The 72,089-nt window shown below is 41.9% G+C and overlaps 1 protein-coding gene across 3 annotated transcripts; it reads right to left on the minus strand.

Moving 5' to 3' along the window:
• Positions 1–14,939: 14,939 nt before the first annotated feature.
• Positions 14,940–42,154, minus strand: TBX2 (T-box transcription factor 2). 3 transcript variants are annotated; one of them, XM_033921876.1, is made up of 7 exons: positions 41,811–42,154; positions 38,022–38,289; positions 34,957–35,103; positions 31,547–31,623; positions 31,021–31,190; positions 27,704–28,275; positions 14,940–16,824 (listed from the first exon to the last, which is right to left on the minus strand). In XM_033921876.1, exons 1-7 carry the CDS (start codon positions 41,891–41,893, stop codon positions 16,375–16,377), a joined length of 1,767 nt encoding a protein of 588 aa, XP_033777767.1. In that variant the 5' UTR covers positions 41,894–42,154; the 3' UTR covers positions 14,940–16,374. The 3 variants fall into 3 exon arrangements, with proteins under 3 accessions (XP_033777767.1, XP_033777766.1, XP_033777765.1); XM_033921875.1 differs by lacking the exon at positions 41,811–42,154 and adding an exon at positions 39,380–40,564 and having other exon boundaries at positions 31,063–31,190; XM_033921874.1 differs by lacking the exon at positions 41,811–42,154 and adding an exon at positions 39,380–40,561.
• Positions 42,155–72,089: the final 29,935 nt, after the last annotated feature.

Below are 72,089 nucleotides of genomic sequence, written 5' to 3' on the forward strand. Positions count from 1 at the left end.
CCAGTGGCCCTTGCTAGTTCACATTCACACAATCAAACATGAGATTTTGGTTTCAGCCGCAGTCAACAGCTTTCAGATCTTTTCAGTAGCAATTACGGTTTTGGCAAAACTGGGGGGGGGGGGAAAAAAACCATGTTTTAGTCAGCCTCTAGTTTTAGGACCCAAAAGGATATTTGTGTATGACTTCTGAATGCTGGGTTGTTGCTGTTTGTGTTTCTGGGAGTTTAGCACTGCTTTGATATGGCACATTTGCTACAAAGTCTTTGACTTTTACGGGATTTTATTTTACTGCACAAAAAATCTGGTACTTTATCATGTTTACTTCACTGTTACTGGGGTGACAACACAATCTGAAATGTTTTCTTCAGTAAGAGAGAGGCAGGAGCTAGGGAAAAGGGAATGAGAAGAAAAGAGAGAGAGAGCTGCTGTGGGGCAGGAGGTTGAGGGAGGGACACAGAGAAGATTACTGTTAAGCAGGGGCCGAGGAGAAAAGCTGGACATAAGAGTGTTTAGATCAGGGGTCTCAAAATCCCTCCTTGAGGGCCGCAATCCAGTCGGGTTTTCAGGATTTCCCCAATGAATATGCATGAGATCTATGTGCATGCACTGCTTTCAATGCATATTCATTGGGGAAATCCTGAAAACCCAACTGGATTGCGGCCCTCAAGGAGGGACTTTGAGATCCCTGGTTTAGAGGGAGAAAGAGGTATATGCAAAGCAAGCAGCAGGGAGGGAGAGAAAAAAAAGGGATCTATGTATAGACATAGCTTGGGATTGCCCAATTGCTTTTCTTCATTTTTCATTTTATGTGGATCAATTTTTCACTCTGTCAAAAATGACAAAGACTAGGGGACACTTGATGAAGTTACAGGGAAATACTTTTAAAACTAATAGGAGGAAAATTTTTTTTCACTCAGAGAATAGTTAAGCTCTGGAACGCGTTGCCAGAGGTTGTGGTAAGAGCGGATAGCGTAGCTGGATTTAAGAAAGGTTTGGACAAGTTCCTGGAGGAAAGGTCCATAGTCTGTTATTGAGAGAGACGTGGGGGAAACCTCTGCTTGCCCTGGATCAGTAGCATGGAACATTGCTACTCCTTGGGTTTTGGCCAGGTACTAGTGACCTGGATTAGCCACCGTGAGAATGGGCTACTGGGTTTGAAGGACCATTGGTCTGACCCAGTATGGCTATTCTTATGTTCTTATGTTCCTCCCATCTGCCTGTGGTACCTCTCTTCCCTGTTTTCCTCCTGCAGGTCAACTGAGGTTTAGGAGCTTCTCAGAGCCAGCCTAAGGTATTTGATACCCTTGGCACAGCTTTCACCCCACCGTTGTTCAACATGTTTCTTTCCGTACCATTAGAGAATAGTAGCATTAGTGATGCACCTAGGTATGAACGATCGCACTAGCTCAATGGCTGGTATAAATGCTCCTGCCTAGCTGTAGGCAATTAGACACACAAATGCTAGTATTCTATAAAATGCTCCGGCCTACCCATGTCCCTCCCAGGTTCATACCGTCCTTGAAGTTGCACATTTTGGAAACTGAGCACATAACTTGAAGGATACTATCCGCGGGCAGTAATTGCTTCCAATTATCACCAATTAAGACCAGTTATAGCCTATTGCTTGTAAATACCACTTATTGGTTCATTATTAAATTACATTATGCACACAACTTTCTAGAATTATGGGGAATACATAGGGCTATATTCACGAACCTGCCCGATCAGGACCAACCCATTCCTGATCCGGGCAGGTCCAATGGATTCCTCAAAGCCTAATATGCAGATGGGGGCGATTGGAGGAATGCCCCCATCTGCCAGCACGGATCACTGCTGTGCGATCCCGAAGCATGCGTAGATCATCTATAGATGGTCTGCGCATGCGTCTAGACCCGTCGGAGCCGCAACTTTTTAAAAAACTTTTTAGCCCAGCAAGCCTGTGGTTTTAACCCACGGATTAAAACCATGGGCTTGCAGTGCAGGAAAGGGCAGGAGAGATTCAGGGTGGCAGGCAGGAGAAAACCGGGGACGAGCAGGGCGGCGATTGGGGGTGAGCAGGCTGGAGAGATTCGGGGCAGCAGAGAGCAGGGCTTCTATGGAGCTGGAGAGTCGGAAAGACATTTTCGACTGGTCCCCAACAGTCGCTTCTTGGGTTGATCAGCCAGCCCAGTTGGTTTTAAAATTTGGTTGGTGAATCGCGTCCCTGTCTGCTTTGCATGCTTTTCTCCTCATTTGCATGCACGGATTCGAAGCAGATCGCAGGAGAGGTTAGTGAATAGTACAGGAGAGAAATCTAGTCGCAAACCGATCGGTACACGATCGGTTTGCTTTGTGAATCTAGCCCATAGATATTCCATCACAGGCAGGGCAGTGGTTACATGGAGAGGGCCCCATTTGGTGGTCCTGGGAATAAAAAATGACAGGGGGACAAATTTTTCCCCGTATCCGCAAGTTCTTTTCCTGTCCCTGCCCCATTCCTGCAAGCTCTGTCCTCTTCTGCACAAACCTCAAACGCCTTAAAATCATGTGTTTGAGGCTTGTGCGGTTAAGGCAGAACTTACAGGAATGGGGCAGGGACAGGTACAGCGACGAAACTCATGAGGACAGGGAAAGTAAATTCTTGCGCGGACAGGAACAAATTTATCCCCATGTCATTCTCTGTCTGGGAAGCCAACTCAATAGCAGAATTCAAGCAATTGTGGAATAAACATGGAAGATCTTGCTTTCCTAATGTGTTTTTTTAAAAATGTTTAATTGTTGGGGAAATGCATTTTGGTAAAGAAGCATAAAGTAACTTCTGTAATGGCACCTAAAAAGCCAGATCTCTATACACAGGGAAAAAAGTTGAAAAGCCAACACAGTTTGTCTGTAAAGAGTTAAACCAGCCGGCTTGGCCATTTTGGACAATTAGTTAGCTTCTGTGTCTGGGAGGCAGACTTTGTCCACTGATCATCCACTGATTGCTTTAGACAAACAGTTTTTCCCTCCTTGAGTGTGAGCTCTGCAGCTCTGGCTCTTAATTGGCAATAGGCCACCACAAAGAAAGTCTGATTAAAGCTGGGGAGAGAGTCCGGCTCGGCTTTGCTAATTGGGAGCTGCAGCTTGCAGGCATGGCATTCACTTTTATGCCCGGGTAAGGGGAGGCAGGCAGGCGTCAGTGAGCAGCTCCTGGACAAAGCTCTGTCTGCTGACAAAGAGGGTTGGAGTCCAACAAGCCATCCTTCTTGCTTAACTCTTTCCAAAGAAAGTGCCAATCCCAGACCAATATCCTCCTCCCTTATACTGAGAAGCATGTGATCTGCTTGGTTAAGCTAGGAGGAACAATTCAAATGGTTAAAAGGATTTCTCTAATGTCTAGCTCTCTTGTATTGCAGATTTTATTTATATACCACTTATAACCTAAGTGGTTTACATTCAAATACTCAAGCATTTTCCCCAGCAGGCTATCTGATGTACTTGGGGTAATAGGGGGATTAAGTGACTTGCCCAGGGTAACTAGGAGCAGCATGGGATTTGAACCCACAACCTCAGGGTGCTGAGGCTTTAGCTCTAACCACTGCACTACAAACCTTAAGCTCTCTAAATAGCAGCTAATTCTGCTTCTTGGTTTTAATGTTTCCTCATAGATCTCCCATAATGTTTTCTTAATACGTTTTATTCCTGACTCAGTGGCACCTTTTATTCTGGTTACACCCTGTAGGTTTAAATGATGTCCCTGTTACATTCACCCTCCTCATATATCAGGTTGATGCCTGCAAGGTCCACAGAATCCCTCTTCAGGAGCAGAAAAGATTTTCAAACCTTAGAAACATTCATATTACCTCACAAATGGAAGGGAAAAAAAGGAATGTCATTTAACTGCTGTCTTTCTTTCAGTAGCCCTCCATTGAGCAAAGCATATGTATCTGAATTTAGTCTGTGAGCCCAGCAGGGTCAGAGAAAGTGCCTGTATGTAATCTGTAAACCCCTTTGATTATACTATAAAGGCAGTATATCATGAATCTAATAATAATAATGATGATGATAATATATTTCACCTTAGAATAACCACTATTAATTTCTCAGGAGCCAATGCAGTAGAGCCACAGGCAACAGTGCTTCCTACTAGAGAATGACTTGGGGACAAATTTATCTCCGTCCCCGCAGGAACTCAATTTCCCCGTGAGTTTTGTCGCTGTCGCTGCCCCATTCCTGTACGCTCTGCTTTAACCACACAACCTTGAACACATGATTTTTAAAGTGTTTGCGTCTTGTGCAGATGAGGACGAAGCTTGCAGGAATGGGGCAAGGACAGGAAAAAAACTCGCCGGGACGGGAAAATTAATTCCCGTGGAGACAGGGAAAAACTTGTCCCAGTGTCATTCTCTACTTCCTACCACGAGCATAATTCTGTGCCATGCAGAATACTAGGAGGCTCATTTTCAAAGCACTTAGTAACAAAGGTTTCAATCTGTGCCTTTCCATCCTTTCCTCCAAAGTATACAGATTGAGATCTTTAAGTTTGTCCCCATATGCTTTATAATTACATTTTATTTCGCCAATACCTTGCGGTTCTAGGCTGAAGACCACACACCATTTTAGTAGCCTTCCTCTGGACCACCTCCATCCTTTTTATATCTTTTTGAAGGTGCGGCCTCCAGAACTGTATACAATATTCTAAATGAGTCTTATACAAGGGCATCAATACCTCCTTTTTCCTACTGGCCATACCTCTCCCTATGCACCCTAGCATCCTTCTAGCTTTCGCCATCTCCTTTTCAACCTGCTTGGCCACCTTAAGATCCTCACATCACACCTAAGTCCCTCTGCTCTTTCATTCACAAAAGTTCTTCACTCCCTAAACTGTCGCGTTCCCTCAGTTTATTGCAGCCCAAATGCATGACTTTGCATTTCTTAGCATTAAATCTTATCTGGCAAACTTCAAATCATTCTTCAAGCTTTGCTAGGTCCTTCCTCATGTTATTCGCACCATCAGGGGTATCTACTCTAGTGCAGATTTTGGTGGGAAGGGGTAAAACGCGGACCTGATGGACCTGGCGGATCTAAACCCGTACGGCCTTAAAAATCTGAGTTCCGTGTCGGTCCGTGTCCGTGGCGCTTGTAGTTTCTGTCGCTGACAGACATTGATGAGATTTTAGTGCTGACGAATCCATCTCAGCATAGGGAGGGAAAAGTGTTAGGATCCGTCAGTGCTAAAAATCTCTTCGAGGTCTGTCAGAGCCAGAGACTAGTGCTGGAGCGGCAGAGCAGAAGCCAAGAGAGCGGGGACATAGGTTTTGGACGTGCGTTATGGAAAAGAAGTCTCCAAACTCCAGCACTCGTCTCTGGCTCTGACAGACCTTGAAGAGATTTTTAGCGCTGACGGATCCTAACACTTTTCCCTCCCTATGCTGAGACAGATCTGTCAGCGCTCAAATCTCAATCAAGGTCTGTCAGCGACAGAAACTACAAGCGGCACGGACATGGACCTACACGGACCTCAGATTTTTAAGGCCGTACGGGTTTAGATCTGCCAGGTCCGTGTTTTACCCCTTCCCTTTGCCATGATCTACAAAGAGAAAAATCTTACCTGACAGCCCTTCCGCAATATCACGTCCAAAAATGTTAAAAGCCCCAAGAACTAAACCTTGAGGGACACCACTGGTAACATTCCTCCTCCTCCTGATCTAGTCCGTCACTTTGAGGCCCATACCAAAGGCACTCGATTTATGTATTAGATGCCTGTGTGGAACAGTCAAAGACTTTGCTAAAATCTAAATACATCACATCTATCACTTTCCCTCTATCTAGTTCTCCGGTCACCCAGTCATAGAAATTGATCCGGTTTGTCTGTCAAGACCCGCTTTTAGTGAATCCATGTTGCTTCAGATCTTGTAATCCATTGGATTCCAAAATATTTTAAAAGCATTTCCATTCATGTATTTAACACAAAAGTCAGACTTACCAGCCTGTAGTTCCCTACTTCTTCCGTGCTTCCACTTTTTTGGAGAAGGACCACAACTGCCCTTCTCCAGTCCTCTGGTACCATTCTCGACAATGAGACATGGATTCCCTAAACAGAGCCGGTAAGTGCTCAAACTCAGTATAAAACACCATTGAAATGATGTTTTTAACTGAGTTTTAAGGTGCCTAACAGATTTGGTAATGGAATTGTGCCTCTGAAAAACCCTGGCCTACGTTTCCAGCGCCTACCTTGGCCGGAAGCGTGATTCTCTACCCGGCGCCATCGCGTGATTGACATGCGATCAGTGGCCGCTTTTAAGTTGGTCGACAACAGCGCCGGTTACAGAATCTGGGCCTGCATCCTTAGGCGCAAACCCAAACTCCGCCCAAATCGCCCCTAACCATGTCTACTTGGTGGTAGGCACTTCAGTGTAGATGCATTTGCCTACATCAACGTGGTAGGCACCTACTAAATTAGGTGCCTACCAACAAATCGATTTTTTAAAATCATTTTTAATTGGTTTGTAATTGTGCTTTCAATTATCAGTACTGATTAAGCCAATTATGAAAAATTAAGTTAGGTGCCTAGATCGATTTTTCACTCCGTCAAAAATTACAAAGACTAGGGGACATTCGATGATGTTAAAGGGAAATACTTTTAAAACCAATTGTAGGAAAAAAAATTTCACTCAGAGAACAGTTAAGCTCTGGAACACGGTGCCAGAGGATGTGGTAAGAGTGGATAGCGGAGCTGATTTTAAGAAAGGTTTGGACAAGTTCCTGGAGGAAAAGTCCATAGTCTGTTATTGATAAAGACATGGGGGAAGCCACTGCTTGCCCTGGATCGGTAGCATGGAACATTGCTACTCCTTGGGTTTTGGCCAGGTACTAGTGAGCTGGATTGGCCACCGTGAGAACGGGCTACTGGGCTTGATGGACCATTGGTCTGACCCAGTAAGGCTATTCTTATGTTCTTATGCTCAGCTAGGCCAATGTCTTGTAAACTTTGCGAAGGTAGGGTTTTGAGTGAAAAAAAAAATTGAGCACCACAGGTCTTCCCCTTTGTTTTTCTTTGGCCGCAGCTTGAGGTGTCACATCACGTCAACATCCAGAAGTGTGCAGATGTTGACGTGATGATGCCTTATGCATGCGTGACAAGTAAACACCAAAATGTCCAACAGGACAGAGAACCCACGGGTATAAAACAGTACAAGAAGAAGTTGGAACGGACAATGAATACTCCACTGAAGATCACTGATGTAAAACCAACTTGTTTATTTCATAAAAGGACACAAGCAGAAGCTGTGGACCCGACACAGCACTGTGTTTCGGCATCTGAGGAACGCCTGCACAGATGGCAGGTCTGGGATAAAACAAAGCTTGGTCCAACTAACATGCCAGAGTAACCAGATGGGGCCCTGAACTGCCAGTGGGAGGTGCTCAGTGGCGTAGAAAGGGTAGGAGGCGCCTAGGGTGGTGGCTCCCCCTCCGGTCCTTCTCTGCACCCCCGCTCTTTCCCGCCTCCCATTCCACACTTGCGGTCTCTTCCCCCCCCCCCGTACCTCTTAATCTCTGCCAGCGCAAGCAGCTTCTGTAGCATGCTCCTCACGCCAGTGTTGGATTTCCCTGATGTCACTTCCTGGCCTCGTGACCCGGAAGTGATTCAAAGGGGAACCAGGTTGGCACGAGCAATAGACAGAAATTGCTCGCACTAGCGAAGATAATACTAAGGTACGGGGTGGTGAGGAGGGTTAGTGCAAGCATGGCGTGGTAGGCAAGGTGGGACAGAGAGGTGCCAGTGCCCCCACTGACTTGGTGCCCAGGACAGGCCGCACCCCCAGCACTGACTGCTTACAGGATGTGCCTCTCACCACAAGGCCACATCCTGGCTCTCCTCTCTGGCATCTCGCGGCAGCACACTAGTGTGACACGGCACAGTTTGTGATGCACTGAGCTAGGCGCTCTGATCTAGTGTTACAGAATAGCGTATAGGCAGATCTGCCCCTAAGCCCTTATTAGGGCCAATTAACTCCAGTAATCGTTAACATCCAATTGATTAATTAACATATGTACTCATCTGGGATCAGTGGCCAAATTTGTTGTGGACTTATACATATAATCCAGGGGATATGGCCTCTTAGGTAATGCTCTGTAAGCGTCAGTCACTCCCCCCTCCACCCGCATCAGCCCGGTCTAAAACTGAACGGGGCTCAGCTCTGAAAAACTTCACGTAGCTGGTGGATTGTTTCTAAAACCGACAGAGCAAAGGAAATGGCTTTTCTATAGTTGAAAGGGGCGGCGGAACTTCCTCAAGATACACAGTCAGTCTATAAATAGCGGGGCTGATTAGGGCCGGAGCAGTACAAAAGCAAACAGCTGAAAGGAAAGAGCCCGGGATTAAGGCGACGCCTAGGATGGCAGAGGCCCGTGAGGTGGCTCCAGCAACTGGCACGGAATCACTGGCTGGCTTCTTTAACCATACAATATTTTCTATCTTATACATGCTTTGAAATCGCCATGGGAACAAAGCGCTTACAATAAAACCTGTCTATTAAATTACAGGGGTCTCAAAGTCCCTCCTTGAGGGCCGCAATCCAGTCAGGTTTTCAGGATTTCCCCTATGAATATGCATGAGATCTATGTGCATGCACTGCTTTCAATGCTTATTCATTGGGGAAATCCTGAAAACCTGACTGGATTGCGGCCCTCAAGGAGGGACTTTGAGATCCCAGAATAACGATGGCGCTGAAACCCAAGGTTATGTAATCGGGGCCTTGTTATCAAGTAGTCCTTATTAGAAATCCACGCCTAGTTTGTCGTTTTGAAAGATCTATATCTCCGGGGGGGTCCTTTCTTCACTGGTCACCACAATAAATATATTATTTCAAGTAGCACATTACAGTGACAAACCTAAGAAATAGAAATAACAAAAGATAACACCTTTTTAATTGGACTAGCATCTTTTTCTGCTTTTAATATCTGTGGGGAGCGGCTCTGTAACTCGGGCTGCCAGTAGATGGCGCTCTATTCACGCCATAGAGTACGGCCTTGTAAGTACCCAATTTGACTAATAAATCTTCCCAAAGAATGAAAAATGGGTACTTGGTGAGGGAAGGGTTGTTTAGCTCATCCGTTTTTGCTTTTACTATAATGCCACATGGGAAATGGGACCTCCCGCCCATCCAATGTCTTAGGAAAAGGATCTTTTTCTTACAGGGTTTTTCTTTGTGTGTGATTTTCTTTTTAAATTTCAGAAGTCTCTGACCAACTGGGATAAGCATTACAAGCACAGATCATTTACCTAAAGAAAAAGCTCTTGGAGGGGTCCAAAGAGGACTAGAGCTCAGGAATTAGTGCTCAAACTAAAACGTCACCAATTGCAAGTCTTAAAACCAAAACAGAAGTATTGCCATCCTCCATACCAAAGGGTTACCATATGGCTCCAGAAAAAGGAGGTCAGATTGAGATATCGCTTCGATCCGTCCTCCTTTTTCTGGAGTTACGTTTAAAATCACTCATACATATGTGGGATGGTAAAAAAACAGCGGGTTCAAATCCCTCAGCAGCTCCTCGTAGCCTTGGGCAAACCACCCGACCTTTTCGTTGCCCTGAAATGGTCAGGGGTATTGCTGGCAACCTCACGCCGCCTAGGGCCTGCCATGGAAATCCAGGAAAGAGAGAGATGTTTGTACTGCATATTACAAATGGGTTGGAAGGCCAAAGTCATGCTGACAAACTCGGTGAAGCAACACCTGATTCTTCAGACACAAAGTGAAGCTTCTTTTCTCTTCCTCCCTAGGGAAAAACCTTTGCACCTGTTGAAATGAGAACAAGAAACAGCCTGACAGGAAACAAAAGCCTTTTTATAGCCAGGCAAGCTGAATGCATTTTTTTTTCTCTCTTGTTTCTTCAGAAAGTGGTAAGCTCTATGTAATCACAATTTTCCGACAAAAAATAAAATCTTATTTTTACAGCTCGGCTTTAACACGTAGCAACATTTTTCGGGTTCATTAAAATGCAATGTTTTGTTGCAAATCGTGTTTGAGCTTGATTGCTAGGAAGGGTTTGACTTTAGGACACCTGTCCTTCCTTATAAGGAGAGTAAAAAAAAAAAAAAGACCAGAAGGAAATAGACCAGGGCCTAGACCAATGGTCTCAAACTCAAACCTTTTGCAGGGCCACATTTTGCAGCTGTAGGTATTTGGAGGGCCGCAGAAAAAAATAGTTAATGTCTTATTAAAGAAATGACAATTTTCCATGAGGTAAAACTCTTTATAGTTTATATAAATCTTTCCTTTTGGCTAAGTCTTAATAATAATAATATTGTAATTTATAGCTAAAGTGACATATGATCAAAAAACTATTTTGTTTTACTTTTGTGATTATGATAAACATACCGAGGGCCCCAAAATAGTACCTGACAGGCCACATGTGGTCCCGGGCCACAAGTTTGAGACCACTGCCCTTGACTAAGCTTAAGAACGCTCCAGCTCTCCCCAAACAGCAACATTACAATTTGATTTATGTATATATAATAAGTTATGCATTACATTATTCCTTTTGAACGTGCTTACACTTCCTGGTGTATTTCTAACATCTTAGTTAATGTTTGGTCATTGGGTTATATAGTTTTAACATATGGATCTGGAATGGCCAGATGGGCTCATACAACCCTGTCCCCACCTCTTCCTTACCCTTAAATTAACAATGCCCCTTCTGCCTTTGACAATATAAAACATTAACAATAGTGCCTACAGTATAATAACTAGCCAACAGGCACTGTATTGATGGTAAAAACCAGGCCACGGTTTTGTTTATTGAGAAAACACAATTGAGTAAACAAGTAACAATGCATCTCTTCCCAAGCAACAAACATAGTGCAACTTGAAAATACCTCACTATAGCCCCCTGGCCTCGCCATGTCAGCTAGGGCCTGGGGGGGGGGGGTAGGCATGGACCTCCATGCTCTCTTTCTGGGTCATCTGACACAAAGTGTATCCGCTCACCTGAGCACACTTTCAAATAATCACTCATCATCTGATGAGCCAAATACGCTGTAGCTCGGGATTACCACAGTTGCGACAATCCCAAGCCCTCATCACCTCCCTCGACCTTATGTGCCAACACAAATAGGGGAGTGGGAAGGAAAGCCACCCCCGAGGCAGGAAAGGGCCCTGTGCCTCGGAGGCAGGGGTCTTTACACCCCAAACCGTCATTCTCTGCTCCTTTCACTGCCCAATCAGTTTTGAGCCCGCTGGCGGGAAGCTGGGTTTCTACCCCGCTTCCCATCCACCTCTGCCTGCAAGTATTTCCCCCCCCCACCCCTTTTTCATCTTATGCTGACCCTTAATCTAGCCTCCCCCTCCTGAAAATAAACCTTTGCAGAAAATTCTCGATGGGCCACCAACTCGGGCCATCCAGCCCATTGTTAATGTCACCCATCGAGACCAGCTCTTGGGCTCTTTATTTCCATGTGCTCTTGAATTATTGCATATCCCCTCTTTTTTTTTTTAAATCTCAGGACCAGAAGTAGCAGGTGAAGTTCAGCCCAGGTATTATAAAGGAGAAATAAGAGTGAATGTAACCTAATTGACTTTTTTAAAAAAATTAAATTAATTTAAATTAGGGGTCCTTTTTATTAAGGTGCGCTAACTGATTTTGCACGCACTAAAGATTAGCATGCGCTATATGTTAAGACATCCATTATATGTCTATGGGCATTTTAGCATGTAGAACACGCTAAATTGGTTAGCGCACCTTAATAAAAAGACCCCTTAATAACCTAATGAAATGTTTTATGTACTGACAATGACAGTAAACAGGGCAGTCAAATAATGAGAGAAAAATAACGCTTCCCTTTTGCATGAACAATCAGATTAGTTAGAGAGGAAAGGGAACATGTCAGGAATGCAGCATTTTCTTGAGCATCGGCTGGTAATATTTTAGTTTGCATGATTCACTTTCAACATCACTTAACTTTTAACAGTAATTTTCATCACAAAATAAAGTGGTGTCTGGGAAGCTACCACCATATGTTAGCAGGGAGGGTTGATTTAGATAAGATCCGAAAGATGGAAAGGCCTTGTATTACAAAGATTGCGTGCGCAGGACTACCCCTCCCACACAAGTTAGGGAAAATGAAATTTTCAGATTAAAACCAGGGTCAGGTCAGTCCTAGTGTTCACCCAATAATGCAGGGGCTTAAGAAAGGTCTAAGGGAATTGCTGCAGGGAGAGAAAATGGACAGAACTCTAGGTCCGGAAGTCTTTCTATGCCCATATCTTCCGTTTCCCTATTTTCCGTCATTGATTCGTTTCGTTTGGCAGAAATTGTTGGTTTCCTTTCAAGGTATAATAAGGGAAACCATAGCAATGAGCTGACTTGGAAAACGCACTCTGCTGTCACGTTAAATAAAACTGTGCGCCTCTGGCTTGGATTTCAATAACACAAAACGGATGTTTATATGCACTGAAGCATTTTAATCTTTCCTGAACAGAATTGAATGCAGACTGCACAGGTTTATAGCAGACTCCCCACACATCCTCTAATTGCAAATAATTACCAGTACATGCAAAAATGGGTCGAGCCCAGAGGCATTGGGCGGTGTCAAGCCTCCAGCTTTAGATCTGGCTCAGCAATTCAGGTAGGAGCCACTGGTCTTCTCTCCCATGGGGAGTAGAGGCTGGGATTCTACACACTGGAAGCTTAAAATATAATTATGGGCAATAAAATAATGATATTTAAATGAACTATCCTGTGTTTTCTCCCTTTGGTTTGGTGACAAATTGTTGACATTTAAGGCATGCAAATGCCCTTTTAACATTCTAAGCATTCCTTTTACTAAGCCACACTAAAAAGTAGCTGGTCTTTCCTATGCACTAAGGCCTTTTTTTTTGTTTTGTGCAACTGGAAAATGGCCATTTCTCCATTCTCTGAATTAACGGCCTAATATTCATAAGCAAACCCCCCCCAACTGAAAACACTTCTCATATATGCAATATATAGATGAAAAGGTATTATCTCAGAGACCTGAAGACCAGTGGGGGAATCCCGCCTCCCCCATGTTTGCTCTCACCATCCAATCATCGCTTGTTACCTATTAGAATCTTATTTATATTGCAAATGTCGATCACTTCTCAGAGAAAAAAAGTCATTGTTCATGAAAATATAAGGTGGTTTAGAACTAGCAGTTATCTCATAAGTCTTCCTCTGAAAAATGATCAACATTTGCAATATAAATAAGATTCTAAAAGTAATGATTGGATGGTCAGACCAAATATGGGGGGGAGAAGAGTCACCCCCAGTGGTCTTCAGGTCTCTGAGATATACCTTTTCATCTATATATTGCATATATGAGAAGTTTTTTCAGTTGACAAATATTGGGGGGGGGGGGGGGTGCTTATGATCATGTCTATTTTCCCCATGCACTAAAATTGCCATTAGTGTGCAACCATTAACAGAAATTAGCACATGAGCACTTCCCTGTTGTATAGGCTGTAAAAGGCCTTTTGCTATCAGCACATGTTAATGCAGACATGCCCACTTTCCTATACCGAGTCTCCAATGCATGTACTGTAGATTGAGCTCATGCATAATCATTGTAGATATCTTGAAAAACAGGACAGGTTTGAGAAGCTCTGTTCTAAGATCTTCTTCTGTATGTCTGACGTATTAGTGCCAGATGGATGATATTTTTTATTCATTACAGATATCCTGAGAACCACTCCATTAGGTGTGTTTCTATTCACATATGCACACGCAAAGACCACTCATACTAGGCAGTTTTTCTCTAGACACAAATTCAGATGGCCTATTTTAATCAAAAATAATAATTAGCATCATTATTGGTGGAAATTTCTAATTTGTTTTTGGATCTTGTTCAGTATGAAGTGAAAACTATAGCAGTTAGGCTATCAAATTCATTATTATTCTTATACAGAATGGGTTTTAGCCAAATATCCCCCTCTTTTACTAAGGCACGCTAACGATTAGCGTGCGCTAATCAATTATCACGTACTAAATCAGTTAGCGCGCCTTACTAAAAGGACCCCTATAGAAACAAAAATAATGGTGGGGGGAAGTCAGAAAGTACTTAATTTTAAATAGCTTCATAATTATGGCTTTTTTTGTGGTATGCTGTTCTCTGCTGGCCCAACTATTACGCAGGACTAAGGGAGGGTATGTGTGTGCCAAAAGCAAACCGATAGCTTCTGACAACCAAACAAACTCAGAGAAACAGAAGCAGAGAGGGAGGACTGTTTTCAAATAGCCCATTTATCCAGATTATTCTGGGAAGGGGTGGCTCTGGGGAGACCACGATTGTTTGGGACGGGGGGGAGGCGGGAGCAAGGAGATGACAAGTTAATTGGGGGGAGGGGCATAGGACTGATGTTTTGCCTATGGTTCCCAACGCTCTTGCCAGTGACCCTGTAAAAATACAAAGTGTAAATTTAGGTAGTCCATAAAAAACTGCAATGGGTGAGAAATATATCACCACAACACATGAGATTTACACAAATGTCTATTGCACTGCCAAACCAACAAATGATACAAAGACCTCAGAAAAACAAATACCTGTCCGGATATATTGTGACTTATAATCTACCCCCTCTTTTACTAAGGCGTGCTAGCCATTTTAGCGCACGCTAACATGTCTGCAGAATATAATGGACACGTTAGCGTTTAGCATGTGCTAATATTTAGCATGCCTAAGTAAAAAAAAAAACATAGTTGTCTCAATCTTCCTCTGGAGACATCCTGAGAACCAGTCCCCTGAAGTAGATCTTTGGGAAAATGAATGAGACAAACTTACATTCCTGGGGATATACTGTACATAGCAAATCTGTCTCATGCATATTGCGTACAGTTATCCAGAAAACTAGGTGGGATAGATTTACTTCCAGGATAAATTTGAAAATCACTTTCAAATACTCTTTGACATGTCCTTTCATGCCAACATTTGGAAAGAACTTTTGAAACAAAGAAATTTCTTCAAATATTTTTTTTTTTATTGAAAGATGTGACATAATTCATCAAAAAAAAAAAAAAATTAATAGATAGATACCCGGATACCCAGCACATATTTAAATCATGGTTTAAAAAATATATATAGCATACAACTCAAGTGATAATTCAATTGTATTTATTTTGTACTGGAATGAACAAAAAAAAAAAAAAAAAATTAATGAAAACCTGAGGTTAATCCTTGCATTCTCTATCCCTGCGCTGTAAGGATGGTTAACTACTTGATGAAATATTTGTATTTGAAAACATCCCTCTACAATTAAATTATGCTTGCATGGTCTAAAAATGTGATGATGGCACTTAATTGTCCTAAGGAACAGGCGGGATGAACAATATTTAAAACACAGTTAATCATCACCTTTCCACAAAGAGCTAAATATTTTTTCCATTTACAATATATATGTATCATGTAAAATGAAAAAAAAAAAAAAAATCTTAAATGCCATGAGTTAAAATCTAAATATTATGTACACACCATGTACAACTCTGAATAAATTAAATCTATTTGCATATTCTGGGGTCATTATAGCTTATTTACACAAATTACTATTTATTTCATAAATATTTCAGGTACACAGATAGATCAGAAATGCCTAAGCCACGCTGTACCAATTTTGCTGGGAGCTTTTATCTTCCCATCCTTTAAACTCCATCTTGGATGTAGTTTCTCATTTCTAGCTATCATTACTGATCTGCGCTAACACAATACTATGCACTAACATCATGAATGTGCATTGTTAGTCCCTAGGTCCCACCTCATAAAATGGGACCTGCAGTAAAAATAACACACACTAATGAAATTAGTGTGAGCTAAAGCAATAGCGCATGACAGTAACTCTGGTGCTAAGCTTGGAGTGTTCTATTATTTGCTACCGTATTACAATCAGAATACAAATACTCATGTAATATCTTTTTTTAGTTTCTTCATTAACATAAAGTGGTCCATTCCAAAGGAAAAATGTTCCTCTTCCAGCATCTTTCCTTACACCTCCCCCACCTCCCCCAACGTTACAGGGATTGGCGGGACCTTATCTAGAATATTCTGCTGGAAGAGAGAGGAAATCCACGTTCCCGTTCAAATATTTTCTTCCTCCGAGGTTTTTTAGTTTTTGTGTCTTAGTGCCAGAACTTTTTTTCTTTCAGTCAAAGAAATGAAAGGATTTGCATATTTTCTTCTCCAGAGGACGCTTGGCTCCAATCTCTCTCAACACTAAAATGCCATTTCTTTATTGTTCTCCTTCCACACATTATTTTATGAAGAAGGAAGGTTCAGAGGTTTTCTGCAATCCATTTGTTTCTGCTTCTGGTCTTTTGATCATTGCCGCTTTCAATAAATATTTATACTGTGCTGTACCCAATTGTAGTGCTTTGCAGGCCTTGTGGATGGGAAATTGCCCATTAAAACGGTCACTTGGATGTCTCCCTGCCAGGAGACACTTCCCTCTGGCTGTCCAATCCACTGACTAGTCTTTGGATATTTTGCAACTCGTTAATGGAATCTTTCAGGGGGGGCTTTGGGGACAAGGACCTTGAACTAGATCTCTGACTGCTGGATTTGTGCACCGAGAGCTCGGGGATAGGGCTAGATTCCCGGCTGCTGCCCGGTTTAGAGCTTTCAGATCCTGGGTTCAAGCTGGTTGGCAGTCCAGTGGCGAGGAGGTTGGAGCTGGGAGGGATGGCAACAGGGATCTGGTAAGGACTGAAGCGGAGGCGAGGCCGGGCACTGCTGAGGAATGGATTCCTAGCGAGGGAACTGGCAGCACTGGTGGCGGGCATGGCCGATGCGGCGGCAGCCGCTGCCGCCATGTAGGTATAAGGGTAGGGAAACAGTCCTCCAAAAGTAGGCATTGGAATTCCCTGGAATAAAATAGAAAAGACATAATTTACTACACCTTCAACACTGGTCTCCATCACATTCACTTACATTGCCACCCACTAAAATGATGAGCTTTGGGATGTTTTATTAAAACAAAGTACTCCAAGAGTAAAAAATGTTCAGAATTGCTATGAAACTGTAACGGTCTTTTAAATCTGAGCCCTAATCCATAACAACAATTTCCTACTGAAGACTGTCCAACAAAAACAAAGCACACACACAAAACATTAAAGAAAAACAACACCCTTTCCACCCCCCCAAAAAAAAACAAAAAAACAAGTGAAAATGCTGCTCCATATGAATTTTAGAGGCTATTTAAATCCTGCTGTCAGATGGACCACATTGTCTCTATAAGTCTCTATAAAAGTTAACACAATGTCCAAAGAATCCAATTTGCTCAAGGATCAACATAGATTCTGAAGGAGAGCCCCAGAGCCCCCATCTCGATGGGTGGCTGTAACATGGGGATGGAGGGCCCACGTTGTCTCCCATTGGGACGAGTGCTCAGCATGGGTAGGCGGGCGTAGGGAGGAGAGGAGGCAGCTTGGTGGTTGGCAGGTTTTCCTGCTACTGTGCGGCCTCCTGCTAGGTGGAACGCGGGGTTAACGGCCAGGCGGAGTTGATAAAGCCGGCTTCTTCCTGGGTCCTCCGAGGCAGCTTTTCCCACCCACCCTCCCCCCTTTTTTCTGGTTCGGTTTGTTGCTGGGGTATGGTTTGGGTTTACGGTTATCCTGAGCTACTCTCTGGTGGGGCTCATCAGGAGATGAGCGGGGGGCCAGCAGGGAGTCGTGCCTGGGTTCTGGTGCCTCAGGTTAAAGGGACATGCCACCCCCCCCCAGACCCTTGCTGGCATGGCAGAGTCGGGGGGCCGAATATTATTGGTTATGGTTTACTGTGTAGCTTGGGAAACAGTTTTGTTCTGTGAGTGTGTTAAATTAATTGGTTATTAATAAACAGAGCTGCGGCTATTTCTACCAAGAAGAGTCTGGTCTGGTTATTGGTGAGAAGGGTGTGTTTTTTTTGGGGGGGGGAGACAAGAGGTAAGCAGGCCAATACATATCCTGCTGCTACATGTCAGCACATACAGTATACATTTTTTCAACAGAGCTTTGATAAGATATCATTGTCTTATTGGGACAGATTCCAAGATATTATTAGCATTTTATTTTTGTAAGCAATGCTGTATATCTTACAAGTCAGAAATCTATTATAAAATCATCTAAAGTCCCCCAAAGGATTTTTTTTTTTTTTTTTTTTAAATCTTGATTTAGGGTTCTTTTAACAAAGCCCTTTTATCCTGTGCTCCATACCTTTCTCTGCATTTTCCTAATTAACGCTGGCTTTTATTTTTTTTTAAACTTTATTTATGACAACTTGAAACCGGACTACAATAGGCTACAAACACTGCTCAAATGAAGCTGCAACATCAATCATCAAGAGAAGCAGAATACGTGTGGACCAGCAAGACAAATGTTCGGACACTCGTAGCATTTTTATGACTGTTGGAACACTGACTTCATCTACCATGGATTTGTGAAAGCCACCGTTAATTAGGAAAATGCAGAGAAAGGTACTGAATAAAAACCTGATTTGCAAATCTACCCCCCCCCCCCACACACACACTTTTTATAAAACTGTTTACATGCATTTTGTACATCATACTAGTTAATAATTCTGTATGTCTTAAAGCTCTGTTCCCATTTTAATTTGTGTATATCGCTTAGAAGTTTGATAAGCAATTTAATCAAATTTTAAATAAAACTTGATAGCGGTTTTTAGTGCAGGCCAGCACACTGAATGCTCTGCGCTGCTCCCGATGCTCATCTATGAGCATCGGGAGCATAGCAGAGCGTTCAGCATGCCAGCCTGCTATTGCGGTTTTATAAAAGGGGGATAAAGTAAGAAGAAGGGAAAAAAAATGGAGATAACTTTTATTTATTTTAGGTATTTATATACTGCCTTACAAAGTAGCCCTTTTACTAAGGCGCAGTAGCCGATTTAGCGTATGCTAAATGCTAATGCGCACTAACGCATCCATATGATATAATGGATGCGCTTGCATGCTTTAGCATTTAGTGTGAACTAAAACGGCCAGCACGCCTTAGTATAAAGAACCCAAAGTTATCTAATCAGTTTATCTATCCCGGGGGGGGGGGGAGAGGGGGTCACAATCTATCTAATGGTTTTCTGTAGGTCTGTCTATTTTTTGTTAATATATGTGTGAAATGTTCTTATTACCCCTTTTTATATTTGTAATTCGCTTTGAAACTATGTTATAAGCATTTGCATCAAATTTTAATAAATATGAAAAAAAAACTGTACCTGGGGCAATGGAGGATTGAGTGGCTTGCCTAGGGTCACAAGGAGCAGCACAGGATTTGAACCCACAACCTCAGGGTGCCAAGGCTGTTGCTCTAACCACTATGCCATTCCTTCCTTTTAAATAGTTCCTGTAGTTGCAAAGTTTGCATCATTTTCAAAAAGAAACCCACCCGGGTAGTTTCTCTTTGGTGATTAGTTAACATAAAATACTCATGCTAAAAATATTCATCTACTTTTCACCTGCTATTTGTGTGAACCGAGGGGGATTAAAAGAGTGTGCATATATCCAACCGTAGTAGAGAAATAATAACAAAAATCACATGCATATTTATTTATCCCCTCAACCTTAGAACATCCCCAGCAATGCCACTATTTAACCTGACTCAAAAATCTGTACACTATGGAAGCCTGTGTGTACTTTTACATCCCCCTATAAAAAAACAACAACAAAAAACGTAGCGTGGTTTTTAGCACTGGCCATGGCAGTAACAGCTCCGACACACATAGAATTCCTATGAGCATCAGAGCTGTTACCACTGTGGCCGGTGTTAAAAACTGCGCTATGGTTTTGTAAAAGGGGAGGGAGGCATTAATGGTCTTTCAAACTAGTCTTTGGGCACATTCAGCCAATCAGGTTTTCAGGATATCTGCAATGAATATGCACGAGAACAATTTCCTTATACCGAGTCTCCAATGCATGCATTTTGAGCTCATTCATATTCATTGTGTATATCAAATGAAAGAATAAATATCCTGAACATCTGACTTTGGGGGGTCGTTTATAGAATCCATCCCCCTCCCTCCCCCGTATCTAGATGTCTGCTTTTGCAATCAGATTTTGAGATCAATGTATCTGAATGTGTGGGAAGTATTACATGGTCCAAGGAAGACGTTTCTGATTCTATTTGCAAACGATTTTCTCCCTTCTGTTTCTCAATAGCTCATAGCTGGAATGTGTAATTCATTTTAATTCAAGGAAAAACCCTAGAATATTTATAAAAAAAATTATCATTCAGTTTCTGGTTGAGTTTATATACATTTAAATATATAAGGGAAAGATCAACTGTCTTGGCCACTGGAATGATGGGTACAGAAGCCCATACCAGCATTAGCATGCGTGAGGCCCATCACTGAAGGGTAGACGTGATGGATGCAGCCAACTAGAACTGAAGAGGTGTGCCAGTTATGCCACAACTGTGGGGGGAGGGGTGGTTATTGGAACTAGGGGAGATGTAGGAAAGGGAGGAAGAGAATATGCCTCGTGGGGAGTAGAGATACACAGAGAGAGAGAGAACGAACCTGGGGTTGGTGGTAGACAGGAGTGTGTATCTTGTAGGGGGATAGAGAGAACACGGGGGAAATGTGTTTTGAGAGGAATAGGGAGAGTGCATGTCTTGGAGGTGGGTGGAGAGATGGAGTGAGAAAGATGTGACTTTATATTAATGTGGTTTACACATTTTCAGACAGGGACCTATTTTGTACCTGGGGCAATGAAGTCATGGGAATGGAATTCACAACTGCTCTAACTACTGACTAGGCCACTCCTCTACCTAAGGTGGGGGGAGAAAGTACGCAGAGAGCAGAGAAGGAAAGTTACTGGGTCAGATGGGAGGGGAGCGAATGCTGGAGTCCACTGTTGATGTTTTACAGACGTATTATGAATGTACAACGACTCAGATATATTGATATACTGTAATGACAAAAAAAAGTGACATTTCTGTTAAATATTCTTCAGTCTGTTGGCCTGACTTTAAAGTCCTCTACAAGTATATGAGGGGGGCGCTGAAAAGTTCTCAGCCCCATCAACCCCCCTCCCTCAATTCTGAGTGTTACTCGTATTTTGCCACTGTAGCCGAAAATCTTATTTTGTTATGTGCCGATTTGCAGAAACAAAATTCTATGTTTTTTGACATTGTTTCAGATCACTGATTGAACCATACCCATGTCGTTCTCTTCTTGGTTGGGCTGAGAACTTCTCAGCACCCCCTCATACGTGTCCAAAAAAGGATTTGTACCAAGCTAACATGAGAGGACTATTAATATTCATATTTGCAAATAGAAAAAAGTGAATAAGCACACAGCTGTGCCTATTTGAGTCACTGTTTACAGGAAACCGACTCTTACAAAGCTAATGTAACCAATACAACAATGGATATTTCAGTGATCTTGTAAGTAATAGAAAATCAACAACGTGATCGCGCAAGTAAAAGATTCTTATTTTCAAAAGGTGGTGGACTCTTTTTGATCAACATTACAATTATGCAAAGATATGCAATGAGTAGTGTTCTATGTTGCATATGCAAATCAGTGTGCACAGCTAATTTACCTGGGCAACTTCATTTTTTAGCAAGCCGATCTGCACCAATAATTGGCAATTAACACCTAATTGATGCCAATTGGCACTAATTAGAAGTTACATGCACAACTTGGTAGGCACATTCTATAAAATAGTGCTCGTCAGTTTTAATGTGTGAATCTCAAAAGGGGGTGTGGCCAGGGGGAGGAGCATAGACGGATCGTGGGTGTTCCTAAAGGTTAAGCGCACTGTTATAGAATATACCCAATCTGTGCACAACTTAGGCACAGGTATTTAGGCCTGGCTTTTCTTGCCCTAAATAGGTGCACCTAAATGTTAGTGATGTGTAAAGCTACTAAGCGTGATTCTGTATATGGCGCATGCCTTTTATAGAACTGTGCCAAGCGCCATTCTGATAAGCGTCATAAATAAAAATTTTTGGGGGGTATTTGTGTGAAAACACCATCAAAACATGCAACAACGCCAGTGTTTCTGACTTTTCGGGGGGGGGGGGGAGGGTTTCATGAGTAGGGCCCATTTGCAGAAATATCTGCAAAATTTGCCCCTAAACCTTAGTGAACTTTTGCACAAGCAGACACATTTTAGCTAGGGCATAGAAATCAAAATTGACACAGCTAAGTCAGTACATCTACAATTATGGTAGTATCTGAGGACAGGATCTGCCCACACAGAGTCTGTTTTAAAACGCACGAAGGAATAAATATGTAGGTGCCACCAGGGACAAATGCCTAGGACAGGCAGGGAGAGAGGTTTGGGGGAAGGACCTACACAGGTTGATGTAAAGTAGCAACACACACGTGTCAGTGCCGCTCATGTTACATATAAGTGCAATTTAGCAAACCTACAAGGTTATTTCCAGCTTTGATAGCACAAAGAGCATATGCAATAAGGTGTATTAAGAACTGCCTCCTATAGCACTTTACTGGCTTACCTCCCCCACCCATTCCTAACCTAATCTGACAATCCACCTGATTAGGCAACTCTCTTCTCCTGAGGAAACACACCACCTCACCCTCTGGAACCACCATCTCCAAACCCTCCTAGCTCCTCCCCTAGACCAAAAGCCACACCTACCCCCTGGAGCCCTCACCCACCTCCAGGAACTACTTGGAGGTGGTCCCTGGTGGCCCAGTATCAGTCAGCAAGAACAGTTGTACTCTGCTACTGCCCCATCCTGGGCTAGTTCCCAAATGGGCTAGTTCTCAAATAACCCCCTGGCAGCACTCTTGCAGTACAACCACTAGAGGGCCAACCTTCCATATAGGAGAATATCCCATAAGAGAGGCTCACCGCAGTCATTTTGAAACTAGCCCAGGGTGGGGAATGGAGGGGGATCATCGTGCTAACTGACACTAAAGCACTAGAAACCACCTCTGGGTAGGTCCTGAGGGTGGGTGGGAGGTTCAGGAGTTGGAGGGAGAGAAAGTGGCTTTTGGTTAAGCAGGAGAGGCTTAGAGGGGGTTTGGAGAGGGAGTTGTTTGATGGGGTTGTGTGATCAGAAGGGGGCTTGTATGATTGGGGAAGGGAGGGGTATCTAATTACCTGTTATAAAAGGGCAGCTCTTACTAAACCATAACTGCACTTACTCATAGGGAAGTACAAATGAAAATCCTGATGTTTATCTGTCTGGACACACACGTGTATTCCCTATATGAAGTGGGGAATACATATGCAGATTTCAGTTCTGCTCTAGCCCCATCCACAACCGTCCACAACACACACCCCTTGCCACATACATGTACTTATTATATATGTAAAAATGCCTGCTTTCTGAAAATCAGATTGTGCACATATTTTGCTATGTACTGTACATGTGTGTAAATGCTGATTTCGATACATGTATATCATGAATAGGGCTTCTATAGGGCTGCAATTCCAAATCAGTTCATTTCAATTTTTTTTTTCCCAAATTCAGCAACTAAAAATCTTAAAGTTGCAATCATTTTTCCTGCTTGGCCCAGAACTATTTTTTAAGCATATGTTTTCTACATAACTTAGTGATATCTGTAGAAAAATTGCTTGTGATCAGGCTGTTAAGTCATTGCAAATTCCATGAATTAATACAATTTCTTAAAAAGAAAATAGAACCCACTTCAGAAGATGATCCATAGTTATGATGAGGTAGTTAGACGACGGGGGAAAAATGCTGATCCAGAACCATAAGCTACCGACTGCATTTGGGGTCTTTAGTTATTTATTCAATTTTCTATACCAAGGGATAATATCCTTCACTGTACTGCAGAATTGATTCCAGGTTTTTTTTAAAATTCCCTCTGGATTATAGTTAATATACTTCTCACTCAAGGGCCCATTTACTAAGCTGCGGCAAAAAGTAGCTTTAGCGCCCTGGCACAGGTGTATCCGATAAAAACATACCTAAGGCCAATACAATACTGTATGTTGGTACTAGATCCTTGGTTATGTGTCACATTAGGATAAGAGCTTATATTGAAAATCTTGCACTGTAACTATGGCAAACTGTAACCTGTAACCTCTATACAGGAGTAATCTAAGGAATTACTTTTTTACAGAAAGGGTGGTAGATGCATGGAACAGTCTCCCAGCAGAGGTCGTGGAGACAGAGACTGTGTCTGATTTCAAGAAAGCCTGGGATAGGCACGTGGGATCTCTTGGAGAGAGGATGGTTACTGCGGATGGGCAGATTGGATGGGCCATTTGGCCTTTATCTGCCCTCATGTTTCTATTGGTATTAGATCCCTAGTATGTGTCGAACTAGAATAAAAACTTGTATCAAAAAAAACTTATACTGTAACTGTGGCAAATTCTAACCTGTTATATATGTCAACCTATAACCCGTTCTGAACTCTTTGGGGAGGACGGCATAGAAAACGAATTCAATAAATAAATGTGCAAAGACCATTGTTGCTGCAGACATAATATGGCTTACTTTCCTTTTCTTTTCTTTTTGTATTAATAGCCATGTGTTACTATTGCCATTAAAATAATTACCATAGAAGCATTTATTACTAGCCACTTTGTAGGCTGTCTATAGAACCTATAGACAGCACCTAAGCATGCCTACATGGTAGGTGCTGTTCCATTCAGTTTGGGTTTGTTTGTTTTTTTGGGGGGGGAGTTATTTATAATTTATATTCCGCATATCCTACAATTCTATGCGGATTACTAATTATTTAGGTACCCAAGCATTTTTCCCTAACTGTCCCAGCGGGCTCCCACTCTATCTAATGTACCTGGGGCAATGGGGATTAAGTAACTTGCCCAGGGTCACAAGGAGCAGTGTGGGATTTGAACCCACAACCTCAGGGTGCTGAGGCTGTAGCACTGACCAGTGCACCACTAGGTTCCTTTATAGAATCCCGCCTAGCAGCGCCTAGGCATCGCCAGACATCCTAGGGGTAGGCGCCGGCACATTAGGCCATGTTTTACTTGTCAACAATGCCTATTCTCCACCCCTAACCATGCCAACCTTCAGGTAGGCATCGTTAGGCATGTCTGTCTGTCCAAGTTAGATTGTAAGCTCTTCTGAGCAGGGGCTGTCTAATAAATGCCTAAATGTACAGTGCTGTGTACGCCTTTCAGTGCTATATAATTGGCGCAGGACAATGGCGCCCCGTCAATTGCGCTAACACTAGATACCAAGTGCATATTTTAAGTGCAGTGGAGGGGTTCCCCCCAGCCCCTCAAAAAAGGTTACTTCGTAACCCTCAGAAAGACAAAAAAGAATCCGCAATTGACGGGGCGCAGTTGTCCTGCACGCATTTGTCGGGCCATGCTCTCAAACTGTGTGCCAAAGCTCAGTGGTGTGCCCCAAAAAGCTTTCATGAGAGATTCCGAAATCTTACTTTAATTTTAAAAATTCCCTTCATAAGTATACACTAGAATAGATGACATGTACATCTGTCAATGTCATGATCATCTGTGTGCGTAAGGATATAATCACCCATCCTTTGACATGAATGGTCCTTGAAAACTAATGGCAAGTAATTTTATTTTTTTATGCAGTAGTTATCCTAATGAGCAACAAAGCAATCAAGGCTTTGTTACTGTTTGGATCTTCTTATCTTTGTGAATTTGGATTTTCAGCTCTGACAGAAATTAAATCAAGAAAAAGAAAACGACTGCAGATGGTTGGTGATGAAATGCGTGTTTGCTTGTCAATTATTGTGCCGCGTTTTGAGTTAATTTGCACTAAAAAAACAAGCACAACCATCACATTGATTAGCAATTCTATTCTATCTACTTTTGTTTCACTGTTGTTACAATTACCCATACATAGCTTAAAGAATTTTAAATAAATAACTCTCAAATTTAATTTTGTTGATTTTACAATTTTATAATTTCAGTTATATTGTGCCATGAAAAACATTTGCTCTGTTTAGTCTGCCAGAACTGAAAAGGCTTGAGAAAGACTGATTTATAGAATCTGGTTCTAGGGGCCCACACAATAGTCTGATGTGAATGACCAATGGCGCAATGTAACTGCATTAACCAATATTCGCACTTAACCCGCCAAGTGTTGACCCCCCCCCCCCGGAACACCCCCTAAATAGCCAGTTTTGAGTTGAGCACTAACTGGACATTTTCAGCAGCACTATAAGGTTAAGTGCCTATGAATATGTATGTGGATATAGTGTAAACCACCTAGAAACTAGACGGTATAGAAATTTTTAAAATAAATATGACCAGTTAGCCCTGAACAAATGATTTAACCGGCCAGGAGCCATTTCTGGCTGGTTAAATGACTTTACATATTATTCTCTATATTTGCACCTGAGACAATGAAAGATGACGTGATTGGCCCAAGGATTCTCAGTGGACTTTCAACCTTGTTCACCACAGTTCTCTAACCACTGGGTGAGCAACCTCAGTCCTTGAGGGCCACAAGCCAGTCGGGTTTTCAGGATTTCCCCCCAATGAATACGCACAAGATCTGTTTGCATGCACTGCCTCCATTGTATGCAAATAGATCTCATGCATATTCATTGGGAGAATCCTTGAAACCCAACTGGATTGCGGCACTCGAAGAGGGACTTTGACACCCCTGGCCTAGATGGAGAAAGGGGCACAAACGAATAACGTTGTAGCTGCCTCCCTAAATCAAATAAAGCTCTTTGATATAATAAAGAATTGTGTTAAAAAAAATTATGGTGTAGAAGACTATTTTAGACCTATGCAGGATACACAGCTGCACATTATCGGACTTCTGATGTCTTTTTCCCCTATTCCATGACTGTGTTGTGCTTTGCTAAGTCAAGGCAATTGTTTAATTCCTTTGCAGTTTGAGTGTAGAAGCCATACTGTCAATTATGAATGTGTTAGTATAGATCAGGGGTGGGCAACGAGGGCCGGAATCCAGTCGGGTTTTTAGGATTTCCCCAATGAACATGCATGAGATCTATTTGCATGCACTACCTCCATTGTATGCAAATGGATCTCTTGCATATTCATTGGGGAAATCCTAAAAACCTGACTGGATTGCGGCCCTCGTTGCCCACCCCTGGTATAGATCCTTAATCAATTTAATTATAGCATTAGAACATGCCTCAATGTTGACAAATGGGATGGATAATTAAGTAACATTAATCAGGAATTTAAAAAACAATAGCATCACAAATATTTTAATGTATGTGCATCCATCTCTCTCTCTCTCTTTAGCTGAGGGTAAATCATAAAATCAGTCCCCAGTTTCAGAGGTTTCAATTACAGCATTAGTAGTCCCCGATAACTCACCTCCAAATTGCTATTTACAAAGAGGTGCTGAAAAGTTCTCAGCCCAACCAAATTCCTAAATTCTGAGCGTCATTTTGCCACTGAAGCTGAAAAGAGCGGTATCTTATTGGTTAAATGCTAATTTGCAGAAATGAAATTCTGTTTTTGACATTGTTTCAGGTCACTGATTGAACCATAGCCATGCCATTCTCTTCTTGGTTGGGCTGAGACCTTTTCAGCAGCCCCTGGTAATTCAAAATAGAACCCTGCATTAATAAGACCATAGCTTTAATTTCTCAGTGAAAATGCTTAGGGATACTTGAAAGATTAGCAGCAAATCGAATCAGAGAAAACGGAGGTGTCAGAAGGCGTATCTTGACTAAACAAAACCACTTTTCACTCTGCACATAGAGGATGTCAAACTAGTTCTTTCTGCAAGTTAAAAAAACATTGTTTTGTTTTTAAGATTATGACTGTTTCTGTGCACATAAGACAAGCAGTGTTTGGTCAACAGATGAGGGTCTTCTTACCTGAGAAGCCAGCATGTGCTGTGACAAGTGGAATGGAAATGCAGCGGCTGTCCCAGTGGCTCCAGTCTCTAGACTACCTCCCCCAGTCATTGAGGCCAACAAATGCCCCATGCCCATGGCTGAAAAAGCCCCAGGGGCCATTGTAAACTGTCCGGGGTGGATAAACAGGGGCTGCCCAGCACCTAAGGGGTTAAAAAACTGTTGCCCGTGGATGCCAGACAGAGCTAAACTCTGCAAATGGCTAGCACTTAAATGGGACGGGCTTTCAGTCTGAATCATTAATGGAGCAAAGTTGTCTTTGCTTATGCTTCCACTTTCGGAGTCCTTCTTGTTTTCCTCCTTCCTCCTGCTTTCCAGTCTGTCCCTCTCTAGGGTTCGGCCACCAAAAACGCCTTCTGGGTCCTTGCGATAGTCGGGAGACTTGTCTTTCTTTTCAGGGCTGGGTCTTTCTTTTACTCTTTCTTCAAGACGGGGGCTGCTTGGTGTAGAAGGCTCACCAGGACTATGGCTTCCAGTGGATCTCTCTTCGGGTTTCTCCAGCTCCTGATCACTGTCCAGACAGGATTTTTCATCTATATAAAAAGGAAACATTCTGCCGATTAATGTAAAGCCTAGCCCAGAAATGAAAATTTCAGAGAGAACTGTGGAACAGATAATTCTTTTCTTCCCACTCCAGACAAAGGAAAGCAAAACAAAATTAAAACCGGACAGTGTCTGAATCCGTGCGGATGTTCAGCCTTTTGAACAGAGAAAGTTAAATGGAATTTCCCCCCAGGCCCTGGACACAGTACGACGCAAGAAGCACTGTCGCGCTGATCCTACACCTGAGCCTCTTTCTTTCAGAACACATTTAGGATCTAATCTGCCTCTCCGGTTTTATGTGACTACATAAATAAAACATTGCAGAGATGCCGAGGACGCCTTAAACTCTCTCACAACCATCACCTAAGTGAATAAATCAGCTTATAAAGAAAGGACAGACTGAAATTAAAAGGCAAAGATGATGTAAAAAGTTACCAGACGCAACTATTAAACATGCAGAGTTTTTACTGTAATTATGTAGCTTTAAGAAGCCTGACATTTGGGCAGTTCCATGGAATTACAAGAGAAATTTGGGCACCAGCAAAGCTAAAGTTTAGAAATATGCTAAGGTATGGAAGTTTTGCTATAATAATAATAATATTTCTAATTGCCATTTTTCAACTGGCCAGTTCTTCTCCCTGTCCCTGTTTTTCTGTCCCCATCCACCCAACTACAAATTAAATGATGGATAGTCTCGATAAAGCCAAATCATAACCCTTCTCAGACGTGCTCTTGCTAGAGATAAAATCAATAAGCCCGTCTTTATACAGAGGGTCTTACCAGAGGAGGAATAATATAAAAGAAAGCTAAAGAAATAAGAAATGGTTCGGAACCTTGTGTTCAAGATCGGTTTCACTTCACAGGTAGAATCTACAGAATGATTTTGGTAGATTCAGACTAGGGAAACAATTTGTGTCAGTTAGAGAAATGGCAGATGAAGTTTAATGTGGAGAAATGTAGGCAGTAAGAATAAGGAACACGAGTATAGAATGTCAGGTGCAACTCTGGGTAAGAGCGAACAAGAAAAGGACCTGGGTGTACTGATAGAAAGGACCCTGAAACCGTCAGCACAATGTGCAGCAGTGGCAAAGAAAGCAAATAGAATGTTAGGCATGACAAAGAAGGGAATCACGAGTAGATCGGAGAGGGTCATAGAGCAATGGTCAGACCCCACTTGGAATACTGCGTCCAACATTGGTCTCCCAACCTAAAGAAGGATATAAAACTGCTGGAGAGGGTGCAGAGACGAGCAACAAAACTAATAAAAGGTAAAGGAGAAACTGGAATATGAGGATCGACTTAAGAGACTGGGATTGTTCTCCCTTGAGAAAAGGAGACTGCGAGGGGATATGATCAAAACCTTCAAAATACTGAAAGGAATCGACAAAATAGAGCAGAAAAAACTATTTGCATTGTCCAATTTGACATGGACAAGAGGACATGGAATGAAGTTAAGGGGGGACAAGTTCAGGACTAATATCAGGAAGTTCTGCTTCACGCAGAGAGTGGTTGACACCTGGAATGCTCTCCCACAGGAGGTTATTGTGGAATCAACCGTCCTAGGAATCAAAAGCAAACTAGATGCACATCTCCTTGCGAGAGGCATAGAAGGATATGGGTGACTAAAAATTATGCCAGAGGGCCTCTGCGTGTGCGGATCGCCGGACTTGATGGCCCGAAGGTCTGATCCGGAGATGGCACTTCTTATGTTCTTATGAACTAATCTGCAAGCCAGTCACAATATGAAAATCGTATTTACTGGTTAATCAGGAGACTTGCAGTTTGTTTTGTAGTTATGCCAAATGAATGCAGAACAGAAAAAAAATACACTTTATAAAAATCTATTACTTGTTTCCTTGACTCAAAGGATAAAAGCAAAATTCAGATTAAGGGGGGAAAGCACCTAATCTTCTAAGGTACTTAAAAAGAAAAGCACAATGAAAGCTATAAGTGTAAAATTATTGACTATTTTAAAAGAAAGGTCAGAATAGAAAAATTCTGCTGTAAATGAGATTATATAATCTATTAATAAAGAGGAGGAAATAGGATTTGGACAGAAGGTGGGTGAAAATTCTAGTCAGAACCAGGAAAAAAGGAACCTAATCTAATGTAATCTTTGATTTTTTTTATACCAATTCATGCCAACAGGAGGGCTCAACTTGGTTAACAAAATATTAATAAAATTATATAGGAGATTAGAACAGAAACTATCTCCCCTCTTTTACTAAGGTGCGCTAATCGAATTAGCGTGTGCTAAACGCGAATGCGTCCATAGACTAACATGCACACATTAGCGCACCTTGGTGAAAGAGGATCTATATCTTTTAGGCCAGAATTTTAACTTTTATGATTGATTATTTGAAAAAGAAGGATCATTAGTAAATTTCCAAAATAAATATATCTTCGGTACTTTATGAAAAGTGGGTAGATGAGAGAGAACTCTAATTATAGAAGGAGGGGTTAAAACAGGTGCAACCAAACCAAAGAATGTGGCGAAAGATTTAAAGAAAAGAAATGATTTAGAGAATTGTGAAAAATCTGATAGTAAAGACGAGCGATTACAGCAGAGACTCTGGGTTTTCACCTTAAACCACTCACAATATGATCATCAGCAAAATCTGCCTCCTGAGCCATGCATAAGATCTTAAATAAACAGATTTCATAATAGTAAGACCTCTTATGGGAATAGCACTGTGGTGATTAGGAAGAGTTCTGAAAGACACAAAAGCCTTCACCTCTGGTGTTTCGACCGAGTCTCAGGGGACTAGGCTCCGTACCGAGGGGAGAGTGCAAAAGATCTCGGCCTGAAGCTGGATCACAGGAGGAGGCGTCCGAGTCCCCACCGTCTCGGTCAGGTTTGCACTGCTCTTCATACATTCGCAGGGAAGGCAGCGTCAGTTGTTTCCTTATGAAAACACAAAGAACAAAACCATAAAAACAGTGACAACACCTTTGAGTAAGTCAGGGGAACCTTGGAACTCAAGATCAAAGAGATCTAGGAGGAAGGGAACGAAGAAATCTATAAATATAAAAATCACAAACTTCTAAGCATGCAAAGGCAAGAGATACCTTCAGAATATGTTACATTTATCTTTAGAAAGATATAACATATATTTAAAAATTATAATCTAAAGGTCACACACACATACACGCTCACTCTCTCTCTACGCCACTATTTTTTCAACCTCTAGCATTAATTGGGGTGGAGGGGGGTAACATATATATAGATGTTCATAGGTTTTAAACTGTTCTGAGTATTACCTCTTTTCTCGCCTTCCATTCCCTGTGTCTCTGAAACCCTTTGCAAATGGATTATTATCGATTTTAAGCTGTGTGATCTGTAAAAGAAATGCAAAATTCGCTTTCATACATTTTGGATAAATAAAGCTAGATAGTAAAAGCCATTTTGTAAATAATTAAGAGAATTGATAGAATGATGATACAGGCGACTGCAGCTCAGCTCTGGATTATTATTTATTTATTTATTTAAAGATTTCTCGTTTAAACTGAACTGCCGTCATGTTATTATGTTTCTATTAGCAAAAGTTCTGAGACTGAATGAGCTCTTAGCCTTAAAGTTCATCAGTGCAAGATGTCATCTCCTAACTAGGTTCTGCTTCAGACACAAAATCCCTCATTTAACACACCACATGCTTTATTAAAAATGATCTGAGGTTTGGCTTGAATTATTAATAAAGTCTTAATGATAGGAAGTTATTTTCACGGCCCCCTGGAGGAAAGATGGCGCTAAACATGGCTGCCTCGGTTAATAGCTATTCTTGCCTTTCACGAAATACCGATATGTGCTGGTGACATTACCAGGTGGTGCTGAAATGTTCTCCGCCCAATCAACTTCCTAAATTCTGAGCGTTAATTTGCCACTGTAAGCTGAAAAGAGTATTATTAAGTACCAATTCGCAGAAACGAAATTCTATTGGGGGGGTGGGTGTTTACATTGTTTCAGATCATTGATTGAACCATATTATCTTCTTGTCTGGGCTGAGAACTTTTCAGCACCCCATCCTAACTAAATTAATAATTCATAGTTTTGAAATATGTTCCCTCCATGCTAGCTTTAAAACTATATGTCTGATCTTTCTTACATTATATGGGTAAAAACTAATTGCTTTTTTTTTCCCCTCGAGACAATTCCAGCACACCTAGCACCTCTTAAACACTGGGGTGAGAATCTTGCACATAGGAGAGACCATTGAAAAGTTCCCAGCCCAACCAAGAAAAGAATGATATGGAGCCACAAAACTTACAAGTTATTCCACACTTTTCGCTTCAAAACAAAATGTGTCCAGAAAAGTGTGGAATAACTTGTACGTTTCATGGCTCCACATCATTCTCTTCTTGCCTGGGCTGAGAACTTTTCATCGGCCCCTCGTATTGTGATGTCATAATGCCTCATTCCACCAATGCCTAAGAACTAACTTCATCGGTGATGTCACAATGGCTTGGTTTCCCTGTACATGTGCCCATTTGCTAGATGCATTTGCCTCACTGAAATGAAAAGTGTCAAGAAAAGTGTGGAATAACTTGTAAGTTTCATGGCTCCACATCATTTTCCTCTTGCCTGGGCCAAGAACTTTTCAGCGGCCCCTGTAATTCTTCTGTATTTGTGGGTGGGAAACTGCACTTGTTTTATACAATTCACATTAAAACTGCTTGCAACAAAGGTAGAATTGCTCTTGGTATATATGTGTTGGGTGGCTTGAGGCTATGGTTGCAGTGTAAGTGTTCTTTAATCGATTGTGACTCTTTGGCATAAAGTTTACCATGAAAACAAGCCCACCAGGACCCTCAGATGGAGCTGTCAATTAACATCAACAACAAGGGGTGGAGGTGTGGGTCAAGGTTTGGGCAGTTTGTAGAGGTGGCGCCCTGGCACCATTCAATAAGCACAGAACTTTTCTCTAATGAAAACTCTATAGCAAACATCTTTAACAGCAAAATGTAAATGCTATTCTGATATATCTTAAAGGTTAAAGGGGTCATTCCAATTTTACAATATTGAATGTTAAAACTACGTAAATTAGAGCTTTGGTATTTGTTTAGAACAGCATGAATATCATTGTGCCGCACCCCTCCCCCTTTAAAAAAAAAAAAGTTTGATCTGCATAGTATGTATTTTTTTTAATCTAGAAGCATAACAAATCTATCTATAATAATAAAACGCTAAGCGCGCATACACACTCTCACCGCGTGTTCCCTGAGATCTGATCTGTCGGGATGTGCTGGCAAGAGTGCGCATGCGCGCTTGCTACATATCCGAAGGTGCGCTAGAGATGCGAAAGGCGCGTTTGGTGGCGGGACATTTATAGAGGGGGAAAATAAAAGTGTACCATAGTCATCAGAGGGCGCGGGCAGCGGTCCGGGAGTGACAGAAAAGGAGAAGCGAGAGTTGGTGTCACTCGGAGATGGCCACCGCAGCCCCCTGTCACCGCCTAGACTTCCCGGCTACTCACAAGCACTCTCCGAAGGGCTGGGGCACAAAGAGCGCCTCCTGCCCCCCCCCCCTCCCGGGATGAACCGAGAAACGGAGCCAGCCCGGCTTCCGCGACAGACCCAAGAAGCCCAGCAACTTTCCACCCCGGCTCTTGCGCTGACCCCGCCGCCCAGGACCCGAGTCCTTTGCCGCCCCCTCCCCTTCCCACGGTCCCGACTACGAACCTGGCGATTCCAGCAGCGTGTGCAGCAGTCTTCACACATTGCTTCGGGCCCTTCTATTGCCCTGATTTGCTCTGCCGCATCTCTGATGATGTCATCAGGGCCGTGCCAGAGTAAATCAGGGCAGTAGAAGGACGCGAAGCAGCGTGTGAAGACTGGTAAACACGCTGCTAGAATCGCCAGGTTCGTAATCAGGACCGCAGGAAGGGAAGGGGGGGCGGTAAGGGATTAAGGGAGCGGGATAGACCGCGGGAAGGGAAAGGGGGGTAGAGGAAACACTACTGCTGCTGCACAGGGAAGTGGTGGGAGAGAGACAGATAGATAGAAAGAAAGACAGACAGACAGTGGGAGGAAGGGAGACAGAAAGAAAAGAAGAAAGACACAGGGGCAGGGAGATACACAGAAAGAGAGACAGACAAAGGGGGCCAGGGACAGAGACAGACAGAAAGAAAGACAGCGGGAGGGAGAGAGACACAGAAATAAAGACAGACATATATTCTAGCACCCGTTAATGTAACGGGCTAAAATACTAGTCTGTTTATATTGTGTCAGCTCCCAAGACAGGTGTTTAATTTTCATGTGGAGAAGCACTTTATTAAAAATAAGGACTTTCTGACCTTGGCTTTATCAACAGTTCACAATTTTTAAATATAAGACTGATGATCTCTTAAACTTTATGGTGCGGGGGGGGGGGCAGTTAACTCAAGCTACAAACTGAGAAAGAGCATAGCTTGAAGGTTTTGCTTTGTTTTATCCTGCAAAAATTGTGGTTATGTTGGATGATATTGAACGTTACAAAAAATGGTTATGATATATGATAAAATAACTTTTCTAATGGTTTACCCCCTCCCCCCAGTCTTAAATGGAAGAGAAATCTTAGGAAAATGGGGTTCTAGAAGGAACACTAGCAAAGTTATCCTCATTACCAATATCTGTAAGTTTTCAGTTTTCAACAGTCCATAGTGTTTTGCTCGGAAGAGAGAGAGGGCTCCTTTTACCTTATCGTTCTGATATGCGGTGACCGCTATGAAATCGGTTTCTGGGAACACATAGGTCCTAAAGGTGCTGTAAGGAAGCTTCAAGATGTCATTGGCCCTTACGATGTGAAATCTAGGCTGATACTTGTGCATGGAGTTCAGAATCGTCTGCAAAACACAAGATTCCAAAGGGTTCAATTAACAATTTGGGGGTCAAAATAATTACGAGATGACAGCTTCTTTTATAACTCAAGGATTGCTGTTTATCGAATACCAGCGAGATCCTTTTGGATAATATATTGTAGGTTGTACAAAAAATGAAGAAAAAATGTACTACCAGTTTACACCATGGTTAAAAATCGTACCAATTTGTCTATATTGGAATTATTCATGGGAAGGGATTGGTCAATAATTTTACATTTATCGGCAAACCACTTGAGGCTGTTCTACTCACTATTCTACAAAACAGAGTATATAGGTGAATTTTCTAATAAAATTCACCTATATAAACATAAGCGATATTCGACCTAAACTGTTTAAATTTTAGACTTAGAGAATATGTGGCCTAAATTACAAGGGCTTTCCTCAGAGACAGGTCGAAAATGCTTGCTCTAATGACATACCCCAGGAAACAATGTGATAGTTTTGGAGGTACCTTTCAATGCAGTTTACAAGCTAAACTAAACAAACTTCCGAAATCACACTGTTCTGATGAATGCTGTATCAGTGTTAATGTAAAATTGATCTGTAATGAAAATAATGCAAAATTTCCCTTCCAGGCCTGCAAATCTCCACTCCTAGAGGATCCACTTGCTTGCCTAGGATCAAAGTACCGGATAGACATTGGTTAAGCTCTAGACTTTCAGATTTAATACACACAACTTCCAGAGCAAAATCTTTTAAGACAGGAAATAAACCATGAAGACTTAGAAACACGCAGATTGAATCAACAATTTTCTTAAATTAAATATTCTTTATTTTACAGTATCTGTTTATCCGTTTGACTAGGGCTGTGTATACAACCTATGATCTATCATTCAACACATGTTATCTTCTACAAGCCGCAAAAATTTATTTTAGGCTTTGTTTCCTTAGGCATTATAGCTTTTCTTGATTGGGGTGGTAACTACCTTTGAAATTGATTGACGGACACTGGAAGTTACCAGGAGTTCTCAAATCCAGTTAATTACCATATTACAGAAAAGAACAGTCAGCGTTATCTTTTATCTCTTAGAATGCTTGTCAAAGGGCTGAGCTAACTTGGTTTTTCTATTGATAAAAGTACATACATCTGTCTTAATCTTACAGACGTATCAGTTCACCAACACTTCTTGTAAAGTGCTAATAAAAATGCTTCGATTGTTTTTAAGTAAAAAAAACCAGAATCAATAATGAAACAAATAAAGCATACAAACGTGCAATTTACAGAGCTATCCACTAATATAAAACACAAGTGGCCCCAGTGTAGGAAGGGCCGCTGAAAAGTTCTCAGCCCGATCAAAAAGAGAATGATGTGGAGCCATGAACCTTACGAGTTATCCCGCACTTTTCTTGACACTTTTCGTTTCGTTTCATATCATTGAAATGAAAAGTGTCAAGAAAAGTGTGCGATAACTCGTAAGTTTCATGGCTCCACATCATTCTCTTCTTGGTTGGGCCGAGAACTTTTCAGCAGGCCCTCATATATGCGCTTCTTTAAAATATTAGGGCAGCAGTTTCTGCTGTTGTCTTCTGTATCTCCATGTCCCTCTATAGTTTGCCGTTTGCCATTAATACATTTTTTTTCAAAAAGGCTAAGTTTTAATTTGTAGCTTCTGCCTCTGTAACGTTCACATAATCATGGCTATGTGTATGTTGCTACATTGAATGCAGAACTTCCAGCTCTGCCCCTTCCCCCATCACGGAATTATACTTCAGGGAGATTCAGCCAAAGTACTTGAGGCTTCAAATAAATGGGCACGTATTTTTCCTTATTGCTTCTGTACGCCTCCACCAAAAGTTAAGTGATCCAGGGAGACGCCAAGGGTCAGAGCTGGAAGCCTTTTTTTCATTCACGCAGAAACCCACTCAGACAAATCCTGTCTCTCTGACCTCATTTCAGCAGCTTTATTTAATCCCAAACATTTTTAGAGATTTAAAAGGCTGTCTATTAGAAATTCTTTTCACGAGTTAACCAGAAACATTGACTAAAAGTTCAGAAAATCTTTTATTTTATTTTTTCAGGCCATGGCAGAAGGCTCAAAACTACAATAAAGATATGTGGTCATAGAAAAATCCCTTAGGCAAAAACTAGGCTATTTCTTTGCTTAAATTACCCCTGGTTTTAATAATTTATTTTGTAAGCAAAATATCTAATCATAAGTTTAAAACACTTTTTAGATATCCATTAATAATAATTACACTAATATTCCAAGACAATACTTAATAAAAGGTGATTTGCATTTTTCCCTTGTCAAAAACCATATCGAGCTATCTTCAAAGCATTGTCCGGAATCATCACCACCCATTCATTACTTTTTAAGAATCTGGTTTGTAATGGTAGGCGAGTGCTTTAAAACCAGGTCCTAATAGCATCCACTCTGCATTTCCAAATCCCTGATAATATGAGGACAGTAGACCGTATGCAATCATTATAAACATTCCCATTTTATAGGGCTGGATGTGTGTCCATGTCGTGTACACATCAATTATCTCACCATATACTGATCATCTTGTTTTAGAAGAGCAGAGGCAGCCACTGCACATATTTTATACATTAAAATTATTAACATTTCCACAGCCTACATTCCAGAAAGATACTATTTCCCTCAAATTACATTTTTCTATTTACATATTCTAGTACACCAAATATCTGACCGAAATATATCACAAAATGGTTTACGGTGCTGGCTTCTACAGTGTTATCAGTGTATTTATGCTCAAAACTAAAGCAGCTTTGGGGATTTCTATTGTCTCGGCTCAGCAAGCTACAAAGTGGGGAGCTCTTTTCTTCAATTTCAAGAGGCAGAATAGAATCTGTGTTTATTTTGCAAGGTTTCGCCTGCAGTTAATGCAAGGTGCTCTCGTAAAGTGATATTCATACTTACAAACCCATGTTTGTCTGATATGTTGTTGGTTAGTTTCAGTTTGTGAAAGGCAACTGGTTTTGCCATCCACTGTTCCCCCGTAGCAGGGCTGTCCGGATGAATGTACATACGCTTGGGCATTTCAGGGTCAGCTTTCCCAGCCACCATCCAGCGAGAATTGTGAAATTTATACCGGCAGTCATCCGCAGCTACTATATCCATTAACAAAATGTATTTGGCCTTTTTGTCCAGGCCGCTCACACGGACTTTAAATGGAGGGAACATTCTCCTACAGAAGGGAGGAGGGGGGGAAGAGGGAGAAGAGTAAATAAATATTTACAATATGAATTTCTAGCCCACTGTCTTATGGCTCAGTTCCTTGAGAGACAAAGAATTATTGGGCGAAAAAAAAAAAACCATCCTAACATTTTAATGATGTATCGACTGAATGTAGAGAAATTCAGATCTACCGTACCATGAATTGAACATAACTAATTTATAACTAACATGATCAAATTTCAGTGTATGATGGCATAAACTTCAATCTCTATGGGGTGTTTTAAGTAATCTGTTCTTGAATATTATAATAAGAGTTCATATGGTCTCCCTCCGTTTCCCAAATTATATTTCTGGAACGTTAGTCTCTACCTCTTAGCAGATTTTATAGGTACAGTTTTACCATATAAAGTTTCCACAGTTTTATAAACATTAGATGTGTTTCCTGTCTTAAAATGTTGCTAGTGTGTCAGCCTACGTTTTTAATCTTAGACTTTGTCGTGAAAGCTAAGGTAATGCTTAGGGTGTATTTTGGTCGGAGTATCCATAAATGAAAGAGATAACATTGATGTAGTATTCTTTAAGTTGGCATGATTATTTTCCTTATTTGAAATTTGAGGCTTTGTGACATACCACGTGGGAAGGTTCTGAAAACCTGGGAAAAAAAGTAATATTGACTTGTATTATGGGAAGAGAGATCACTAGGGTCCTTATTTATTTTAAGCATTATTCTATGAAGATTTTTTTTAGAGCAATATATAGTTTTAAAGGTTAAACTCACATTTAAGCACTTGTGCTTAAATTCACACCTGAATATAATCGTATTTATTTTCTATTTTTCCCCCAGCTTAATAATTTAAAAAACGGGCATTTAAAGCTCATAAACCAATATTATGTTGAACTACTTAACATGCCGTTTGTTTTTCACGTACTCGTAAGTTATCCCGTTCGCCCTCTCTCCCTTTCAACAATATTATGTCTCCGTAATAACAAACTTTAGACTTCTCTAGTTCCACAATAGCGCCTACGTATAAAGGAAAGGATCGGTCCTTGTGAATACTCTTGGGAGTAGGGGGACGTGAGGGATGGGTTGTCAGTCTTACCTTCCCGATTTAGTGATCACCATCTCGGTCCCCAGTTTATGAAACTGGTCCCAAAGTTCTTTGGCTTCTAGGGTGACTTTGGGATCGTCCTCCACGTCTTCCTCGGGCTCTAGGCTCTTCAGGGAGCGCAAATGAGCCGCTTGGTGGTGATGTCCCAGAGACGAGACGTGGAGCCCAGCCTCTGCAGCGCCAGCCAGGCCGGGATCCGCGATGGATTTAGTCAAAGCCGACGGAGGCAGCGCCAAGGCCGGGAAGAAGGAAGGCTGAGCCGCCGCCAGGAAAGCGGACATGGGGAAATCGGCCGGTCTGGGAGCGTGAAAAGGGTGGTAAGCCATGGCAGTCCCCGGGAAAGCTGGATCTCTCATCGGTGCATCCAAAAATCCAGGAGAAAAAGAAGTACCGTCCAAAAAAATAAAATAAAATAAACAACTGGCCTCAGTCTATTGCTAAAACCAACAGGAACGATGATCCGGGTGGATTTTGGAAGGGGGGGGAGAAAGGGTGGGAGGAGAAGGGCGATCGCACAGCTCGAAAATGGAAATCAGACTATGATCCGAGCTAGAAAAATAAAAATGAAAGCAAAGCGAGCGGCGAGCAGCTCTGAGCCGAAACGACGAATAATTCTGGCAAGCGAGCTTCCCAAGATCAGTCTTGTCCTGAGGCGGGGGGGGGGGGGGGTAGTGCGAGAAAGAGAAAGGGGGGGAAAAAACAAACAAACAAACAACCCCAGAAGTCAGCTATCGCGAGTGAGGAGAGAGGCTCTGCGGTGAAGCCGGATCCTGCTGCAAAATCACGGCGCGAAGCGGTGAGATCTGGTCCCGATCCCGGTAAAGCTGTGACTATCTCACATGTCCCTTCCCGCTCTGATCCCCCCTCGCTAATGAGCCGAGCCTCCTTGATTGCTGATTTTACGCTTTTTCCACCAATTGCGGAACGCCATAGGCGTGGTTTTGACAGCTCCGGCCAAGCTCGGAGATGAGAAAGGGGGTGGGGGTAAAGAGTACAGAAAGCGAAAAAAGGAAAAAAAAAAAAAAAGTAGAAGGTGTCGGAAGCATCAGCAGTAAGAAAACATGTCAACAGCGTAAAAAATGAACCAATGAGAGAGGAGAGCGCGCGCAATCTCCACCCACCGCGGCTGCTTTGCCCTAGACCGGGTCTAGCTCTGAATTCTCCGCCGCCTGGGAAAGCTTCTCCGAGTGGGCTCTGCTGTCCCCGAGCGCGGAGGCAGCACGAGAGGGAAGGGAAGAACCTCCCTCCTCGTTCAGGAAATCGACTTCAAACCGCATCCAAAGTGCAAAATTGACACGGAACAGAATGTGCACTCTTTTTTTTTTTTTTTTTAACAAAGGAAGTGGACTTGCAAATTAGTAGCGAAGCATTTAATGTAGATCCAAAGTAATGATTCAAAAAGTATATTGACGCAAAATTCAGACGAGAAATGACTTTTTCAAACAAATCAGTAATTTTCTTCTCTCCTTTTTTTTTAGTCAAGAACTGTTCTAATATTGGGCTTTTGTACTTTTTCGGATTTCGGAAATTACAAGAGGCAAAGCACACATAGAAAGCCTCTTTTCTCCAAACTTGTTGCAAAGGGAGGAGCTGTGGGGGTAGAAAGAAAGTACATTTCAGCCAGATTTTAGCAATGGGCACTGGAAGTCGATTAGAGGTGGGGCCCACCGAGACAAATATCAGACCCAAATCCATTGCACAGCGAATTACTGTGGACTCATACCAGTGAGTGAGGAGAGACAGAGGACAGGAGCATGGCACATGGTGTCGTCAGTGTGGTCGTGTTTTAGGTCTACCACCGCACCTACACGGGCTGTGTGTGGGGACGGCAAGACCTGGAGAAAGTGGGGGGGCATCGCCGCTTTAAATCCCACCCTGAGGTCACTTGCACCGTTCAATTAGAAATGAAGCGTTCAGCAGAAGGGAAACAGGCACAAGTGAATGGATTTCCGCAATAATAGGACAAAACCGGGGTGAGTGACGGCTAGACATTTGAAGCTGTTTATTTTATGGCTGTTCTTAATAAAAGTGCTGTCTCCTGTACAGCGAGATGTAACTACAGTGTGGCTGGTGTCTTACTTTTCTTGTGTTTTAACCTAAATAGGAAATAGGAAGGGGGAATGTTTTAGGAACACTTCTAACGGGACTTGAGTCTGGAGGAGGGCAAAATGCTTCAGGCGTTTTTAGTGTGTATTTTGTGCTGTTTCGGAGAACAACGGTACAAACTGGACAATACAAAGAGGGATCAATAAGCATCAGTTCAATTTACTTTAAAACTATACTCATTAGAATCCCAGAGGGGATAAATCCGTTTTTGTTGGTAAAGTTATAATCACATACATACCTGAGGCTTCAAGAAGAAGTGAGAGTAGGCGAAATGTGAAAACATTAAAGTAGATACTATTTGTTTAAGGATTTTTACCTGTTTGCAGGTAACTGCAGCTTCCAACTTACTCCTGTGGGAAGGAGGAGGTATGGTGGTGTGTATCCCTTTAAGAAGTCCATTTGTAGATCTGTTCTGATTAACTGGAAAACTCAGTTTGTTAAAGAGCCTCTTGGCGCCAGTCTGCTGACGTCCTACAATAAGAACCATCTCTTGTCACTTCATATTTACCCCAAAAACCTTCAAACAGCGCCTTCCTTCCAAATCATCCGCTCTTCTCTCCAGAGCCAAGCAAAGGTTTCTGACGTCCCGGATCTGGAACCGAGGAAAGCTGATCGCCCGGCCACAGCGCAGATGTCTTCGGGCGTCTGGAGAAGACACGGGTTACTTCTAATAAAAAAAAACCCCAAAACAAAACACACAACAATAACAATATTGAATTCTTCCTGATTTTAGAAGGAATGCTAACGTCCCTTTGAATCAAAGGGACAAACTCATTTAAAAATAGAAACAAAGAGAAAATAAAAGAAAACACATTATATAATGAAAAAAAAAAATAAGTAAAAGGCTTGAAAGCGATTCCGTAACCCCTAGGGGGCCCCTTATAACATCTTTTAGCCATAGTACAGTAAGCATTTTTATTATTATTATTTTACTCACCCCATCACTGCAAATTGTTTATACCCAGGTGCATTTCCGTAGTCGCACCCACACTGGCATGCAGGGTTTTAAAAATTAACAAAGAAATGCAAGATAAAGATAAATAAATAAATAAATAAAGATTCTTAAGTTTGAACAGTGTGTTCGTATATGGAGCGCATCTGTTTGCTGGGTTTACAGTAAATATTTGCTTGGAAGTTCTTTTGGGGTTTCTGATAGTTCTTGGCTTCTAATTTAAAGACAATTTGCTACAAAATGGACTGGCTGTGGCGGGGGCAGGGGTGGAGTTGCAGGACACAAAAGCTTACCTATGCTATATGTATTTATTCAGAAACTGTTTCAACTTGTGTCATGCAACACGTCCATGACCAACACTAGAAAAGCTTAGTTCTTATCCATGGCTGAGACTTATATGTCCTGGATTTGCATTTATTTATTTGATTGCTATTCCGGCATACAACTTAATAATTATTTTGCATTTTCCCGTCTATTGTCTTTTTTTTAAGGTGACAGTCATTTAATAATCTTTTTATTCTATTCTACCACGGAAGGATAGTTCAGCTGTGTTTCCCAACTAGGTAAGTACTGTTTGGTTAAAGCCACTTGTCATTGTTTGATGGAAAGATGTCGGCTCTGCTCTGAAGATCCCTCCGTTCCCCCCCCCCCCCGCCCCATTCCTTTTGCTGGGTTTTCCGAGACCCCGCCACAGGGGGAAAAAAATCATCCGCGTGAAATCGAGGCTGTTTTTTGCAAAAAGTTGTTCCAATGCCAATGTTCTGGGATATTTGGGTGCTTCTTGCATCGGTCCAATCAAACGCCCATAAGTCGCGACTCTCAAACGTAGATGCCAACATTTCAAAATGATTAAACGATACAAATCACCCCTCCCTGGACATAGTAAACGAGCTTACTCAATATTGGGGGTGCTTAGCATCCAAGTGCACTCACACACCTGGCTCTTGAGCTCCCAGTAAAAATTGATGGGGGGGGGGGAGGGATCCGTATACTGTATATCAAAATCTTCAGAAGATAAGTCATTGGAATGGGAAGGGAAGATGAAGGTAAATATTTATGAGGCTAAAAACAAAATTGTATACACTAAGGTAGTAAAATTATTGTAGATCTGAGTTCAAACCATTTCAACACCTTCTCTCTAAACATAAGCCTTGCGGAAAATTTCCACCTACTGCTTATGTGCAAAAATCTCAGGTCATGTTTTTTTTAAAAAAATATAAACTAAAATATGTTCCTTTGGTGAACTGCAAACCCAGTTTGACCTTTTTTGCAAAGGAAAAGTCAAAGCTAAGGCTTGGGTAGTAACCGCTGCTTTTTATGATTACGCAATAATTTCTTTTGAATCTGCTGCATAAAAAAAACACACACACACACATCACTATTTCCATTTCTGTTTACGGTCAAATAAAGGATATGGGATAGTTTTGGTTGTGCTTTATAAGAAAATGTATACGAATGAAAGTGGAGTCTTTAAAGAGGAAGTCTCATTGGGGAGTTCCTTTTCTTCTACCTTGAAGGAGACACGTTTCTCATTCAACGTCTGTTCTGGAAAGGAAATCGCTAGGAAAAGTAACATCAACAAACCAGCATTAGCGAAAATCGCATAGATTTTTTTTAAATTGTGGAGGACAATATTTACTGAAGGGTATGCAGCCTGCTTTCATTTTTTTTTTTTGAGATGCTATAGGGGTAAGGAATGATTTTTGTCTATGGCCTTCTGATTTCTTGAATTGTCAGGAACGTTTCAAACATACCAAATAGAATATATTCAATTAAATACCAAATCCTATAGCTGATCCTCACTTTTTACGGTGAGAGGTGGCAGGGAACCTCTATATTTTCAGAAACAGCACTCCACTATTTCTTTCCAGGGTCCTAAGAGAAATACATTTGAAGTAATAAAGTGCACAGGACTTTTGCAAACATAACTTTTACCTTTTGAATTGCAGTTGAGCATACTTTATAATTGTACAGAGCTAAAGCCTACTTTTTTAAAAAAAATGGCCTTCATTACAAGCACTTGGGCTGCAGTCATTCCCCCCCCCCCCCCCCCAGGTGGTAGGACCTACTAGGAAAAGATAAAGTATATGGCAGAAACTCAGTGTAAGGGTTTGACTCCTCTGAAATTCATTGGTTGGAAGGGGATTTCACAGGAATTCACCCCACGAGTTCTCTCTTTTCTTTGGTTTTGTTTTTTGTAGGTACTATAAAAACCACGTTTGATTTAAATTACAAAAAATAATACTTTAAAAGGGAGCCTGACATAATAAGTTAATATATTGTATTGTAAAAATAATTTCCCTTTTTTTTTCTGAACGGCTTCCCTAGCTACAGTTTATGAATATTATTACATGCTAATTTGTCCTTGTTTGTTTCCTGTGCCTCCAAAGGCCGACTGCTAGCACAGAACCATGTAAGTCTATCTGTTTAAGAATTTGCTTCTTTTTCCCAGTAGGTGAACTGAGACGAGGATAACAGGTGTGTTTTATTTTTAAATACGGTATTCGTGTTTGCCATCTCCCCCTCTAAAGCCAAAGGAGAAGATGGTTATACGTGAATAGTAAAAAAAAAAATTCAGAGTTGAAGGAATCTGTATATTTTGCAAAGGACCTACAGAGTTGAAAGAGTTAGGTTGATTCTTGCTTTCCCCAAATTTTTTGGGTGGAAGTGGCACTGGATGTGGTTTGCACAAACTGTAGAATTATGGTATAATCTCTTCCATACCTTCACTTTATTGCCTTCATTTTTGTGTAGAGATCACTCTACTTAAAGTTTAGAAGGAAACATTACATTAGTTAGGTAGCCATTTTCTACTGTATGATTCCTGATCCACAAATATGCAGGCACACTTTGTTTTGAACTTTAATCTATGCCTGTCATATTTTCTTTTCCTGTTCCTTGAGCTGTAACTATATATCTTCATAATGATCACTTATATTATGTTACTGGAGACAAAATCCATATGCTTCAGGTGGGGAATGCTCAAAACTAACCTTTTTTGAGGCATTGCCCCCAAGTAAAACGCATGTAAGCAATGCACCTGTGTATATTCCTGCACCCTCTCTCTCTCTATCTATATACTCATATATTGTAAACTTACAGTATCTCTTTCTTCTAATTTTGATACAAAATTTTAATATAAATCTGTATTATCGCATACATGATTTTTTTTTTTCAATCATCAGATTATATTCTAACATCTATAAATGTAAAATTGTGTCATCATAGATTCACATAGGAGGGGGTGCTGAAAAGTTTGCAGCCCAACCAACCAAATTCCTAAATTCTAAGCATTTTGCCACGGTAGCTGAAGAGTATTATCTTATTTCTTCAACGGCCAATTTGCAGAAATGAAACTATGGACTCCTTTTACAAAGGTGCGTTAGGGCCTTAACGAGCCAAATAGCACACGCTAAATTGTCATGTGTGCTGGCCGCTACCGCCTCCTTTTAAGCAGGCGGTAATAATTTTTGCTAGCGCACGCTATAGCATGCGGTAATTTTGTGCATTGCTAAAACCGCTAGGGCACCTTCGTAAAAGGAGCCCTATGGTTTTTTTTTTAACATAGTTTCAGATCATTGATTTAACCACATCATCCTCTTCTTGACTGGGATGAGAACTTTTCAGCAAGCCCTAGTACATACAGGTACTTAAAAAAAAAGTTTTCTAATTAGTAGGATTAAATCTGTTAAATGCCTTTCTCTAGGAAGAAAAAAAAATGGAACATTAATTTCTAATTCTAATTTTGAATGTTAATCGTCTTATTTTCTCTATTCCCCCCTTCCCCTTTCATCTATGTCCATCTCCTCTCATCGTGCCTTTTCTATTTTTAGCCCGTAGTCTTAGACCTTGGCGCCAGGCCGTTTAAGACCTGTCAAAGTCCTTCATATTTCCCTCATGTCACATGCACCTCGCTCCCTTTCTGTATTCCGTGCAAAGCCGGTAATTTGGATCTGTGAGTTTAGGAGCGAATGCAATTTGCTCTTCTCCTTTCTGTGTTGTCTCTGTGACCTCAGTCAGCTGGGCTGCTGGTATCCTGTCCTGTTCATTTAGACAAATTGGACATGATTGATGAAAAATAACAATTCTCACAAGAAATAATTTCTGCTCCCTTCTCCCTCTTGTATACTTGGACTCTGAATAGACTCAATAGGAAAAGGAATAAAAATTATTAGAAATAAGAAACAAAATACCCATAATAGAACATAAATGTTGACTACTTGTATAAACGCATAAACTTAACGAAATCACTTCTGTAGCAGTAGCACTCATAAAAGCCCAAATCTCAAGTTTAGGTATTAAAAGAGAGAAAATTAGACAGAGAATATATCAGGCTCTCCAGATTTCAGACTCTGGTAAGTTTTGCTGGGATCAAGCCAGAACCCAAGCATTTCTTGAAACATCACTGGTGAATTCAAGGCAGAAGAAGTCTCTGGTGTGTGGTTTCTTACAAATCAGTGAAATAGTCACTTCGTTATAACTGAGTCTTTGAAAATCAATGCATATCAATTATTTGCCCTTAAAGCTAGATCATGTAATAATAATAATAATAAAGTATTGCTAAATAACTTTTACTTAGGCAAGATAGACATTGGAAAGGTACACATGTTGTAAATACCCCAATATATAAAGATTATAACATTTGGATGATAATTCTCAGTTATACATTGAGTGTCACTTATGTCAAGGTACTGAGAGTTAAATTTCTATTCAGAAATTGCCTGTAAGGCTTCAGAGTTGACATTTCTATCTACCCTTTAATAAATCTTATTTAATTTAGGTTGGCGATTCTTTAAATTGTTCTTTTTGTAAAGGAAATTCCCCATTTATTTGTAAGTCATCCACTAAATGAGGCTAAGATGACTGTACCGTCTGCACACAATCTGGTCGTGGCCTTCCTGCTCTGAATGGTTCTCATTGCTCATAAAATTCAATGCTTCACGTTGTTTTGGGGACCAAGAGCCGAGCAATTGATGAAAAGCGAGCTGGAGCTAAGGCGGGTTAAGAACGATTTCAGTTTCTTTCCGGATCTGAAGTTCTTTCCTGTCTTTTTAGTGGTTGTTGAATATTGCTCTCCAGACCTCTGTAGAATTAAAAGAACACAGAAAAGAAAAGAAACATCAGGCTAAGTCTCAGGGGATTTCAGAAAAGAAGAGGAAAGATCATTAAGAAATCTCAGAGAAGTGACCGATAGAAATAAAAATGCAAGCAAGCAGGTGCATGGCTGTTTATTTAAGCATACCTTTATATTTTGTTTAAACAAATAAAATGCCGTTTTTATTGTAGTAAACAGACCTGCATAGATGTAAAATTATAGAGCCAGAAAAGAATTTGGATTAAAATTCAAGAAAGGTTTATAAAATTATTGCTTTCACAGGTGTTAAATGGAACTTCAGGGTCGACGTTTGGATATGACATTTTCTTCAGCAACATAGTCGGTAAAAATACTTAATTTTAAAAAAAAGTTTTTCATTTTTACCGTGATGTTACTTTTTTTTTTTTTTTGGCTTGTAATTTTAGATTTTAAAACTGAGATAATATTCACACACTGTTTTTATATGCAGCCCTGGGTCTAGGGGAAATGATAATGGGTTAGCTTTAGGGCTTTTCATAAACAACGGCAATAAATTGAAAAAGTAATTACCCTATGGAAACTATAAATAGTTATAGCTATATTCTTAAGGTTACACACACTCTTTCCCAGAAAACTCGTTTTTTCCCACTGGATCTGTGGCTAGGGCCGGCATAAAGAAAGAAATCTGAAACTTCAGTGAAAAAAAATCTGAGCAGGTGCTTGGGAACCTGAAGGGAAGAAATCCGGGGACCACCACCGCCTTCCGCCTTCCTCCCCCAACCTGCCTGCCTGTTTCATGAAATTTAGGGCTCCTTTTACTAAGGTGCGTTAGGGCCTTAATATGCAGAATAGCGTGCGCTAAATTGCTCCACGCTCTAGACCTTAATGGCAGCATTGAGCTGGTGTCATTCTAGAAGCATAGCATGCAGTTTAGCGCACGGTAATTTTGTGCATGCGCTAAAAACACTAGCGCGCCTTAGTAAAAGGAGCCCTTAGTTGTATACTTTGTAATTATTATACATATCGGTATAATCTGCCATATAATTTATATGGTAATGATTATTTTAAGATATCATCAGGCAGAAATAATGTATTTGGAGCCTTTATTTTATTTATAGGTAGCGCTGCCAATTAAATGTATTGCATAAGGTACCGGCAATCCTACAAATGGCTGGATTTGTGTTTTAATAACAGTTATGCAAGCTCAGGAATTGAGAAAGGTTTTGCTGCTTGGAGTTTACTATATATATATATATATATATATATATATATATATATATATAGTAAATATATATATTTTTTTTCTCTGACAATAGAAAATAATCTCTTTATTTCTACCTATCCAACTGAACCAATGGGGCAATTGCTGTAGTTCATTATACACTTTAAAATAATTTGATAGGTGTGAATGGGCAGCTTGAAAACTGAATATCTGGATCAGAGAATGGTTATATGTTCCAAGATCTGGATTTACGGCCTGGTATCTAAGTAAAACTATTCCGATGACCGGATGATGGATAAAGAGCCCGGTCACTCATAACCAGTTTAGCAATCCAGAAAGTTTATGGGTCAGTTGGTAGAAAAATTGCTATGTCTGGATAACTAAAAGACAGAGGCTGTTCTGACTGTTTTGAGATTTTCGCTTTTGCCTGGCTGACCTATTTATTTCTCTTGCTCAAAGGTAATTAAATAAAGAAACATATTTCTATTGGACTAACAACATTTTTTTGGCTAGCTTTCAAAGGCGATACCTTGTTCTTCATGTCAGAAAATGACCAAAAGATGACAAATATATAAGTGAAAAATAAAAGCAGTTTTCCAAGAAACAGGGCTTCCCTCCCGACTTAACTGAAACTGTAAAAGTACTGAAAGAAACTTACCAGCTATCCTCTGCTCTCTCGCCATTCTGCATCTACAGGTAATCCTAGCCCCAAAAGATCCTTCCGTTTTCATCAAGCCCATTTATTCTCCTGTTCTTTCTCTCCTCACAGGGAGGGGGACAGGGACGAAATTCTAAACAGTGTAGGATTGGTGATGGCAGAACTTTGTTGCTCTGGAAATGTTGACCCAACATATCGATTTATACAAAACACCAACATCTACACTGATTTAACAGAACTATAAGGACTCGGAGGCACTAAAATGAATTGTGAGGCATTAATGCAATACTATATGTGATCTATGTAGACAAGAATTATTTCTGAAAGATTTAGGGCTGAAAGGATCCATGCAGAATAAATAAGAGCATTTTTTCCCCCAAAGAGTGGTTTTATTGATTTAAAACTGCACCCCCCCCCCTTTTGGCATAGAGTGGGAAAGGTCTTCTTTTGCATAAAATATCCTTCCCCTATCTGTTTCTATGCACACAAATATAGATACATATATTATTTATTTCCATTTTCTATACTGTTTTCCCAAGGGAGCTCAGAATGGTTTACACCAATTTATTCAGGTGGTCAAGCATTTTTCTCTGTCTGTCCTGGCTCACAATCTGTTTAATGTACCTTGGGCAATGGGGTACCCAGGGTCACAGGGAGCAGTGTGGGTCTGAGCCCATGGCCTCAGGGTGCTGAGGCAGTAGCTTTAACCACTGTGCCACACTCCCCCCCCCTCCCAACACACACACACACACACACACACATACAGGTAAGAGAGGAAAATACATATTTTCATCTTTATTTCTATTAGCTGTAATAAGACAGAGGGCATTTGGGTATTTTCGTTTTCACCCAGTCCATAGACATTATGAAGTACACTTTTTTTTTTTTTTAAGTTGAACGTGATTCATGGAAGCTGAAAGAAGCAGTTGTAGAGAAGGGAACGAAGCTATTCTGAAAACAAATAAGGGCTAATCATGAGTGTTAAGCATTTGCTGCCTTTCCAGAAAAGGAGCACCCTACTCCTCTGCCTTCCAACCCAGCCAGATGATTAACCCTTCCTGTTTGTCTGTTTAGATTGTAAGCTCTTTTGCAGCGCTGCGTGCGTCTGGTAGCACTATAGAAATAATTACTAGTAGTAGTAAAGACCTAGGAATGCAATAATAATATCACTGCAGAATGCAAAAGTGCTGGCGTAGTTGAAAACACAGATTTCAGAAGTCCGACCTCGCCTCTTTATCAAGCATTAAGAAACACTGAAATAGAGACACTTTCCCCCATTTTAACCCCTGGACTAATGACAAACAGGTCAGAAGCTAAATGAATTGAATATCCAATTATTGTAGGGATCAAAATGAGATTTAAATGATGCTGAAAGGTGTCTGAAAGTTGTTATGGCTGACCTTCACCTGTTGATTTTGTTGGCAGGGTAGGATTAGATTGGGTTTCCTATACATTTTCTTATTGATTAATTATTGTGAACCCCCCTCCCCCCAGGTAAGCAGTTGATGGGCGGTATATTAAATACTAATAAACCTGAGACTTGAAATTTGAGCTGTCTTCAAATTCATTTGAGATTTCAAAAAGCTGGTTGAACTCAAATGAACAACAATTAATATTTTAGCTATATACTATAATTTTTAATCATGCATACATTATTACAGAATTCGGGTCCATGTTCAGAGGGCAGTGACTGCTAGAGACCAGGATTCCAAAGCATGTTTTATCATAATAACCAAAACGTGTTATTCATACACGTCCAGGGTAGGGAGGGGGGAGGGAATACTTTATGATTTCTTATGCTTAAGTACAATTGTTGGGTATAAGGGGGGAGGGATATTTGATGTGAGTTAAACTTTGATGGTATATTAAATGATGTTAAAGTATAAAATGATTGTTCAATAATTTTTATTGAGTTTTAAAAATAAAATATACATAACAAAAATCTTACAAAGAATATCATTTCAACTCAGTTAATACGTTGTAGATATATAAAATAAAAAAATCAACAATCAATTATCATTACAATACAGACACGATAAAGTACCTCCCAACACTCCCTCCTCCCTTCCCATTTCCAAATATTATTAATAAATACTGCTTCACTTGATGATTGTATCTTATGTTACACTTATTGAATGAATAAAGACTTATAAAAAAAAAAGTGACCAGAACGTGTTTTTGGTATTTTTTTTTTTTCCCCCCTGAATTTACAACTCTTTGGGAAAGGGGATCCTGCAATCTTCTGTTTGGTACTTACTTTTCCTAATACTAGATACACAAGCTGTTCACTACAACAGTGGTTCCCAACCCTGTCCTGCAGGACCACCAGACCAATCGGGTTTTCAGGCTAGCCCTAATGAATATGCATGGAGCAGATTTGCATGCCTCTCAATTTGCATTATATGCAAATTTCTCTCATGCATATTCATTAGGGCTAGCCTGAAAACCCGATTGGCCTGGTGGTCCTCCAGGACAGGGTTGGGAACCACTGCACAACATAAAAACACTTAGGGGCTCATTGTGCTAGGTTTTTGCAGTTAATATACCTTAGATCAGGGCTGCCCAAGTCCGGTCCTCGAGATCTACTGGCAGGCCAGGTTTTCAGGATATCTACAATGAATATGCATGAGAGAGATTTGCCTGCACTGCCTTCTTGGTATGCAAATCTCTCTCATGCATGTTCATTGTGGATATCCTGAAAACCTGGCCTGCCAGTAGATCTCGAGGATCGGACTTGGGCAGCCCTGCCTTAGATGCAGGGCTGCATGCTTATTGTTAGGGATGTGCCCGACACATCCTCAATATTACCACACTGGAACGTTCATCACTGCAGGTTAACACTGCTCATATTTAGTGTGGATACTCAGCAGCGCCTCCTGTGGAGGAGGCGCTAAATGTACACTACAGCAAAGTGGCATGTATTCGGCACCAGCTGCCCAGTCCCTCCCGTTTATTAACACAAAAAGCACGGTATGCAAATTAGTTACATAAACAGCTAAATCGGGGGGGGGGGGCGATACTCAAAGCTGGGCGCAAAAGGAAAAGAAAGCAAAAATAAATAAAATAGCATCATGGAATTCAAAAGAAATCTTCTGCAAATGATGTGCACAGTTAATTAGTGCTAACAAGCAAAAGCAAGGGGCGGGCCATGCCTGGCACATGAGCACAAAGGGTTTACAGTAAGCGCAGCTTTTGTGTGCATGCCCAGACAAACCCAGAAGTGCAAGCACACACTGGCACCGTTCTTCTGCTGTTTTAAATATGAGCCTTTCAAACATCGCACTTTAATTTTCCGAAGGGCTCTGGCAGAAAAGCATATCGTCTGGACTCATGCACACGCTTAGTTCTCCTTAGCAGTTTACACAGCGGTAGGGGCTTCCTTCCGCTTGCAAAAGAAGACAAAAATACCCACAGTACAATGTGGGAAATGGACAAGAAATCTCCTGAAGCCCCTGAGCAAGGGCCAACGTTTCCTTTTGTGTATTACAGCACTTTCATTTGTACGTTAGTATCCATTTAAATGCATTTCAATACAATTTGTGGCGATGTTTAGCGTGCTCCAGCCCCCTTTGAGCATTGGGCGCAAAATAAATTGCTGCCATTCGTTTTGAGCATAGGCCCTTATTACACTGACAATGTGTGCCTTTGTGCAGGTAGTGGATAAGGAGCACTAATTCAGGTTAAGTGCTTAACACATCCTAGGAAACCCCTTGGGTTGTACCATTCACCAATTAGAAGTTAAAAACACTGCGGCTGGAAGAATCCATATCAGAATTAAACAAATCTGCTTCTTCCCCCCCCCCAAAAAAAATAAAATAAAAAATGTGTTTTTCTTTTCTTGCACAATAGAATTCAAACATCGCGTTAATTTAATGTGTCTTTGGTTTTAATTCTATGCCTCTAAGCTATTTCCTGAGCGGGTGATTCGCAAAATGTTTCTCACTAACTCCCAGACTGTTTAGTTTTAGAGAAAATGTTTCCAGTAATCCAGATTTCTGGAAAAAAAAAAAAAGCAACACAGAGAAAGAGACACAGGCTTTCTGAAGCTTATCCAAGATTTAACAACTTATAAACACATTTTCCAGACTGTTTGTAAGAAAAGCTGCATGTATACCTTATCTTATTGAATGATACAGGGGAGTCCCTTCCTCTCCTCCAGTCCAAAGTTAATACAGCGGAAGAAGCCATCTCTGAATTTCATTCTACAGAAAGGAATGCTTTGGACAATATCACTTTATATTTTAGTAGATAGATGCGAGATTAGATTGATATGGAACCACCGGCTTCATCTTCTGTTTAAGTAAAAAACATAATTACTGACATACCCTTACATTGTCCCTCTGTAAATTGCCAGAATAGCACAGAATTCGACTCCCCCCCCCCCCACACACACCCATAAAAAACAGGGGAAGAGTAAGCCAATCGAATTGTGAATGTTAAAAAATAATAATAATAATACAACGAAATAAAAGAATGCTTATTTCCAGCATCTAAGTGGGATTAAAATGAAGAGTAGTAACCAGCCAGACGAATCAGAGGACTTATTTGTTGAGTCTCAGCTGGACCAAACAAATCGTAGAGACTACAAAAGAGAGATCTGTAGTCATAAAGGATGCTTCTTAGTAAAAGTCAACTTGCCAAGTATTTTTCTATGTGTATATTATTATTATTTGTCACAAATCACTTGAAAGGCTAAAATCTGACATCTTTGTCCGCCATTGTTTCCAAAGTCCTCATCCTCCTCTTTTTCCTGATCACTACGCTCGTTCCTTGTTCTTAACCGTTGAACAAACAGGATGATTGATTTTTCAATACAAAGTCTTCACGGAGCTGGGCCGAGTTTACTGTCTTTAGGCTTTGTTCTCCCCCCCCCCCCCCCTACTTCTTTCCCTGAGAGAGAACAGAGTCTTAATTAACTCTGAAGGATATACTTTTTCCCTCCCCATGCAAATAATTTTTTTTTTTTTTTAAAAGGGGCGAGTTTAAGAAAAGTCTCATTAAATTAGTGGATGTAAAAGTAGTGTTACCATATGGTTCCAGAAAAAGGAGGACGGATTGAGACATCCGGGTTTTACATCTATTGAAAGCAATGCAAGTAAAACCCGGATGTCTCAATCCGTCTTCCTTTTTCTGGAGCTATACGGTATCCCTATAGGACAGGGAACTCCAGTCCTTGAGAGTATTCCAGTCGGGTTTTCAGGATGTCCCCAATGAATATGCATGAGATCTATTTGCATGCACTGCTTTCAATGCATATTCATTGGGGACATCCTGAACACCCGACTGGAATTCGGCTCTCGAGGACCGGAGTTCCCTACCCCTGCTATAGGAGATCATTATATCATCTCTTGCATGATATAGAAATAAGCATTTCTTTTGACATATCTTCTGAGAAGCTGAGTCTGGGGCAAAGCGCTTACCTTAATGGGCAGAGTTGAAAATTATAATGGCATTGCAAGGTGACAGCTAGATTTAAGTAAGGGGTATCCTAGTGGTTGGAATGGTGGCTGTGGCCAGATCCCAAACTCCATTTTTTTTTCACAGAAACACTCCTCTGTGACCTTGAGCAAATCATTTTAACCTAGATCAGGGGTAGAGAACTCCAGTCCTCGAGAGCCGTATTCCAGTCGGGTTTTCGGGATTTCCCCAAAGAATATGCATTGAAAGCAGTGCATGCAAATAGATCAGTGGTTCCCAACCCTGTCCTGGAGGAACACCAGGCCAATTGGGTTTTCAGGCTAGCCCTAATGAATATGCATGAAGCAAATTTGCATGCCTATCACTTCCATCATATGCAAATCTCTCTCATGCATATTCATTAGGGCTAGCCTGAAAACCCGATTGGCCTGGTGTTCCTCTAGGACAGGGTTGGGAATCACTGCTCTAGGGCAAGGACATACCTACTGTACCTGAGTACAACTTTCCTGGGTTTAGAAAGGCAAGGAATTAAATACAAAGAATGTCGATCATTCCAAATTCTCTTTTAGCCCTGTGCTGCTGTTTTGAATGATTCTAAACCTTATTTTACTCTCAGTGGTTTCTCAGCCTTTCATTTGTGACACATCTGGCAATGTTCATGCTTGCATCGCACTGAACACTAAAATACAAACCTTGACAAAAACATTCCTAAATATTTCATTTTTGATAGAAAATTTAGTGTGGATTTATATATTACCGAATTGCATATCAAAACAATTGTATGCAGCACATCAGTCCCGGATTTCTCACTTGTCATACAAAACAGCACAAAATTCTGGTGACCTCAGTAACAGCAACACAGAATCCCTCCACTTCCAGATACTACTACTATTAATTATTTCTATAGTGCTACCAAACGCACGCAGTGCTGCACAGAGTCATAAAGAAGAAGAAAACAGTCCCTGCTCAAAAGAGCTTACAATCTAAATAGGCAAAACAGACAAACAGGATGTCATGGATTCAATTAACAAATAAACAGATAGAGGAACCAGTTCAAAAAATACTTTCCACTTTCAACGGTGCTCAGAATCCAAGATGGAATGTAAGAACTCAGAGTGGGGGATTAACCCCTACCAGAACTCTTGTGGTATCTATCATTGCACCATGACTGCTGTGAAAAGTTGTTTTGAAACATTGAATAGAATAAGTGATACTTTGTAACTTGCACACTTTCAAATTGCTTATAATGTATGAATGGTTCAAAGGTTAAGTAACTTAGCTGAAGATTGCTGCTAGCGTTAGTTTGGCTGGGTCCTGACGCGTTTCGCCTTACTGGCTTCCTCAGAGAACCCGCATACAATCTTGCATATTGTTATTTATCCTAAGAAAGACAGAAAAGTATGGTACATGTAAAAATGGGTGTAAAAAACTCAAATTCATACCAAACTCTCGGCGCAGGAGGCAGTGTACCTGGTTTGAAATCAGTCAAATTTTCTTTTCCTGTCACATGAGCGCTCAGCTGAGCACCCAATATTTATGCTTGAGAAGAGATGTCAATCAACTAGTGGAGAAACGCCCACCACTCCACTTCTTTGTTCAGTCCCAAAGGAGTCACTGTCTGCCAGTGAAAGATCCAGCTCTGTTCATGCTTCCAAAGCCAAGTTTGAGAATCACCTCCTCTCCTGCAATGAGCCACCTCTAAAACCAAAAATTGTAATTCCTGTACTTGGTGCGGAACGGCCAACCAATGCTGCACAAGTGGAGCATTAATATCTCCCCTCCTGATTTTACTCATATGTTCGATGATGCGAGTCTTAACACTTCTGGTAGTATGTCCAATATAGAGAAGACCACATGGGCACAAAATCATGTAAACAACCCCTTGAGAATCACAATCTGAGTACTGTTGTAAAACATACTTCTTAGGTAATCTAGGATAGACAGTATTATCAAGCATTACCCCGCGACCCTACTGTAGACATTGCTGACCTTATCCATCACACTCTCCTGCAAGCATTAGAGAATGGGACTATCACAGACAGCGAGTATCGGTTTCTCCATCAAAAGTATCCTACTATTCCGGTGATATATTTTGTTCCCAAAGTCCATAAGAATTTCACCTCTCCTCCAGGGCGTCCCATAGTGGCCGGCATAGGGTCCGTGTTGGAACCTCTGTCGGACTTTGTAGATTTTTACTTGAAACCTTTAGTCTCGGGTGCTAAATCATATATCAAAGACACCACTTCTATGTTAGTTTGGTTACAGGAGCCACACTGTATTCCTCAGGGGGCTCTTATGGCCACTCTAGATATTCAGGCTTTATACACTAACATCCCTCAAGATAGTGCAATTGAGGTAGTACGTAAACATCTTGGTACTTTACAGATGTCTAATGCCAAAGTGGAGTTCTTAGTCACTATTGCCAGCATAGCATTAAGACACAATTATTTCATGTTTGATGCTGAATTTTTTCTGCAAATTCGGGGCACAGCGATGGGGGCCACTATGGCACCATCTTTAGCGTGTCTGTATGTATCAGATTTTGAGGAGTCTTTTATTTATTCATCTGTATACGCTTCCGAGCTTTTTGTATGGAAGCGGTATATAGATGATGTATTTCTGATTTGGACAAACACTTTGGAGATGTTTCACCAATTTTTGAGTTGGCTTAACACATGCGACCCCCATTTACAATTTACAGCAAGTACCTCATGTACCAATATAGCTTTTTTGGACATTCAGATTTCCATTCATGAGGGAGTTTTCAATACGTCTATACACCGTAAGCCTACAGATCGTAACACCTTGCTTCATTATGACAGTTACCATCCTCGTCATTTGAGGAATAATTTACCTGTAGGCCAGTTTTTGAGGCTCAGACGGTTGTGTAGTACCAAAGACGAATATAAACTCCGGTCTGTTGACATGTGGAATCGTTTCAAAGAACGTGGATATCCTTACAGTATTATAAAAAAGGCTTACAAACGGGCCTTATATGCCCATCGTACATACCTGTTGCAACAACCCCCTACACAGTCTGAGTCACGCATGGTGTGCACGCTACCTTATTCATATAAAGCTTTCAACATCAAAAAAATCATCAATGCCCATTGGCACATTCTTCAGGTTCACGAATGTTTAGCACAACCCCCTCTTTTTGCATATTCCAGGGGAAAGAACTTACGGGACAGTGTGTCCCCTTCACAATTCACGAGTACAGCAGTGGTGCCTGCAACTTTACCATCTAAAGGACATTTTAAATGTGGCCATTGCATTGTTTGTGCACAAGCATTGGAAACTTCATGCATTCGTCATCCTAGATTACCTAAGAAGTATGTTTTACAACAGTACTCAGATTGTGATTCTCAAGGGGTTGTTTACATGATTTTGTGCCCATGTGGTCTTCTCTATATTGGACATACTACCAGAAGTGTTAAGACTCGCATCATCGAACATATGAGTAAAATCAGGAGGGGAGATATTAATGCTCCACTTGTGCAGCATTGGTTGGCCGTTCCGCACCAAGTACAGGAATTACAATTTTTGGTTTTAGAGGTGGCTCATTGCAGGAGAGGAGGTGATTCTCAAACTTGGCTTTGGAAGCATGAACAGAGCTGGATCTTTCACTGGCAGACAGTGACTCCTTTGGGACTGAACAAAGAAGTGGAGTGGTGGGCGTTTCTCCACTAGTTGATTGACATCTCTTCTCAAGCATAAATATTGGGTGCTCAGCTGAGCGCTCATGTGACAGGAAAAGAAAATTTGACTGATTTCAAACCAGGTACACTGCCTCCTGCGCCGAGAGTTTGGTATGAATTTGAGTTTTTTACACCCATTTTTACATGTACCATACTTTTCTGTCTTTCTTAGGATAAATAACAATATGCAAGATTGTATGCGGGTTCTCTGAGGAAGCCAGTAAGGCGAAACGCGTCAGGACCCAGCCAAACTAACGCTAGCAGCAATCTTCAGCTAAGTTACTTAACCTTTGAACCATTCATACATTATAAGCAATTTGAAAGTGTGCAAGTTACAAAGTATCACTTATTCTATTCAATGTTTCAAAACAACTTTTCACAGCAGTCATGGTGCAATGATAGATACCACAAGAGTTCTGGTAGGGGTTAATCCCCCACTCTGAGTTCTTACATTCCATCTTGGATTCTGAGCACCGTTGAAAGTGGAAAGTATTTTTTGAACTGGTTCCTCTATCTGTTTATTTGTGATTCCGTTTTTTGGAACTAGGCTTTTTTGACCTAACCCAGTCGTTTATATATGGATTCAATTAAGGCAGGGGTGTCCAATGTCGGTCCTCGAGGGCCGCAGTCCAGTCGGATTTTCAGGATTTCCCCAATGAATATACATGAGGTCTATTTGCATGCCCTGCTTTCATTGTATGCTAATAGATCTCATGCATATTCATTGGGGAAATCCTGAAAACCTGACTGGATTGCGGCCCTCGAGGACCGACATTGGACACCCCTGAATTAAGGGAAACGGTTACTGTGAAAAAGGGCCATAGCAAGTTTTGTGCAGGCAGTGTGGCCACACAGGGCACAAGGGAGAAAGGGGACCCAAGATTGTCCTGTCCATTGCCTTCCCTGCTTGGCTGAGAAGCAACACAAAACTGCAACTATGCTGTTCAGAAACTAAAACAGTGGTTCCCAACCCTGTCCTGGAGGATCACCAGGCCAGTCGGGTTTTCAGGATAGCCCTAATGAATATGCATGGAGCAGGTTTGCATGCCTGGCACCTCCATTATATGCAGATCTCTCTCATGCATATTCATTAGGGCTATCCTGAAAACCCGATTGGCCTGGTGGTCCTCCAGGACAGGGTTGGGAACCACCAGTCTAAGAAACAGGGAAGGGGTAAAACACGGACTTCGCAGATCTCAACCGCAAGTCCTTAAACATCTCCATTTATTGACAGCTGAGGTTTCATATTTCATGAATGCAGGTCCGCGTTTTAGCCCCTCATTCCACCGCTGTATCTGTTGCCGTTTCTGACCCCACGGATCTGTGCCAACAGTCTTTTATTAATAATAATTAATTTGAGGAAACTTCAGCTAAAGGAGGTCTGCATTTTACCCCAGAGCTGCAGCAGGAAAATGTATTTTGGCTTGGTTCAAGCCCGTCCTGAACCCAGCTCAGCAGGGCCCAAGACTAAAAGTGACAAAACTTTTGCCCTGAGGTCTGTGCCACTTTTAGTCTCAGCATAGGGAGGGAGAAGCATTAGGGTCCGTCGGAGCTAAAGTGTCATGGAGGTCTGTCAGGGCCATGACCTATGCTGAGACTAAAAGTGGCAAAACGTTGCTATTTCACAATCTACGAAAGCAGCCTAGAGAGGTTAGGGCCCTGCTGCAGCGACAGTTTCAGTTAGGGACGGTGGCAGCAGTTATTATTGGGAGCAGTCAGGAAGCAGAAAAAAGGACCAGTTCTGACGATTAAAAGAAGCTGATTTTCAGGATCTGTTTTCTTCCCAGTTTGCAGGCGCAGGTTATTGTTAAGGCCTACTGTCTACATCATTTTTTAACAGTGGGATCTGGATAGGCCCTGCTGTCCGCCTATCTACTCACACATCCCCTACCATCCTAACCTTCCCCAACCCACTTTTACCACACACTAGCAGCTCAGTTTATTAATCCATAACACATAAAACATACCTTAACTTCAAGTAACATCATAACCAAAAGAGCTCCTCCCGAGCTACCAAAAAATACATGGTTTCAGTGCCCTCGACCCCACCACCACAGCAAGGGTCAGAGGGCATGTCCCTCATGCCCCTTTTATCCGGTCACCCCATCGACCCACCGCTCATCACCTGATGAGCCCCATGACCCAATAGCTTAGGAGATCCGCACCCCTGAGCTACCAACATCTGCCCCCAAAAAAACAATGGGCGGGCGGGTAGGAAAAATCTGCCTTGGAGGACCCTGGAAGGAGCCGAGTCCTCGAGGGTCCCGGCTTTATGACCTTGCCCCCGCGCCCTTTCCTGCCTCCCACCAATCAATTTAAAATTCCTAACATGACAGCCCCCCCCCACCACCTAACTAACCTAACAAACCCTGGTCGATGGGCGACACGAGGGCTTTACCAGCCCCGTGTTACATTCCGCCCATCGACATGGGGGTCTCGGGCTCCCTTTTTTTTTATGGCACACCTCTCATTTCTTGGGGATACACTAGTTGACAACCACTACATTAAGTAAACACTTCCTTCCAGCCTTGCAGGTACTGTGCCCTGTTTATGAATCCAAATAAAATACATTTCTATACCTTTGAAATCATGTATTTTTATTTATTCATCTGGTTTGTTTTATATTCCATTTTCTCCAACGAGCTCAGAAAGGGTTACAGGTTAGGTCACAGGTTTCTTGAGGGGGATGAAGCCCTTGGATCCTGAGGGAAATACAACACTTCCCTCACTATCTTGAATCCAAATAGAATGCACTAGCAGACCCTAACCATGTGTATTAAAGCTGTCACTGTATTGCAAATATATGCCTTGGCTTGCCTTAAAGGATCTTATTTACTAATAAGGTGGTGTTTATACCTATTTCAATAGGGGTATTTTGAAGTTGGTTTGATCAGTAATGCATGACATTTAATATCAAAAGTAAAATCTGATAATATTAGATGCAAACAGGACATTGATGGAACGAATCTCCAAGGAGGAATGACTTATTGTTGGTCCTAGCAAGAGACTCGTGTATGTAAAAAGAAAATAAATACCTCTGTCCCTCCACCCCCAAGAAACAGGCAGTAAGATGAAAGGAGGATGCACAATGGAATAGGGGACCATTCCAGATAGTTAATACATTCATATAGTTTAGCTCAGGGGTAGGGAACTCCAGTCCTCAGAGTCGCATTCAAGTCGGGTTTTCAGGATTTCCCCAATGAATATGCATGAGATCTATTTGCATGCACTGCCTTCAATGCATATTCATTGGGGAAATCCTGAAAACCCAACTGGAATACGGCTCTGGAGGACAGAGTTCCCTACCCCTGGTTTAGCTGGATTACTTTTTTTTTTTTTTTAAGGAAATCAATTCTATTTTCGTTCATTGGTTACAAAGGTAACACTTTTGGGGCAACCCCTTCTATAATGAGCAGAAATCCTGCCTCCAAAGGGCTTCCTGTGTACTTTCATTCTGTTACAAGAAACCCCCGTTTGTTCAAAGACAGCAAGAGGGGTGGCTGAACTCATAATGTTCCCACAGCCATCCACAGTGTACAGTTTGCATATTATGTGGGGGCTCTTTATCCTGGATCTTTCATTTGTTAGGATAGGATAGCTCTCATTACAGCACCTTCTAGCCCCCTCCCTCAAGCAACACTTAACATGGGGATCTGGATTGGCCTTGCTGTGCCCATACCACTCCCTCCCTTTAAAACTCTTACCCTTTCACACAATTCTTTATTAACCATATCGGAAATAATAATGCACCAGATTCTTTCTTTGGAAAAAAAACTGGGCCACAGCTTTTACTAAACATTTCAACAGATAAATAACTCCCTCAGCCACTGATAAAGTAAAACTGTGCAAACATAGGAATGGAGCCCTGCCCCCCCAAGTTCCAATTAACTACCCTACCTTCCCCCTAGGATGGGTGGGTGGACAGGAAGAGACCTATGACCTTGAGGGGCACTTTAAGTCATTCGCTGAAGCCCCGCCCCCTCTATCTTTACCCAATCCTCCTCTATCGTCTCTACCAGCAGGAAATCTTTCGAATTTTCTGCTTCCGCCTAACCTGCCCCGCCCCGTCTCCTTGCTCATTAACTGCCCTTACTAACAAGCCTTAACCTTTTTGGAAGCCTCTTTAACAAAAAATGTCTTGGTGAGCAACCAACACAGCCCCCCATGTTAAGGTCGCCCATAGAGACTAGCTCTCAGGATTTTCTAGATAATAATTAATAAAATATGAAGTTCATGAGTTAACTCTTTGCCTCTGATAAAGTTAGATGGAAACAGATCCAGCTGAAGAGCTTCTCTCCCTTAGCCACTCACCCCGACCTGTTCAGGAGTACATAGTTGAGAATAAATTAGCAAGGAAACGGATCCAGGAGTCATTTTTTTACTGCAGGGGTTCAGTTTCTGGACTATGGTTTTTGGAAAACCACTTTATTTTACTTTCATTGTTCCTTTTCCCTTCCAATAATTAAAAAAAGGAGGGGGCGCGATTTTTCCCCCAGAAAAGTCAAGGAACTGCGATTTTCTTTTTCAAAAAGCTGAGCTAAGTATTTTAGACCTTCAGATAAGATCTGTAACGATGCCTTCTCTAGAAAAACCATTAGTGGACGTCGGGTTTATTAACTTACCGCATTAAAAACGGCTACAGAGTTGGTGAGGGGGGTGGGGGAGCTGAGCAAAATATACAATTTAAAAAAACGAAAATTATCCGATTTAGCAAAATGATGACAAGAAATTTTTTTTTTCTCACGGCGTTCACTCAAGAATAGGATTTTGACTTACGATCAAATCCAGTGCAGTTATTTTAACCTTGTTAATAAAATGAAACATTAACCCTTTTAATAAATCCAGTAAAAAAAAAAAAAGAGAAAACTATTTGCCGACACTCCAGCAGTGTCGAGGTTTGTTCTTTAATAAGATACCAGTTTTTTTTTTCTCCTTTCATGTTTAAAATAATTGAGTGTCAAAATTGTATGTTTAAAGTGAAAGGAGAATGATTCGGCCTTTCTCTCCCCTGACTGTCCGATTTGCTGCTATAAACGTTTCCTCTAGCCCGGAAGCCAAGGCAAACCGCTGAATAATCCTTAACCTACAGATTTCCTATAGGTTGGAGCAAATAGCTTTAGTGCCGAATATTTTAGGCTGCTGGGAAATGTCATGTGCTCTGGGATCCTATATGAACTCAAGGATCTGCCTTTCTACTTCCGCAAGACGTTTTGCACGTCAGATCAAGTTGACATCAAGGTAGGAGCGAGATTAAGGGAGGGCACTCGCTCGCCTTTCTTAAGGGGGGTATGTAGATAAGACTGGATTAGTTCATGTGGAAATTTAATTCGAAGGAATGATATAAATTTGTATGAAATATTATTATTGTGATTCTAATTGTACTGAATGCATTTTTGTTTTATCTTATTGCATTGATTATTTGATTCTTTCAATAAAAATTGTTATAAATTATAATGCCAAACACAACTCTACCCTACCCTTAAAGGCTTATTGAGTGCGCAAGGACATCACCACATGGCACGAATCTAGTTGTGAATTCAGTGCCATTCACCGAAAGCCAATTTTAGGCTATTACAAGTTGCCTATTGCAGGTTTTGGAAAGAGGATGGGACCACAATCAAAGGGTTTATGTAATGGAGGGTTAATTAACTTGCCCAGAGACCCAAAGAACTGCAGTAGGGATTGAACCTAGGTTCTCAGTCCCCTGCACTAATCGTCTCTTATTTCCAGATCGATGTAGGCTAATGTCAGAAAACAGTGCAGAAAGTAAATTTGTATTTGCAGAGCTTTTGTACTTTTAAAGATTTTTACAGAGGGTATTTTTTGTGTGTGTGTGAAGGTTACCATGGGTAAGTAATCCTAATTAGGCAAAAACAATATTTAGTACTGCAATGTAAACAACTAATTATTCCAGATTTGAACTTTGATTTCTCAGCCAAATATATATTTTTTAGATTAAGAAAGAACAATATCCTTGCTTCACTGATTACAAATAAATACAATGATCTGGGAGTATTAATTCCATTGTTTTTACCCCTATTGTTTTTATTTTATTAATTGCATTTCCCTGAATTCTATTATTTAATGGTTCTTCCCTTCTATTCCTTTTTACATATTTCTTTAATTCATTTAGATATCATTTACATAGATGGTGCTCCTATCTGTAAAGTTAGGAATTTCTATGAAATATTATTCTACATGCTTCTCTCCTCTCCACTCCTTCCTGCCCTCCATAGTCCCCCCTACCCTCTTCTAACCCTTTCCTCTGTAATGTCACCTAGAGCAGTGGTTCCCAATCCTGTCCTGGAGGACCACCAGGCCAATCGGGTTTTCAGGCTAGCCCTAATGAATATGCATGGAGCAGATTTGCATGCCTCTCACTTCCATTATATGCAAATCTCTCTCATGCATATTCATTAGGGCTAGCCTGAAAACCCGATTGGCCTGGTGGTCCTCCAGGACAGGGTTGGGAACCACTGGCCTAGAATTTGTATAGTTTGACACACAAATGGAAGAAATAAAATAAATAAATTCACTGTAATGGAGCATTGTTTAGATCCCCACATGAATTCTATCCACGTTATTTCAGACGTGCCTGACAAAAAGGTTAATAACTCATCAGCACTTTTGCATTTTCTGTTCAAACTGTCCCCCCCCCCTCCTTTTTCTGGAACCAGATATGGATCTGAATAATTTGGGGTGCTAGGAAGGACATCAACGCAGCTATTAACAATAATCCGGCTACCAGAGAATTTTTAAAGCCAGTGTTTTGCCTATATCAAATACACGTAAATTAATATGAAACATGACCATAGTTTGGTGACTTGAGCATAAAGCAAAACAATTCCCTGTTCCTACTTAAGGGTCTGTAAGGTTTACTGCTGCTTTAAATCATTTAAGTGACTTGTTGATATTCAGGCAGAAGGTCGGGGTTTAGCAGGTTTTGAACTAACAATCAATTCTCCGGATCAGCCCGCTCTTGTTTCCTAAGTGCACATTTCCAGCTTGGACCTTGCAGATGATAACATACTCGTTAAAGGTCAGCATCCCTTTGCTGTTAACTAATTAGTAACAGAAAGACATTGAGGCTCTAGTCTTCCCACGTTTTGCTCTCTCCAAGGTTGCAGATTGAAGCAGAAGTAATCCAGCTCTGTTAAGATATTCCTCAGGTGTATTTCCAAATGAAAACACAGAGAGGAAATATATATATATACTAGTCTTATAGCCCGTTACATTAATGGGTTCTAGAATATATGTGTATGTGTCTCTCTTTATTTCTTTCTCTCTCTCTCCTTAGCCACTTTCTTTCTTTCTTTCTTTTTCCTTGGCTGTCCATCATCACCCCTTGCCTGCTCCCCCTGTCCATTCTCCCTTCCTTTTACCTCCCCTGTGTCCACCACCACCCCTTCACTGCTCTCCTTATGCAGCAGCAGCCCTTCTCCCTTTGTTTTACCTCCCTCTTGTCCATCAGCACCTCTTTCCTTCTCCCCCTGTCCAGCAGTAGGCGTCCCTTCCTTTTTCTCTCACCCTCCTCCTTCTTATCCCTATGATACACTTACCTTGCTCTGCCCCTGATCAGAGGTTCCCGACAGTCGCCCAGTTGTACCCATTGGAAAAGTTCCTTCTGCCGCATCCCACACCCCTCCTGACACAACTTTCTGTCTCTGTCCCTGGCTCCCTTTGTCTGTTTGTCTTTCTGTATATCTCCCTGCCCCTGTGTCTTTCTTCTTTTCTTTCTGTCTCCCTTCCTCCCTCTGTCTTTCTGTCCGAAGCAGCATTCCCTCCCCCTCCATTTCCCTTCCCCCGCACCAGTTCCTTGTGCACCTGCCCGTGTCTTCTTTTCTTTCTCCCTTCCTCCCTCTGTCTGTCTGTCCGAAGCAGCATTCCCTCCCCCTCCATTTCCCTCCCCCCACACCAGTTCTCTGTGCACCTGCCCCTGTGTCTTTCTTTTTTTCTTTCTGTCTCCCTTCCTCCCTCTGCCTGTCTGTCCAAAGCAGCATTTCCTCCCCCTTCCATTTCCCTCCCCCCCACCAGTTCCCTGTGCCTGCATTAGCGTTTCCTCTACCCCCTTTCCCTTCCCACAGTCGCGACTACAAACGCGGGCCCGAGTCCTTTGCCGCCCCCTCCTTCCCTTCCCTTAGGCCCGACTACACATGGCGATTCAAGCAGCGTGTCCAGCAGTCTTCACACGCTGCTTCGGGTCCTTCTACTGCCCTGATTTACTCTGGCGCATCCGGAGCAAATCAGGGCAGTAGAAGGGCCCGAAGCAGCGTGTGAAGACTGCTGGACATGCTGCTTAAATCGCCAGTCGGGCCCTCGGTAAGGGAAGAGGGGGGGGGGGTGGCAAATGAGTCGGGTCCCGGGCAGCGGAAAGTTGCTGGGCTCCTCGGTGGGGGCGATGAGTGGCCGCAATCCCTCTCCTCTCAGACACGCCCACCCCTCCGCTGGAGGAACGGATATCGGCAGTTACAGCCGCTGGCTTCGGCGTCTTCTATCCACTATGGCCAACCCTAGCGGAAAGAGGAAGTACTCAGAGAGGGCGGCCCGCAGTGGACAGAAGACAGCAAAGCCAGCGTTCTCTTCATTTAAAAGCGGGTGAGCCGGCGAGAAGGAGGAGGTGGTGGTTTTGGCAGTGAGTGAGGGCGGGAGGGGGGAGTCGCCGGCTGTGCTGTGCTTTCCCGATCGCAGTGGCGCTGCTGTTGGTGTCAGAGCTCGCCGCCTTCTCCGACCTTCACCGGGCCCTTTGAAAGCAGCGCTAGGTGGAGAGTAGGGAGGCTGTTGTGAGGTAATACGCGCGCATGCGCACTCGTGCGGCCACATCCCGACAGAAAAGGGATCAGGGAACACGCTTGTCGCGAGTGCGCATGCGCGGGCTAGCATTTTATTATTTAAGATATATATATTGCATCATTGGTGCCAGATTTTGGAGTTAGGCTATGGAAAGTTTACATCTGAATACAATTTGGTGTACATTCATTTAGGGGGGGAAGAGAGAAAGAGAGTGTTAGGCAAGGTCTATGTTCTATCGTCAATATATATTACAACACGATTAAAGAGAAGCCTTGTGTAGTTTCGACTGGATGCCTGTTTAATACAGTATGAACTATAGCAGTGGTCTCAAACTCATGGCCCGCCAGCTACTATTTTGAGGCCCTCGGTATTATAAAGAATGATTCTTTTTGGAAAACTGTTGCATTTTGGAACATTGCCAGCCTCACTGCTGTAACCTCACGTGGGCGCTTTCTTGCATCTGTACACGATTGTCCTCCACCTCACAATCATGTACAGACGCTGGAAAGCGCATGCGTAAGGTTACAGCAGTGAGGCGGGCAACATTCCAAAACATAAGGTAACCATTGGAGGCAGTGCAGCGTGTGCATGTGTCCGGTGCTGGAGGAGGTGAGAGCTGAAGGCGGTTGCGGACGCGACCACTTGACACTGTGGCCTGGCTTCTGCAAAGTGCGTCCCGATTTTAGGCAGCTGTAGGCACTGGCCGGCCTGATGGGTCTTGCTACCGTCCGGCCATCCGGCCCGCTCGTTGAAATGAGGCAGGCCCGCCCCTTTTCGGCCCATCCCTGCTAAGCCTAAGGCCTGACTGGCTCAGTAGCAAGACCCGGCCAGCCTGCCAACGATTAAAGGTTAGTGGGGGTGTGTGTCAGGGGTCATCCTCCAGCAGGAGGGATTGGGCACCCTCCTGCTGGCGATTATCAGGGGAGGACAGGCGGCTGCTATACCTTTCGCAGCAGAGAGATCCCTTGCCACGATAAGTATAGCGGCCGCGTCTACTCTAAACCGATTCTGTAACCGGTGTCTGTAATATGGACGTCGGTTACAGAATCGGGGTTAGTGTAGGCTCGATTCTGTATAGGATGCCCCTCCCGGGCGTCCTATACAGAATCTGGGCCTTAAGGCACAAGTTTTCCATAAAGAATCATTCTTTATAATACCGAGGGCCTCAAAATAGTTGGTCCAAAATCTTGTCTCTTGCAGCTGATACTTTGATAGTTTTTAACTTTCTGCATGTTGCACTGCTTTCAGCTGTGTATAGCTGAAATTATCAGAAGCAATTGCTTCTGATAATTTCAGATTTCAGATAATCCACATTTTGGATTTGTAGGGGACTTACATCACGCAAAGTTGTCATTTCTTTAATAAGACATTAACTATTTTTTTCTGCGGCCCTCCAAGTACCTACAAATCCAAAATGTGGCCCTGCAGGTTTTCAGGATATCCACAATGAATATGCATGAAAGAAATTTGCATATAATGGAGGCAGTGTATGCAAATCAAGTTTTGTTGTGGATATCCTGAAAACCAAACATTGCTCTAGAGCTTAGACAGCTTTAGCAATAGAGAGTTTTCAGGCTTCTTGGGAATTGTTGATCAAAGGGTTTAGAGCAGGGATCTCAAAGTCCCTCCTTGAGGGCGATAATCCATTCGGGTTTTCAGGATTTCCCCAATGAATATGCATTGCAAGCAGTGCATACACATAGATCTCATGCATATTCATTGGGGAAATTCTGAAAACCCAACTAGATTGCGGCCCTCAAGGAGGGACTTTGAGACCCCTGGTCTAGAGCCACATCGGAAAGATGCACCTGGTCAGGCAGAAAGTTCCCAGTGATAAAGCTAGTCAGACCAACAGATCCATGTTCTGCTGAGGAGGACTGACAATCTTTTTTGGCAATGAGGAGTTTGTGTGATAAGTCCAACATCATTTCCTCCTAGGTAGGCAGTTAGTATGTGAGCAGCTTATAGATGTAGGGTAGGAGTTGGCACCAGCGCAAACCAGAGTCCAAGCCATAGGACATTCAGAGAAGTGGTGCTCAGTCCTAAAGGGCAGATACCATGCCCTTCCAAGAAGATCTTTTCACAACGAGCCAGGTATCTTGCAGCTTATGCTCAAGCACAGGTGCAGTCAATGTAAAAATCATATTTTTAGCCATGGTAATCAGATACTTGCAAGACATGTCTGGATCACTGCCCCAAAAGAAGGACTATGGCAACTGGGAGGGAAATATGGGATTGGCACTTTGTATAAAAACTCAGAGATTGGAATAGTGCAGTCAGGACCTTCAGGGGATTCACCCCATCCCCTAAAGACCCTGAGGACACTGCTCTGAAGCTGATTGGTTGAGCAGGCAACAGGCAGATGCTGCTCAGCTAACCAAATTCAGATCAGTGCTGTGAGGGCCTTCAGGGGGTTTGGAGAATCCCCAGCCCAAGAGCCCTCTTTTGTTGTTGTTTAGTTTTTGTGTGATGCAGTTTGACTGGTTGAGCGGACTGTCTACTCAACAAATCAAACTGCATCAAGCAAAAAGTAAACAACAACAATAAAGCAGGGCTGAGGAGCTGGGGATTTACTGAAGCCCTCACTGCACACCACTGAATAGTGCTAAAGATATCTGGGGAGGAGTTGAAACTTCCAGCTCCTCAAGAGTTGATTGATGCCACCAGGCCGCTAAGATTACTATACAAACTGAGCCACAGTGACAGGTTAGGTCCAACTTGTTGTGGGCCTGTGCAGCATAAAACAGGGGGCATGGGATCCAACAATCAATTGTAGATTTAGATTTAGGCTAGATTAGGTTAGATTTACAATTTACAGCTTATTTGAAATTTGATATACTGCCTGCCTATCCTGTTAGGAATCAGTGGTTTACAATATACAGTAACATAAAATGAAAAGAATTCCATATTTCTTATTTATAGTCTGTCCTTAAAAACATAGAAAAAGAAATACCACAATTAATTACATTACCAAAGACATACCAGTTCAAAACTCAAAATCCAGGCACAATCAGGTCAACTAAGAATCCAGACATGTAAACTGTTCTGAGCTCCCCTGGGAAAACACTATAGAAAATTAAATAAATACGATGTGGGGGCCATGAAACTTATAAGTTATTCTACACTTTTCTTGACATTTCTCATTTCAATGTGACAAATGCATCAAGTAAATGGGCGCAAGTATAGGGCAACCAAGCCATTATGACATCACCGATGAAGTCGGCTCTTAGGCATTAATGGAATGAGGCATTAGGACACGGGGGCCGCTGAAAGGTTCTCGGCCTAAGCAAGAAGAGAATGGGGAGAGTGTGGCGCAGTGGTTAAAGCTACAGCTTCAGCACCCTGAGGTTGAGGGTTCAAACCCACACTGCTCCTTGTGACCCTGGGCAAGTCACTTAATCCCCCTCCATTGCCCCAGGTACATTAGATAGATTGTGAGCCTGCCAGGACAGATCGGGAAAAATGCTTGAGTACCTGAATAAATTCATGTAAACCAGGGGTGTCAAAGTCCCTCCTCGAGGGCCGGAATCCAGTCGGGTTTTCTGGATTTCCCCAATGAATATGCATTGAAAGCAGTGCATGCAAATAGATCTCATGCAGATTCATTGGGGAAATCCTGAAAACCCGACTAGATTCTGGCCCTCGAGGACCGACTTTGACACCTGTGATGTAAACCGTTCTGCCCTCCCTTGGGAGAACAATATAGAAAATAAAATAAATAATAATGGGTAAAATGAATAGAAGAACAAGGGACTAGGGCTGTTATTAACACTGCTGCTCTCCCTTCCAGGCATGCACAGGTGCCACAACTGTTACCACTGCATCTGCTGCCTGTGGGGAAAAAAAGGGATTGAACTACAAGGAGTGCTGCATAAGCAGTAACCAGGGCCCAAACCTGGCTCCTAAAGGAGTAAGAGGGCCAGCTAGGAGAGGACAGCCAGATTGTTCCTGTACTAGAACAAAGGACTACAATAATGTATGTACCGGTACTCATATCTCAAAACGTACCATCTAGAGCAGTGGTCCCCAACCCTGTCCTAGAGGACCACCAGGCCAATCAGGTTTTCAGGATAGCCCTAAGGAATATGCATGCCTGTCACTTCCATTATATGCAAATCTCTCTCATGCATATTCCTTAGGGCTATCCTGAAAACCTGATTGGCCTGGTGGTCCTCCAGGACAGGGTTGGGGGACCACTGATCTAGAGATCCAATACAATGCAGATGAATCCTAAAATGAAGAGGAGTATGTCACTGAATAATTACAAAGTATGAGAGAAGGATACCTGTAGAACACCATGGATACCATTAGAAGTTGGACTCTTCCTAAAAGCATGGATACAGATAGAAACAGAGAAACAAGATGGCAGATAAAGACCAAATGGCCCATCTAGTCTGCCCATCTGCAGTAACCATTATCACTGGTAGGGACAGTTGGCCCTTTTGTCAGCTGGGAGCAGAGGTAAGCAGCAAGAATCTTAAAATCTACAAGTTCTGAGTTACATACAAATCCAACTTAAGAGCAGCTTTAAAAACGTAACTCATTCTAAACCCGGGGACTGCCTGTAATTGAAATCATTGGCCAACAGAGCTTAACATAAAAACATCAGAAAATAAGCATTGGCACGCTAGTACAGAAACAAAGGTCCATTAAGCCTGGTATCCTGTTTCCACAGTGGCCAAGTACCTGGCAAGATCCCAAAAGAGTAAAACAGATTTCATGCTGCTCATCTTAATAAATGTTTATGGACCTTTGTTTTAGGAACTTGTTCAAGAACCTTTTC

Source organism: Geotrypetes seraphini, chromosome 15, assembly GCF_902459505.1.
Source record: "Geotrypetes seraphini chromosome 15, aGeoSer1.1, whole genome shotgun sequence".
NCBI lineage: Eukaryota > Metazoa > Chordata > Amphibia > Gymnophiona > Dermophiidae > Geotrypetes > Geotrypetes seraphini.

What these genes read in the sequence shown, in the direction of transcription:
- TBX2 (XM_033921874.1), bottom strand. Translation starts at nt 39,744, where the DNA reads ATGAGAGATCCAGCTTTCCCGGGGACTGCCATGGCTTACCACCCTTTT. An exon ending in GTGATCACTAAATCGGGAAG is followed by an intron (nt 38,290 to 39,379) that starts GTAAGACTGACA and finishes TCCCTTCTGTAG; the next exon opens with GAGAATGTTCCCTCCATTTA. An exon ending in CCGCATATCAGAACGATAAG is followed by an intron (nt 31,624 to 34,956) that starts GTAAAAGGAGCC and finishes TTTCTTTTACAG; the next exon opens with ATCACACAGCTTAAAATCGA.